Raw genomic sequence first — 71,892 nt, 5'->3', positions numbered from 1 at the left:
GGGTCAGTTGGGCCTTCTCCCGAGCTCTCAAGTGTAAGACTCTGATTGTACACAAGAGGTCACAATGTTCTTCTTCTTAGTTGTCCGTGGCTTCACTGTCACTGGTTCTGGAAGAGTGGTCCTCTGAAAACAGCTAATCAGCCGTGTCGATGATCCCCAGTGGGGTGATGAGAGCCATTTAGTCGATGATGGTTTGAAGAGAGTAACAGGATGGTCCTAATTAAATTCACTTACTTAGATACAGTGCTTAGAACGGCTACGCAGCCGTAACATTGATTGTTAGAGAGGCTACTTTGTCGTCTTCACCTCATGTTGATTTTCAGGGTCGTAACCAATGGAGATCTAAGCTGCAGCTTGAGTCCTTCTGGTCTTGTATGTTAATTCTCAACTCACTCGCGTAATAAGGGGGGTCCTTTCCATCATGCTGACACGATCTCTGAACTTCCTCGGGGCGTGGCTAGTTACTGGGGCAAAGTATCATCAAAACTATGATCTCGTTAGAAAACTAAAATCACATTATGTCTTTACAAAAATATTATCTTCATCCTTGATATTTCCCACACCATGTAAAGGATGAAAACCTGACATACACAATGTGAAAACTCTTCCAAGTGACAATATTTTTGTTATAAAAATTTTATAACATTTTTTCATGACATCACAAAATAGACATTAATTTCCCATATTCCATCTCTCATCCCCACATCTGGATGTTCACTTTTGGACATTAGAGTTTTTTGGGCGGCAAAATGTCTCTGTAACAAAGATATTCCAATCACCACTACTGAAGACCAAAAAGAGTAATCTGCTGCATACAATTTAGGATTGGCGTGAGGTGTCATCAAACCCCCACGCCAATCCCTCCTCCCCTCTGTGGGTGAGAGGGGTCTGGTGGAAGGCAGATCCATTGTAAACCTGATCTTCGGATACACACAGGAGAGTCATGGCAATGTGTACGGCTAGACTGTGAGAGTGTGTACAGCCAGACAGAACACTGACAGTACAGAGCTAATTTTCACTGTTGTGAAACTGTTGTGTTGCTTCCATGTTGTTGTCATGTTGTGTTGCTACCATGCTGTGTTGTCATGTTGTGCTGCTACCATGCTGTGTTGTCATGTGTTGCTACCATGTTGTTGTCATGTTGTGTTGCTACCATGTTGTTGTCATGTTGTGCTGCTACCATGTTGTTGTCATGTTGTGTTGCTACCATGTTGTTGTCATGTTGTGTTGCTGTCATGTTGTGTTGCTGCCATGTTGTTGTCATGTTGTGTTGCTGCCATGTTGTTGTCATGTTGTGCTGCTACCATGCTGTGTTGTCATGTGTTGCTGCCATGTTGTTGTCATGTTGTGTTGCTACCATGTTGTTGTCATGTTGTGCTGCTACCATGCTGTGTTGTCATGTTGTGCTGCTACCATGCTGTGTTGTCATGTGTTGCTACCATGTTGTGTTGTCATGTGTTGCTACCATGCTGTGTTGTCATGTTTTGCTGCCATGTTGTTGTCATGTTGTGTTGCTACCATGTTGTTGTCATGTTGTGCTGCTACCATGCTGTGTTGTCATGTTGTGCTGCTACCATGCTGTGTTGTCATGTGTTGCTACCATGGTGTTGTCATGTTGTGTTTCTACCATGTTGTTGTCATGTTGTGCTGCTACCATGTTGTTGTCATGTTGTGTTGCTACCATGTTGTTGTCATGTTGTGTTGCTGTCATGTTGTGTTGCTGCCATGTTGTTGCCATGTTGTGTTGCTGCCATGTTGTTGTCATGTTGTGCTGCTACAATGCTGTGTTGTCATGTGTTGCTGCCATGTTGTTGTCATGTTGTGTTGCTACCATGTTGTTGTCATGTTGTGCTGCTACCATGCTGTGTTGTCATGTTGTGCTGCTACCATGCTGTGTTGTCATGTGTTGCTACCATGCTGTGTTGTCATGTGTTGCTACCATGCTGTGTTGTCATGTGTTGTTGTCATGTTGTGCTGCTACCATGCTGTGTTGTCATGTTGTGCTGCTACCATGCTGTGTTGTCATGTTGTGTTGCTACCATGCTGTTGTCATGTTGTGCTGCTGCCATGCTGTGTTGTCATGCTGTGTTGTCATGTTGTGTTGCTACCATGCTGTGTTGTCATGTTGTGCTGCTACCATGCTGTGTTGTCATGTTGTGCTGCTACCATGCTGTGTTGTCATGTTGTGCTGCTACCATGCTGTGTTGTCATGTTGTGTTGCTACCATGTTGTTGTCATGTTGTGCTGCTACCATGCTGTGTTGTCATGTTGTGCTGCTACCATGCTGTTTTGTCATGTTGTGCTGCTACCATGCTGTGTTGTCATGTTGTGCTGCTACCATGCTGTGTTGTCATGTTGTGCTGCTACCATGCTGTGTTGTCATGTTGTGTTGCTACCATGCTGTTGTCATGTTGTGCTGCTACCATGCTGTGTTGTCATGTTGTGTTGCTACCATGCTGTGTTGTCATGTGTTGCTACCATGCTGTGTTGTCATGTTGTGTTGCTACCATGCTGTGTTGTCATGTTTTTTTGCTACCATGCTGTGTTGTCATGTTGTGCTGCTACCATGCTGTGTTGTCATGTTGTGCTGCTACCATGCTGTGTTGTCATGTGTTGCTACCATGCTGTGTTGTCATGTTGTGTTGCTACCATGTTGTCATGTTGTGCTGCTACCATTCTGTGTTGTCATGTGTTGCTACCATGTTGTTGTCATGTTGTGTTGCTACCATGCTGTTGTCATGTTGTGCTGCTGCCATGCTGTGTTGTCATGTTGTGTTGCTACCATGCTGTGTTGTCATGTTGTGTTGCTACCATGCTGTGTTGTCATGTTGTGCTGCTACCATGCTGTGTTGTCATGTTGTGCTGCTACCATGCTGTGTTGTCATGTTGTGCTGCTACCATGCTGTGTTGTCATGTTGTGTTGCTACCATGTTGTTGTCATGTTGTGCTGCTACCATGCTGTGTTGTCATGTTGTGCTGCTACCATGCTGTTTTGTCATGTTGTGCTGCTACCATGCTGTGTTGTCATGTTGTGCTGCTACCATGCTGTGTTGTCATGTTGTGTTGCTACCATGCTGTTGTCATGTTGTGCTGCTACCATGCTGTGTTGTCATGTTGTGTTGCTACCATGCTGTGTTGTCATGTGTTGCTACCATGCTGTGTTGTCATGTTGTGTTGCTACCATGCTGTGTTGTCATGTTTTTTTGCTACCATGCTGTTGTCATGTTGTGTTGCTACCATGCTGTTGTCATGTTGTGTTGCTACCATGTTGTTGTCATGTTGTGCTGCTACCATTCTGTGTTGTCATGTGTTGCTACCATGTTGTTGTCATGTTGTGCTGCTACCATGCTGTGTTGTCATGTGTTGCTACCATGCTGTGTTGTCATGTGTTGCTACCATGCTGTGTTGTCATGTGCTGCTACCATGCTGTGTTGTCATGTTGTGCTGCTACCATGCTGTGTTGTCATGTTGTGTTGCTACCATGCTGTTGTCATGTTGTGTTGCTACCATGTTGTGTTGTCATGTTGTGTTGCTACCATGCTGTTGTCATGTTGTGTTGCTACCATGCTGTGTTGTCATGTTGTGCTGCTACCATGCTGTGTTGTCATGTTGTGCTGCTACCATGCTGTGTTGTCATGTGTTGCTACCATGCTGTGTTGTCATGTTGTGTTGCTACCATGTTGTTGTCATGTTGTGCTGCTACCATTCTGTGTTGCCATGTGTTGCTACCATGTTGTTGTCATGTTGTGCTGCTACCATGCTGTGTTGTCATGTGTTGCTACCATGCTGTGTTGTCATGTGTTGCTACCATGCTGTGTTGTCATGTGCTGCTACCATGCTGTGTTGTCATGTGTTGCTACCATGCTGTGTTGTCATGTGTTGCTACCATGCTGTGTTGTCATGTGTTGCTACCATGCTGTGTTGTCATGTGTTGCTACCATGCTGTGTTGTCATGTGTTGCTACCATGCTGTGTTGTCATGTGTTGCTACCATGCTGTGTTGTCATGTGTTTCTACCATGCTGTGTTGTCATGTGTTGCTACCATGCTGTGTTGTCATGTGTTGCTACCATGCTGTGTTGTCATGTGTTGCTACCATGCTGTGTTGTCATGTGTTGCTACCATGCTGTGTTGTCATGTGTTGCTACCATGCTGTGTTGTCATGTGTTGCTACCATGCTGTGTTGTCATGTGTTGCTACCATGCTATGTTGTTGTCTTAGGTCATTTTTTATTCCCAGCCCCCGTCCCCGCAGGAGGCCTTTAGCCTTTTGGTAGGCCGTCATTGCAAATAAGAATTTGATCTTAACTAACTTGCCTATTTAAATAAAAGGTTCAATAAAAAATAAACCAAATTTTTAAAAAAGTTGCAACTCTAGGCCAAATCAGCAACTGAAGTAGGCTGACAGACACACATTTCTCACATAGCTGGCCTACTGTGAACAGGTTTTCACCCGCCTGTCTGTTTGCTAGTATCACCTTTCACTGGAGAGCAGGTAGGCTAGCTAGCATGCAGTCATACAGTACCTGTTAACTCTGACCTTTAGCCAGCTTTCTGGCCCTGTAGGCCAGTGTCCCTGCCTTGCCTGACACCATCTATGACATCAGCAGTGATACTTATAAGCACCCGTGTAGACCAAAGACTAAACATAAACACCCAGATAATACAAACCAAGACGGTGACTGATACAGAGCCACACCTGGAGAGGGACACTTCTACAACTCTAGACAGTGCCTCATCTTTTTCACCTCAAGCATGATTGTGGAGGATACTAGTGGTGACATTTCCCTTATATTGAATTTCACAACCTATGGTATTTATGGGTGAAAGGGTTTTACAATTTTCCTGGGTGGCCAGTCTGTTTGAGTTATCATTCCACTCCTTGTCATGCATTCTGCAATAGCCTGGTCTCAGATCTGTCTAACAGCACAAACATACTGTATCTGGGACCATTTCTGGGGCTATTTCTACAAATTAAGAAATTAACACAGAGATGAAGCAACAACATTCTAGAAATCTAAACTAGAAATACAGAGAGATGAAGCAACAACATTCTAGAAATCTAAACTAGAAACACAGAGAGATGAAGCAACAACATTCTAGAAATCTAAACTAGAAACACAGAGAGATGAAGCAACAACATTCTAGAAATCTAAACTAGAAACACAGAGAGATGAAGCAACAACATTCTAGAAATCCAAACTAGAAACACAGAGAGATGAAGCAACAACATTCTAGAAATCTAAACTAGAAACACAGAGAGATGAGGCGAGAGCATTCTTCACTGATGGCATGGAATGTTTGTCGACCTAGTTCCCAGTAATCAAATCACATTTTATTGGTCACATACACATGGTTAGCAGATGGTATTGGTCACATACACATGGTTAGCAGATGTTATTGCGGGTGTAGCAAAATGCTTGCGTTCCTAGCTCCAACAGTGCAGCAATATCTAACATGTAATTGAACAATTCCCCAACAACTACCTAATACACACAAATCTAAGTAAAGGGATAGAATGAGAATATGTACATGTAAATATATGGATGAACGATAACCGAGCTGCATAGGCAAGATGCAATATATAGTATATAATACAGTATATTCATATGATATGAGTAATGTAAGATATGTAAACATTATTAAAGTGACTAGTGATCCATTTATTAAAGTTACCAATGATTTCAAGTCTGAATGTTGGCAGCAGCCTCTCCGTGTTAGTGATGGCTGTTTAACAGTCTGATGGCCTTGAGATAGAAGCTGTTTTTCAGTGTCTCGGTCCCAGCTTTGATGCACCTGTACTAACCTCGCCTTCTGGATGATAGCGGGGTGAACAGGCAGTGGCTCAGGCAGTGGTTGTCCTTGATGATTTTTTGGCCTTCCTGTGACATCGGGTGGTGTAGGTGTCCTGGAGGGCAGGTAGTTTGCCCCCGCTGATGCGTTGTGCAGACCTCACTACCCTCTGAAGAGCCTTACGGTTGTGGTCGGAGCAGTTGCCGTACCAGGCGGTGATACAGCCAGACAGGATGCTCTCAATTGTACATCTGTAAAAGTTTGTGAGGGTTTTAGGAGACAAGCCAAATTTCTTCATCCTCATGAGGTTGAAGAGGCGCTGTTGCGCCTTCTTCACCACACTGTCTGTGTGGGTGGGACCATTTCAGTTTGTCCGTGATGTGTACGCTGAGGAACTTAAAACTTTACACCTTTACACGTGTGGAGGGGGGGGGGGGGGTGCTTCCTCTATTGCTACCTGAAGTCCACAATCATCTCCTTTGTTTTGTTGATGTTGAGTGAGAGGTTATTTTCCTGGCACCAGACTCCGCCAGGGCCATCACCTCCTCCCTGTAGGCTGTCTCATCATTGTTGGTTAACAGGCCTACCAGTGTTGTGTCATCTGCAAACTTGACGATTGAGTTGGAGGCGTGCATGGCCACGCAGTTGTGGGTGAACAGGGATTACAGGAGGGGGCTGAGCATGCACCTTTGTGGGGCCCCAGTGTTGAGGATCAGGGAAGTGGAGATGTTGTTTCTTACCTTCACCAACTGGGGGCGACCCGTCAGGAAGTCCAGGACCCAGTTGCACAGGGCGGGGTTGAGACCCAGGGCCTCAAGCTTAATGATGAGCTCGGAGGGTTCTATGGTGTTAAATGCTGAGCTGTAGTCGATGAACAGCATTCTCACATAGGTATTCCTCTTGTCCAGATGGGATAGGGCAGTGTGCAGTGTGGTTGAGATTTTATTGTCTGTGGACCTATTGAGGCGGTAAGCAAATTGGAGTGGGTCTAGGGTGTCAGGTAGGGTGGAGGTGATACAGTGCCTTGCGAAAGTATTCGGCCCCCTTGAACTTTGCGACCTTTTGCCACATTTCAGGCTTCAAACATAAAGATATAAAACTGTATTTTGTGAAGAATCAACAACAAGTGGGACACAATCATGAAGTGGAACGACATTTATTGGATATTTCAAACTTTTTTAACAAATCAAAAACTGAAAAATTGGGCGTGCAAAATTATTCAGCCCCTTCACTTTCAGTGCAGCAAACTCTCTCCAGAAGTTCAGTGAGGATCTCTGAATGATCCAATGTTGACCTAAATGACTAATGATGATAAATACAATCCACCTGTGTGTAATCAAGTCTCCGTATAAATGCACCTGCACTGTGATAGTCTCAGAGGTCCGTTAAAAGCGCAGAGAGCATCATGAAGAACAAGGAACACACCAGGCAGGTCCGAGATACGGTTGTGAAGAAGTTTAAAGCCGGATTTGGATACAAAAAGATTTCCCAAGCTTTAAACATCCCAATGAGCACTGTGCAAGCGATAATATTGAAATGGAGTATCAGACCACTGCAAATCTACCAAGACCTGGCCGTCCCTCTAAACTTTCAGCTCATACAAGGAGAAGACTGATCAGAGATGCAGCCAAGAGGCCCATGATCACTCTGGATGAACTGCAGAGATCTACAGCTGAGGTGGGAGACTCTGTCCATAGGACAACAATCAGTCGTAAATTGCACAAATCTGGCCTTTATGGAAGAGTGGCAAGAAGAAAGCCATTTCTTAAAGATATCCATAAAAAGTGTTGTTTAAAGTTTGCCACAAGCCACCTGGGAGACACACCAAACATGTGGAAGAAGGTGCTCTGGTCAGATGAAACCAAAATTGAACTTTTTGGCAACAATGCAAAACGTTATGTTTGGCGTAAAAGCAACACAGCTCATCACCCTGAACACACCATCCCCACTGTCAAACATGATGGTGGCAGCACCATGGTTTGGGCCTGCTTTTCTTCAGCAGGGACAGGGAAGATGGTTAAAATTGATGGGAAGATGGATGGAGCCAAATACAAGACCATTCTGGAAGAAAACCTGATGGAGTCTGCAAAAGACCTGAGACTGGGACGGAGATTTGTCTTCCAACAAGACAATGATCCAAAACATAAAGCAAAATCTACAATGGAATGGTTCAAAAATAAGACCAGACCTGAATCCAATCGAGAATCTGTGGAAAGAACTGAAAACTGCTGTTCACAAATGCTCTCCATCCAACCTCACTGAGCTCGAGCTGTTTTGCAAGGAGGAATGGGAAAAAATTTCAGTCTCTCGATGTGCAAAACTGATAGAGACATACCCCAAGCGACTTACAGCAGTAATCGCAGAAAAAGGTGGCGCTACAAAGTATTAACTTAAGGGGGCTGAATAATTTTGCACGCCCAATTTTTCAGTTTTTGATTTGTTAAAAAAGTTTGAAATATCCAATAAATGTCGTTCCACTTCATGATTGTGTCCCACTTGTTGTTGATTCTTCACAAAAAAATACAGTTTTATATCTTGATGTTTGAAGCCTGAAATGTGGCAAAAGGTTGCAAAGTTCAAGGGGGCCGAATACTTTCGCAAGGCACTGTATGATCCTTGACTAGTCTCTCAAAGCACTTCATGATGACGGAAGTGAGTGCTATGGGGCGATAATCATTTAGTTCAGTTACCTTAGCTGTCTTAGGTACAGGAACAATTGTGGACATCTTGAAGCATGTGGGGACAGCAGACTGGGATAGGAAGAGGTTGAATATGTCCGTAAACACACCTGCCATCTGGTCTGTGCATGCTCTGAGGACGCTGCTAGAGATGCCGTCTGGGCCGACAGCCTTGCGAGGGTTAACAGGTATAAATGTCTTACTCACATCGGCCACAGAGAAAGAGAGCCTACAGTCCTTGGTAGCTGCATTGGTGGTACTGTGTTATCCTCAAAGTGGGCGAAGAAGATGTTTAGTTTGTCTGGAAGCAAAACATCGGTCTCGGCGACGTGGCTGGTTTTCCTTTTGTAGTCCGTGATTGTCTGTAGACCCTGCCACATACGTCTCATGTCTGAGCCGTTGAATTGCGACTCCACTTTGTCTCTATACTGACATTTTGCTTGTTTGATTGCCTTGCGGCAGGAATATTTACACTGTTTGTATTCGGCCATATTCCCAGTCACCTTTCCATGGTTTCCATGGTTTCCATGGTTTCCATCTTTCAGTTTTGCATGAATGCCACCGTCTATCTACGGTTTCTGGTTAGGGTAGGTTTTAATAGTCACAGTCGGTACAATATCTCCTATGCACTTCCTTATAAACTCACTCACCGAATCAGCGTATACCTCAATATTATTATCTGAGTCTACCCGGAACATTTCCCAGTCCTCGTGATCAAAACAATCACGAAGCGTCGATTCCCGATTGGTCAGACCAGCGTTGAATACTCCATGTGTAACTCTGTGTTGTTGTCTGTTCACACTGCTATGCTTTATCTTGGCCAGGTCGCAGTTGTAAATGAGAACTTGTTCTCAACTAGCCTACCTAGTTAAATAAAGGTGAAATAAAATAAAATTAAAAAATGTCCTTAGCACTGGTACTTTCTGTTTGAGTTTCTGCCTATACATGAAGGGAGGAGCAAAATGGAGTCGTGGTCAGATTTGCCGAAAGGAGGGCGAGGTATTGCCTTGTATGCATTGTGAAAGTAAGTGCCCTATTATAAGCTTTAAACAAACCTCTGTCAAACCTCTGTCAAACCAAGCCCTGGGTTAGAGAGAAAGGGACTGCACAGGTTCTCCACATAAGAAGGAATAAGAGAGTTAAAAAATATATACATATATATTTTTAAACACGCTAGACAAGCTATTATCCTCCTTTCCATCTTCAAATGAATGTCTGAAAATATAGACATTTCACCTGTCTGTCTGCTCCTGAACAGTCACAGGTATCAAATACCACACAACACCTGTCTGTCTGCTCCTGAACAGTCACAGGTATCGAATACCACACACCTGTCTGTCTGCTCCTGAACAGTCACAGGTATCGAATACCACACAACACCTGTCTGACTGCTACTGAACAGTCACAGGACAGTCACAGGTATCAAATACCACACAACACCTGTCTGTCTGCTCCTGAACAGTCACAGAACAGTCACAGGTATCGAATACCACACAACACCTGTCTGTCTGCTCCTGAACAGTCACAGGTATCGAATACCACACAACACCTGTCTGTCTGCTACTGAACAGTCACAGGTATCGAATACCACACAACACCTGTCTATCTGCTCCTGAACAGTCACAGGTATCGAATACCACACAACACCTGTCTGACTGCTACTGAACAGTCACAGGTATCAAATACCACACAACACCTGTCTGTCTGCTACTGAACAGTCACAGAACAGTCACAGGTATCAAATACCACACAACACCTGTCTGTCTGCTACTGAACAGTCACAGAACAGTCACATGTATCAAATACCACACAACACCTGTCTGTCTGCTACTGAACAGTCACAGGTATCAAATACCACACAACACCTGTCTGTCTGCTCCTGAACAGTCACAGGTATCAAATACCACACAACACCTGTCTGTCTGCTCCTGAACAGTCACAGGTATCAAATACCACACAACACCTGTCTGTCTGCTCCTGAACAGTCTCAGAACAGTCACAGGTATCAAATACCACACAACACCTGTCTGTCTGCTACTGAACAGTCACAGGTATCAAATACCACACAACACCTGTCTGTCTGCTACTGAACAGTCACAGGACAGTCACAGGTATTGAATACCACACAACACCTGTCTGTCTTCTCCTGAACAGTCACAGAACAGCCACAGGTATCGAATACCACCCAACACCTGTCTGTCTGCTCCTGAACAGTCACAGAACAGCCACAGGTATCAAATACCACACAACACCTGTCTCTCTGCTCCAGTGTGATTCAACAACACACAACACTCCTGTTTCTGTGAACAGTCACAGTTATCAAATACCATACAACACTCCTGTTTCTGTGGGTACAGCTCCCTCCACATCGTTATTCTCCCTCCACATCGTTGTTCTCCCTCTACATCGTTGTTCTTCCTCCACATCGTTGTTCTCCCTCCACATCGTTGTTCTCCCTCCACATCGTTATTCTCCCTCCACATCGTTGTTCTCCCTCTACACCGTTATTCTCCCTCCACATCGTTGTTCTCCCTCCACATCGTTATTCTCCCTCCACATCGTTATTCTCCCTCCACATCGTTATTCTCCCTCCACATCGTTGTTCTGTTATTCTCCCTCCACATCGTTGTTCTTCCTCCACATCGTTATTCTCCCTCCACATCGTTGTTCTCCCTCCACATCGTTGTTCTTCCTCCACATCGTTGTTCTCCCTCTACATCGTTGTTCTCCCTCCACATCGTTGTTCTCCCTCCACATCGTTGTTCTCCCTCCACATCGTTGTTCTCCCTCCACATCGTTGTTCTCCCTCCACGTCGTTGTTCTCCCTCCACGTCGTTGTTCTCCCTCCACGTCGTTGTTCTCCCTCCACGTCGTTATTCTCCCTCCACGTTGTTATTCTCACTCCACATCGTTGTTCTCCCTCCACATCGTTGTTCTCCCTCCACATCGTTGTTCTCCCTCTACATCGTTGTTCTTCCTCCACATCGTTGTTCTCCCTCCACATCGTTGTTCTCCCTCCACATCGTTGTTCTCCCTCCACATCGTTGTTCTCCCTCTACATCGACTTCATGATGCTGGTGATTTAATGTCCTCAGTCAGACAGCCAGTGGTAGCAGAAGCAAGAGGCAGGTGAAATCTAGCAACCTACAAGTGATCAAAATAAAATAATAGTAATAATAATAATAATAATAACAATAACAAGAATAATAACAGCAATAATAATAACAATAATAATAATAATAATATTTACAATAATAATAATAATAATAATATTTACAATAATAATAATAATAATATTTACAATAATAATAATAATAATAACAACAACAGTAATAATAACAACAACAGCAATAATAATAATAATAATAACAATAATAATAATAATAATAATAATAATAGCAATAATAACAATAATAATAATAACAATAATAATAGCAATAATAACAATAATAATAATAACAATAATAATAGCAATAATAACAATAATAACAATCAGAATACCAGTAACAAGAATAATAACAACAATACTAAACAATAATAATAATAATCATTAATTTAATTTGTACATCTCTTTTTTTCACACCAAAAGGTGCTGAATATATATATATATTTTTAATCAAAGCAATCCAAAACACAGAACATTGTAAGCAGACAACAAATGGTATTTACATGTGTTGTCACTGAATGAACATACTGTAGGTCTTAGAAAGCCTGGGCACAGCAGTTCACTGCAAAGGAGTGATTTGGGCGACATGCCTAAATAAATGTACGCTAAATAGAGAACGGACTAAATTCAAGCAATGACCTACATTTTAGCGGGCAGTGGCGCTGTATGAGGCGCTATGACGACACACATCTAATGGCTTAGTACATGGGGGGGGGGGGGGGGGGGTACACTTCGCCATAAAATAGAACCTAGGCTGTTTTTAGTCACATATTATAGTCACAATAAGATGCATCATGCCCATAGGGGGCAAACGGGCACGTGCCCCCCCCCACCTCGAATTTGTCCTGTTTCTCTGTAATAGTACTAGTCACTACTACCCAGAAGCCATTGCAGGCTATCAATCAAATTAGAGTAGCTAGACTGTCTAACTATCTTAGCAGGCATATCTGCTGGAAAGGGTTGACAAGACTTTAGAAAAGCAAGCAAAACTAAATGTAATGAATAGGACTCAAATTCCTTTCAATCTTTTACCCAGATTTTTAGCAGAGATGCAGAGAAGCATATTTAGTCAGGAGGATAAAGAAAGCTTAAAAGAGGCATGCTGAGGTATGAAGAGAAATATACATAGAACTAAGCCTAATGATTATGGGCTCTAGATTGCAGGAACAAGCTGTTTCAGGTGTTTGAAAAATGCTTAACTCTCCTAGTCTAGCCCCCCTCTAGACCAACCCTCAGCCATCTTCACATACTTTGTGTCCCTTCAGATTGTTGGTGTGTATGACGCCCCTGAATAACTAAACAACCTTTATTTCTCCATGAGGAGAAACATGCCTTATATTTCATGGCTTATATTAATTCAATCATAGGAATGTGTTCTTAACTGACTTAAAGGTTAAGAAAAACATAAAAAACTAATAAAAATAGGTAGCTTCACATGAAATGTTGATTATAGATTTCTAATAACATTTAATAAAACATTTATCTAAAGGTAATTTTGGCATTTTTACATGTGAAGATTGCAGGCCCTCACTATACGTTTAAAAACAGACGATATCTATGAATTAATTTACAATAAATACATAACTTGTAAATAATGCAATGGGTCACCATTTGTTGTAGCTAAATAGCGCCATCTAGTGCACTAACTGAGGAAGAGCGTCCTCAAAGCCAGCTGCCTACTGCGCATGTTATATTTTTTATAAACGCCGTCTTTCATAGCCTGTTCCCATATCTCTTTGGCATCTTGCCAACTCCTGTTCATTAATTTGTGATGTTTGGCATTAAAATGCGTGACAAGGATTTGGCGATTATGACAGTAACCTTTTCAATGTGACGAACTATTTTCTTTCTCATTTGTTCTTGTGAGAACTAGTGGAACGACAAGAGACCTACCTGGTTAAATAAAAGTGAAATAAAACATATTTAAAAATAAAAAAGAGAAAGAATTGTCAGTGCAACGTCGTCCGACACGTCACAGGCCGTCGTTGTAAATAAGAATGTGTTCTTAACTGATTTGCCTAGTTAAAAAAAGTGAAGTAAATAAAAATAAATAAACAGAGAGAGAGAGAGAAAGGCGAGCATGGTATGACATACGAGCCTGGCAACTCAGGCTACCTTTTGCATGCCTCATGTCTGAACATTTCCCGCGAGTTGCTGACGGGGCGGGTCCAAATTCAGGAAAGACGGTATCTGATTGGACTGATACAGATTCCGCGCCAAATATGCAAAGTAGAGATGGTCACATGGACCAATCAAGATTCAGAACTGAGTTCACCGCGTACTTAGTGGCGCGAAAATCTTGCATTTCTGTAAAGACCTATGTAGGAACGGTCACGTCAGAGTCTGTAAAAGTTTGTTATATTTGGAAAATATAGAATTACGAAATGGCGGCTGATTCTGTGGACGATCGGGAGATGAGAGAAGCACAGAGAGAATATCTGGACTTCTTAGATGACGATGTAAGTAGCATAATTGCTTGAAAAATATAATGCTTACTTTGTATGCCTATGGACAAATGGAAACCATGCGGCGATGAGTGACAATAGAGAGCAACAGTAATGGCGTCTTTTTGTAGCTATTAACTCCTTCACTGTTCGTTGAGAAAAGCCGATCGGGAAATTAATGGAGTTTTTTTAGAGTTTTTGTTCGATAAACGCCGAAAATAAGTGATGTGGGAAACACCGGCTTAGGAGAGCATATACGTTTTTTGTTCTATGAGATAATCTAAATCAACTAACATCGCTTTAAAAAATTTTAAAAAAGCATTTTGAAGCGTTTATGTAATAATTAAAAAGGTGTAACACACCTAACAGTTAAGTGTTCGTAATTCATGAAGGTCATGTTAACTGACTGGTATTATCTCATAAAACAAAACATATATGATCGCCTAAACCTGTGTTAACCTCAAGACCTTATTTTCGACGTTTATTCCAAAACTCATTATTTTTTCCCCCGTCATGTGTGGTTTTTAATCACTACAAGCTGGCGAGATCTATTAAAATCTTAAGTTTTGCAGGAACACTGTCCGAAGAGTTGCTGTCTAACGTTAATCCCATTTCACTTGCATTTTTTTTTAAACAACCACATGCGTTGTTTGTTAAATGTTACTAAATACTGTGTCTAGTTAACCAAGTAGCTATAAGATGTTAGCTAAGTAAGCACCAGATAGTTAGATGATACTGAGAGCCAGTATGGGTGAAAGTGCAGGGAGTTGAGTAGCCAGCCAATCACTCGGCCTGGATGGTATCTAATGGCGTCCTCCTCTCTGTGTGTGTGTGTGTGTGTGTGTGTGTGTGTGTGTGTGTGTGTGTGTGTGCGCGTGGGTTCCGATGCAGCAAGACCAGGGGGTCTACCAGAGCAAGGTACGGGACATGGTCAGCGAGAACAAGAACCGCCTCATCGTGAACATCAACGACCTGAGGCGACGCAACGACGTGCGGGCTACCAGGTACACACACACACATTAACGTGGTATACCATGAATGCCTATCGTGTTCGTCTGTAGTTGAGTGATCCACAATGTGGTCTTGCATTTCTTTCTACTGTCATCTATTGTCATTGTGGAGTGACACTTTTTAATACATTTCGACAACAGTAACTACACTGTATTTACACACCTTAGTATCTCATAGTTATACACACCTGTGTACAATGCGATCGCGCTATCCGTTATCCATGGGGCTCCCGAGTGGCGCTATGTGCTGTGTGTCAGTGCTAGAGGCGTCACTACAGACCCTGGTTCGATCCCGGGCTGTTTTTAAAAACAGTATAAAGGAGAGCCACACGCTCGAGGAGCTCCGACGCAAAAAAAATATATATTTTCCGTCCCAACGTTTCGACAGGCGAGTTGTCTTCATCGGGGTATAATGACAAACTCTGCGGCGAGACTCGTTTATATTGTGTCAATAGACAGACACAGGTGTCTGTAGTCATGGCAGGGCGTGGCCTGATATCATTGGTTCATTCTCATTAAAATGTATTAAAATAACTTACATAAAACAATAAATGGATCGCATACGATCATAGATACAATTTGGCTCCATAAGCCTACAAACAAATGGTATCACAACCGGCCGTGATCGGGAGTCCCAACGGCCCAGTGTCGTTCTGGGTTCCGGGAGGCTTTGACCGGGGTAGGCCGACATTGTAAAATAAGAATTTGTACTTAACCGACTTGCCTGGTTTAAATCAAGCTTAAAATAAATATAAATAATTGTGCATTGACATCAGGATACGGGATATCTATTACGTGTTAGTTGATTATATTACACAGCTATATGATATGTCCAACATAATGTCCTGACGCTCTCTCTGCGTCTCTCTCTCTCTCTCTGCGTCTCTCTCTCTCTCTCTGCGTCTCTCTCTCTCTCTCTGCGTCTCTCTCTCTCTCTGCGTCTCTCTCTCTCTCTGCGTCTCTCTCTCTCTCTGCGTCTCTCTCTCTCTCTGCGTCTCGCTCTCTGTCTCTCTCTCTCTCTGCGTCTCTCTCTCTGCGTCTCTCTCTCTCTCTCTGCGTCTCTCTCTGCGTCTCTCTCTCTCTCTGCGTCTCTTGCTCTGCGTCTCTCTCTCTCTCTGCGTCTCTCTCTCTCTCTGCGTCTCTCTCTCTCTCTCTGCGTCTCTCTCTCTCTCTGCGTCTCTCTCTCTCTCTCTCTCTGCGTCTCTCTCTCTCTCGGGCTGATGATGGGCTGCTACTTATATAACAGCCCGATTACATCACACTATGGATTTAAATGAACCCGAGGCTGTGCTCTCTTCCCAGGTTGATGACTAATGCGTTTGAAGAGCTGCTGGCGTTCCAGCGGGCTCTGAAGGACCTTGTGGCGTCTGTAGATGCTACGTACGCCAAGCAGTACGAGGAGTTCTTCGTTGGTCTGGAGGGAAGTTTTGGGAACAAGCATGTCTCCCCCCGAACCCTCACCTCTCGTCTGCTGGGCAGCATGATCTGTGTGGAGGGCATCGTCACCAAGTGTGAGTGTTTGGGGGGAAACTAGGTTGTGGATGTCTCTCATTCGCTAAAAAGTATAAACATTAGGGATGTGACAAACGGAGAGAGAATTTTTTTTTCTCCATTAAAATGTTAATGAAAAAAATCATAACATTTCACTAGAATATACAGCAACGGTTTGGTTCTCACAGTGTCTCCCTTTCAGATAAAGGTTTCACCTCTACTACCAATACTTAACCTCAATTCCACCTCGCAAAGTTTGCATTTAGTTAGGGATTTTTTTCTTAATTAACAGTAAGGGTCCCAATTTAGTTGTAAACGTTCACACCCCTAGTTTACATCCAAGTTAGGAGGCTCCCCCAAGTGTCTGGAATCTCCAGCATCTATGTGCCGCTGATAAATTGTGGCCACTACTGCAAAAAAAACCCACAAAAACAAACCCCACAGATAACATCATTTTTGAGAACCAACAATCGGCCAAAACGAAAACTAGACAGAGGGAATCTAACGTTCCCCGGTTGTCATGGCAACCCCGTTGATTTTCTGAGTCACTCGGGTATCATAACAACAAGGCAGAATGTGTAGAATTGCAGAAAATTGCAGGCCCTGGGGGGGGGGGGGGGGGTATATGGCCAACATACAAAGGCTAAGGGCTGTTCTGTTCTTAGGCACGATGCAACATGGAGTGCCACAACCCCACCACAGGTGCCTTATTGCTATTATAAACTGGTTACCAACGTAATATAAGCAGTTTAAAAAACAAAACATGTTTTGACATACCTGTGGCATACGGTCTGATATACCACGGCTGTCAGCCAATCAGCATTCAGGGCTGGAACCACCCAGTTTATAATATATATTTCTGTTCATCTCTGTAGGTTCTCTGGTCCGTCCAAAAGTAGTGCGTAGTGTCCACTACTGTCCAGCCACCAAGAAGACTATGGAGCGCAAATATACTGACATGACCAGTCTGGACGCCTTCCCTTCCTCTGCTATCTACCCTACCAAGGTAAACACACACACACACACACACACACACACACACACACAGGTTGAGGAGAACAGCCTTCCCTTCCTCTGCTATCTACCCTACCAAGGTAAACACACACACACACACACACACACAGGTTGAGGAGAACGACCTTCCCTTCCTCTGCTATCTACCCTACCAAGGTAAACACACACACACACACACACAGGTTGAGGAGAACAACCTTCCCTTCCTCTGCTATCTACCCTACCAAGGTAAACACACACACACACACACACACAGGTTGAGGAGAACGACCTTCCCTTCCTCTGCTATCTACCCTACCAAGGTAAACACACACACACACACACACACACACACACACACACACACACAGGTTGAGGAGAACAACCTTCCCTTCCTCTGCTATCTACCCTACCAAGGTAAACACACACAGGTTGAGGAGAACAACCCGTTGGTGACAGTTTGGTCTGTCCATCTACAAGGACCACCGAACCATCACGCACACTCACCACCTCTCTCTTTTTCTCTCGCTCTCTCCTTCTCACCATCCCCCCCTCTCTACTCTTTCTCTCTCTCCCTCCCTCCCTCTTATTTTCTCTCTCTCTCTCTCCATCCCTCTCTCTAGGATGAGGAGAACAACCCATTGGAGACAGAGTTTGGTCTATCCGTCTACAAGGACCACCAGACTATAACAGTCCAGGAGATGCCAGAGAAGGCTCCTGCCGGTCAGCTTCCCCGCTCGGTGGACATCATACTGGACAATGATCTGGTGGACGTGGTCAAGCCAGGAGACAGAGTCCAGGTGATCGGAACCTACCGATGTCTGCCTGGCAAGATGGGGGGATACACCTCTGGGACCTTTAGGTGAGGATAGGCGCTCTGAATGTCCTTTAGGTGAGGACTGACGCTCCGAACGTCCTTTAGGTGAGGACAGGCGCTCTGAACGTCCTTTAGGTGAGGACAGGCGCTCTGAACGTCCTTTAGGTGAGGACTGACGCTCTGAAACGTCCTTTAGGTGAGGACTAACGCTCTGAACGTCCTTTAGGTGAGGACAGGCGCTCTGAACGTCCTTTAGGTGAGGACTGACGCTCTGAACGTCCTTTAGGTGAGGACTGACGCTCCGAACGTCCTTTAGGTGAGGACAGACGCTCTGAAACGTCCTTTAGGTGAGGACAGACGCTCTGAAACGTCCTTTAGGTGAGGACTGACGCTCTGAAACGTCCTTTAGGTGAGGACTAACGCTCTGAACGTCCTTTAGGTGAGGACAGGCGCTCTGAACGTCCTTTAGGTGAGGACTGACGCTCTGAACGTCCTTTAGGTGAGGACTGACGCTCCGAACGTCCTTTAGGTGAGGACAGACGCTCTGAAACGTCCTTTAGGTGAGGACAGACGCTCTGAAACGTCCTTTAGGTGAGGACAGGCGCTCTGAACGTCCTTTAGGTGAGGACAGGCGCTCTGAACGTCCTTTAGGTGAGGACAGGCGCTCTGAACGTCCTTTAGGTGAGGACTGACGCTCCGAACGTCCTTTAGGTGAGGACTGACGCTCTGAACGTCCTTTAGGTGAGGACTGATGCTCTGAAACGTTCTTTAGGTGAGGACAGACGCTCTGAAACGTCCTTTAGATGAGGACAGACGCTCTGAAACGTCCTTTAGGTGAGGACGGACGCTCTGAAACGTCCTTTAGGTGAGGACAGACGCTCTGAAACGTCCTTTAGGTGAGGACAGACGCTCTGAAACGTCCTTTAGGTGAGGACAGACGCTCTGAAACGTCCTTTAGGTCTTAAATACGAAACACCCTAAAAGTTGACAAAGTCCCGCCTAAAAAAAATATACACTTTACACAAACACTATTACTTGACTTGCATTATTACGAGACGTTGTTAAGTGACGTTTCTGTCAGGAAGTGAGACGTTTCTGTCAGGAAGTGGGACGTTTCTGTCAGGAAGTGGGACGTTTCTGTCAGGAAGTGAGACGTTTCTGTCAGGAAGTGGGACGTTTCTGTCAGGAAGTGAGACGTTTCTGTCAGGAAGTGGGACGTTTCTGTCAGGAAGTGAGACGTTTCTGTCAGGAAGTGGGACGTTTCTGTCAGGAAGTGGGACGTTTCTGTCAGGAAGTGGGACGTTTCTGTCAGGAAGTGAGACGTTTCTTCCTCTGTTCTCCAGGACCATCATGATAGCCTGTCAGGTGAAACAGATGAGTAAAGAAGTGTCTCCCTACTTCTCAGCGGACGACGTCTCCAAGATCAAACTCTTCAGCAAGTCAAAGATGGTAAAGACCTGATACGTTTTCTCCCTCTAGCCGTCGCCGTGGATACATCTCATTAAGTCTCTCTTTCCTTGATCTGACAAGATGGGATAGTCGCTCTGTTCGCGAACCCTTCTTTCTGAGGTCAAGGGGGACCGTCTTGCTCGAACTCATTCCCTCAAACGTACGTCTGTTCTTCCTGTCTCCTATCCAGGATGTGTTTGACCAGCTGTCCCGCTCCTTAGCCCCCAGTATCCACGGTCACGAATACATTAAGAAGGCCATCCTGTGTATGTTGCTGGGAGGAGTGGAGAAGGTTCTGGAGAATGGGTCACGGATCAGAGGAGACATCAATGTACTGCTCATAGGTACTGAGACGACATCGTCCCCCCTCTCTCTCTCTCTCTCTCTCTCTCTCTCTCTCTCTCTCTCTCCCTCTCTCTCCTCTCTCTCTCTCTCTCTCTCTCTCTCTCTCTCTCTCTCTCTCTCTCTCTCTCTCTCTCTCTCTCTCTCCCTCTCCCTCTCCCTCTCCCTCTCCCTCTCCCTCTCTCTCTCTTTTAAAATTTAAAGTAACCTTTTATTTAACTAGGCAAGTCAGTTTTAAAAACAAATTCATATTTACAATGACGGCCTACCCCGGCCAAACCCGGACGACGGCTGGACCAATTGTGCGCCGCCCTATGAGACTCCCAATAACGGCCTGATGTGATACAGCCTGGATTTGAACCAGGGACTGTAGTCACGGCTCTTGCACTGAGATGCAGTGCTGCGCCACTTGGGGTCCCTTCCCGTCTCTCTCTCCCTCCACTAGGTGACCCGTCTCTCTCTCTCCACTAGGTGACCCGTCTCTCTCCCTCCACTAGGTGACCTGTCTCTCTCCCCCTCCACTAGGTGACCTGTCTCTCTCTCTCTCCACTAGGTGACCTGTCTCTCTCCCCCTCCACTAGAAGACCCGTCTCTCTCTCTCTCCACTAGGTGACCCGTCTCTCTCTCTCCACTAGGTGACCCGTCTCTCTCTCTCCACTAGGTGACCCGTCTCTCTCTCTCCACTAGGTGACCTGTCTCTCTCTCCCTCCACTAGGTGACCTGTCTCTCTCTCCCTCCACTAGGTGACCCGTCTCTCTCCCTCCACTAGGTGACCCGTCTCTCTCCCTCCACTAGGTGACCCGTCTCTCTCTCCCTCCACTAGGTGACCCGTCTCTCTCTCCCTCCACTAGGTGACCTGTCTCTCTCTCCCTCCACTAGGTGACCTGTCTCTCTCTCCCTCCACTAGGTGACCTGTCTCTCTCTCTCTCCACTAGGTGACTCGTCTCTCTCCCTCCACTAGGTGACCCGTCTCTCTCTCCCTCCACTAGGTGACCCGTCTCTCCCTCTCTCCACTAGGTGACCCGTCTCTCTCTCTCTCCACTAGGTGACCCGTCTCTCTCTCTCTCCACTAGGTGACCCGTCTCTCTCCCTCCACTAGGTGACCCGTCTCTCTCTCTCTCCACTAGGTGACCCGTCTCTCTCTCTCTCCACTAGGTGACCCGTCTCTCTCTCCCTCCACTAGGTGACCCGTCTCTCTCTCTCTCCACCAGGGGACCCGTCTCTCTCTCTCTCCCTCCACTAGGTGACCCGTCTCTCTCTCTCTCCCTCCACTAGGTGACCCGTCTCTCTCTCCCTCCACTAGGTGACCCGTCTCTCTCCCCCTCCACTAGGTGACCTGTCTCTCCCCCTCCACTAGGTGACCCGTCTCTCTCTCCCTCCACTAGGTGACCCGTCTCTCTCTCCCTCCACTAGGTGACCCGTCTCTCTCTCCCTCAACTAGGTGACCCGTCTCTCTCTCCCTCCACTAGGTGACCCGTCTCTCTCTCCCTCCACTAGGTGACCCGTCTCTCTCTCCCTCCACTAGGTGACCCGTCTCTCTCCCTCCACTAGGTGACCCGTCTCTCTCTCCCTCCACTAGGTGACCCGTCTCTCTCTCTCCCTCCACTAGGTGACCCGTCTCTCTCTCCCTCCAAAAGGTGACCCGTCTCTCTCTCTCCCGCCACTAGGTGATCCGTCGGTGGCTAAGTCCCAGCTGCTCCGTTATGTCCTGCACACGGCACCCCGAGCCATCCCAACCACCGGCCGGGGGTCATCTGGGGTCGGCCTGACCGCTGCTGTTACCACTGACCAGGAGACTGGTATAGACACACAGACACACACACAGACACACAGACACACACACACACACACAGACACACACACACACACACACACACACAGACACACAGACAGACACACACACACACACACACACACAGACACACACACACACACACACACACACACACACACACAAGTTCAAGTTTTACTGAATGAGAAAAATCATAGCTGACACAATGGTGTCATGAATGATCGTAAAACATTAAACAATTTAAGTCGATAATTAAATCATACTGACAATGAAATAACAAATTAATTGAATAACTGAACGACCCAAAATGACTCACTGAACCCCCCCTCTCTCCCCATTTCTCTCTCTCTCTCCCCATTTCTCTCTCTCTCTCCCCATTTCTCTCTCTCTCCCCATTTCTCTCTCTCTCCCTCTCCCCTTCTCTCTTTCCCTCCCCTTCTCTCTTTCCCTCCCCATCTCTCTCTCCCTCTCCCCTTCTCTCTCTCCCTCTCCCCATCTCTCTCTCCCTCTCCCCATCTCTCTCTCCCCTTCTCTCTCTTTCCCTCCCCATCTCTCTCTCCCTCTCCCCTTCTCTCTCTTTCCCTCCCCATCTCTCTCCCTCTCCCCTTCTCTCCCCATCTCTCTCCCTCCCCATCTCTTTCCCTCCCCATCTCTCTCCCCATCTCTCTCTTCTCTCTCCCCTTCTCTCTCTCTCTCTCCCCCTCTCTTTCCCTCCCCATCTCCCTCTCCCTTTCTCTCTCTTTCCCTCCCCATCTTTCTCTTCTCTCTCTCCCCTCCCCATCTCTCTCCCTCTCCCCTTCTCTCCCCATCTCTCTCCCTCCCCATCTCTTTCCCTCCCCATCTCTCTCCCCATCTCTCTCTTCTCTCTCTCCCTCTCTTTCCCTCCCCATCTCTCTCCCCATCTCTCTCTTCTCTCTCCCCTTCTCTCTCGCTCTCCCTCTTTCCCTCCCCATCTCTCTCTCCCTCTCCCCTTCTCTCTCTCTCCCTCTCCCCTTCTCTCTCTCTCCCTCCCCATCTCTCTCCCTCCCCATCTCTCTCTTTCCCTCCCCATCTCCCTCTCCCCTCCCCATCTCTCTCCCTCCCCATCTCTCTCTCTCCCCTACTCTGCTCCTCCTCATCAGGTGAGCGTCGTCTGGAAGCGGGGGCGATGGTTCTGGGGGACAGGGGTGTGGTCTGTATCGATGAGTTTGACAAGATGTCTGACATGGACCGTACAGCCATCCACGAGGTGATGGAGCAGGGTCGTGTCACCATCGCCAAGGCCGGTATCCATGCCAGGCTCAACGCCCGCTGCTCTGTGCTGGCAGCTGCCAACCCCGTCTACGGGAGGGTGAGTTTATAGTCCTGACCTTTGACACGGAATGTCTTCCCTTTCTATTGTGTCTGAACACTTTGATATAAAACATGTGTAAAATGAACCTTTCCTTCTTTTAACCCTTTTTCTCTCTGTCTCTCTCTGTCTCTCTGTCTCTGTCTCTCTCTCTCTGTCTGTCTCTCTCTCTAGAAGTTATCTAACCCTTTCTCTGTCTCTCTCTAGAAGTTATCTAACCCTTTCTCTGTCTCTCTCTCTCTCTCTCTAGAAGTTATCTAACCCTTTCTGTCTCTCTTTCTGTCTCTCTCTCTAGAAGTTATCTAACCCTTTCTCTGTCTCTCTCTCTAGAAGTTATCTAACCCTTTCTCTGTCTCTCTCTAGAAGTTATCTAACCCTTTCTCTGTCTCTCTCTAGAAGTTATCTAACCCTTTCTCTGTCTCTCTCTCTCTCTCTCTAGAAGTTATCTAACCCTTTCTGTCTCTCTTTCTGTCTCTCTCTCTAGAAGTTATCTAACCCTTTCTCTGTCTCTCTCTAGAAGTTATCTAACCCTTTCTCTGTCTCTCTCTCTCTCTCTAGAAGTTATCTAACCCGTTCTCTGTCTCTCTCTAGAAGTTATCTAACCCGTTCTCTGTCTCTCTCTAGAAGTTATCTAACCCTTTCTCTGTCTCTCTCTAGAAGTTATCTAACCCTTTCTCTGTCTCTCTCTAGAAGTTATCTAACCCTTTCTCTGTCTCTCTCTAGAAGTTATCTAACCCTTTCTCTCTCTCTCTCTCTCTCTCCCAGTACGATCAGTATAAGACTCCTATGGAGAACATTGGTCTGCAGGACTCTCTGCTGTCTCGGTTTGACCTGCTCTTCATCATGTTGGACCACATGGATGCAGAGCAGGACAGAGAGATTTCAGACCACGTCCTCAGGATGCATCGATACAGAGACCCCCGCGAACAGGACGGGACAGGTAACATTCTCATACACCACTAGGTGGCAGGATAGGTTTCTCTCTGGTTAAAAACAGACAGTAATCACCAGCCCTGGTCCTTCAGAGCTACTGGTTCTGCAGGCCTGAGTCAACCTGATTCATCAACCACTTATCAAGGCTTTTATTATCTAAATCAGATGTTTTAGTGCTTGGCTTTATCAAAGGTCAGCATACCAGGTGGGGAGGATAGGGGCCCAGGTGTAGGGGATAGGGGCCCAGGTGGGGGGGGATAGGGGCCCAGGTGGGGGGGGATAGGGGCCCAGGTGGGGGGGGATAGGGGCCCGGGTGGGGGGGGATAGGGGCCCGGGTGGGGGGGATATTTTTTTTTATTTTTTATTTTACCTTTATTTAACCAGGCAAGTCAGTTAAGAACAAATTCTTATTTTCAATGACGGCCTGGGAACAGTGGGTTAACTGCCTGTTCAGGGGCAGAACGACAGATTTGTACCTTGTCAGCTCGGGGGTTTGAACTCGCAACCTTCCGGTTACTAGTCCAACGCTCTAACCACTAGGCTACGCTGCCGCCCCGATAGGGGCCCAGGTGGGGGGGATAGGGGCCCAGGTGGGGGGGGGGGGGGGGATAGGGGCCCAGGGGGGGGGGGGGATAGGGGCCTTGATATATTTGAACACTTCCCAAACCCTCATGATGGGTCGTTGCTCAGCTTTTAATTACATTTTTAACCTCCCCTGTTATTGTCATGGTGAGAGGTTAGCATGTCTTGGGGGTATGATATAACATGCTAACCTCCCCTGTTATTGTCATGGTGAGAGGTTAGCATGTCTTGGGGGTATGATATAACATGCTAACCTCCCCTGTTATTGTAATGGTGAGAGGTTAGCATGTCTTGGGGGTATGATATAACATGCTAACCTCCCCTGTTATTGATAATGGTGAGAGGTTAGCATGTCTTGGTGGTATGATATAACATGCTAACCTCCCCTGTTATTGATAATGGTGAGAGGTTAGCATGTCTTGGGGGTATGATATAACATGCTAACCTCCCCTGTTATTGATAATGGTGAGAGGTTAGTATGTCTTGGGGGTATGATATAACATGCTAACCTCCCCTGTTATTGTAATGGTGAGAGGTTAGCATGTCTTGGGGGTATGATATAACATGCTAACCTCCCATGTTATTGTCATGGTGAGAGGTTAGCATGTCTTGGGGGTATGATATAACATGCTAACCTCCAATGTTATTGTCATGGTGAGAGGTTAGCATGTCTTGGTGGTATGATATAACATGCTAACCTCCCCTGTTATTGATAATGGTGAGAGGTTAGCATGTCTTGGGGGTATGATATAACATGCTAACCTCCCCTGTTATTGTAATGGTGAGAGGTTAGCATGTCTTGGGGGTATGATATAACATGCTAACCTCCCCTGTTATTGTAATGGTGAGAGGTTAGCATGTCTTGGGGGTATGATATAACATGCTAACCTCCCATGTTATTGTCATGGTGAGAGGTTAGCATGTCTTGGGGGTATGATATAACATGCTAACCTCCCATGTTATTGTCATGGTGAGAGGTTAGCATGTCTTGGTGGTATGATATAACATGCTAACCTCCCCTGTTATTGTAATGGTGAGAGGTTAGCATGTCTTGGTGGTATGATATAACATGCTAACCTCCCCTGTTATTGTAATGGTGAGAGGTTAGCATGTCTTGGGGGTATGATATAACATGCTAACCTCCCCTGTTATTGTCATGGTGAGAGGTTAGCATGTCTTGGTGGTATGATATAACATGCTAACCTCCCATGTTATTGTCATGGTGAGAGGTTAGCATGTCTTGGAGGTATGATATAACATGCTAACCTCCCCTGTTATTGTAATGGTGAGAGGTTAGCATGTCTTAGGGGTATGATATAACATGCTAACCTCCCCTGTTATTGTAATGGTGAGAGGTTAGCATGTCTTTGGGGTATGATATAAAATGCTAACCTCTGTTATTGTAATGGTGAGAGGTTAGCATGTCTTGGGGGTATGATATAACATGCTAACCTCCCCTGTTATTGTAATGGTAAGAGGTTAGCATGTCTTGGGGGTATGATATAACATGCTAACCTCCCATGTTATTGTCATGGTGAGAGGTTAGCATGTCTTGGAGGTATGATATAACATGCTAACCTCCCCTGTTATTGTAATGGTGAGAGGTTAGCATGTCTTAGGGGTATGATATAACATGCTAACCTCCCCTGTTATTGTAATGGTGAGAGGTTAGCATGTCTTTGGGGTATGATATAAAATGCTAACCTCTGTTATTGTAATGGTGAGAGGTTAGCATGTCTTGGGGGTATGATATAACATGCTAACCTCCCCTGTTATTGTAATGGTAAGAGGTTAGCATGTCTTGGGGGTATGATATAACATGCTAACCTCCCATGTTATTGCCATGGTGAGAGGTTAGCATGTCTTGGGGGTATGATATAAAATGCTAACCTCACATGTTATTGTCATGGTGAGAGGTTAGCATGTCTTGGGGGTATGATGTAACATGCTAACCTCCCCTGTTATTGTAATGGTGAGAGGTTAGCATGTCTTGGTGGTATGATATAACATGCTAACCTCCCATGTTATTGTCATGGTGAGAGGTTAGCATGTCTTGGGGGTATGATATAACATGCTAACCTCCCCTGTTATTGTAATGGTGAGAGGTTAGCATGTCTTGGGGGTATGATATAACATGCTAACCTCCCCTGTTATTGATAATGGTGAGAGGTTAGCATGTCTTGGGGGTATGATATAACATGCTAACCTCCCCTGTTATTGTAATGGTGAGAGGTTAGCATGTCTTGGGGGTATGATATAACATGCTAACCTCCCCTGTTATTGTAATGGTGAGAGGTTAGCATGTCTTGGGGGTATGATATAACATGCTAACCTCCCCTGTTATTGTAATGGTGAGAGGTTAGCATGTCTTGGGGGTATGATATAACATGCTAACCTCCCCTGTTATTGTCATGGTGAGAGGTTAGCATGTCTTGGGGGTATGATATAACATGCTAACCTCCCCTGTTATTGTAATGGTGAGAGGTTAGCATGTCTTGGGGGTATGATATTTGTGCGTTTAATTTTCTCACTCATCATTATTCACAATTCATTCAGTAACTATCTGTAATCAATTTTGGTACAAAGTGCTGGAGTACAGGACCAAAACAACCAAAAATGTGTCACTGTAGCCTACGGGTACTTACGCTGTGTGTGTGTGTGTTGCAGCGATGGCCTTCGGTGGGTCAGTTGACATCCTGGCCACTGAGGATCCTGACTCGTTTCAGGAAGAGCAGGAGGAACTGCAGGTCTACGAGAAACACAACAACCTGCTACACGGCACCAAGAGACGCAGGTATGGAGAGATATATATATATACACACACACACACACACACACACGCACACACACAGGAAACACAACAACCTGCTGCACGGCACCAAGAGACGCAGGTATGGAGATATATACACACACACACACACAGGAAACACAATAACCTCCTGCACGGCACCAAGAGACGCAGGTATGGAGATACACACACACACACACACACACACACACACACAGGAAACACAATAACACAATAACCTCCTGCACAGCACCAAGAGAGGTAAGGAGTCTCCCGTCTCATCACAGCACGTTGGACTTCTTCTTTGCTGGTTTTTCTGTACCCGTTTCCATGGTAACAGATTCTGCTGTTGTTTAGAGAGAAGATCGTGAGTAAGGAGTTCATGAGGAAGTACATCCACATCGCCAAGGTGTTGACCCCTACGTTGACCCAGGAAGCAGCCAATCACATTGCGGAAGAGTACTCCAGGCTGAGAAGCCAGGAACAGCTGGGAGCCGATATTTCCAGAGTGAGCCCTTTAGACACCACTAGGCTGCGTTTACACAGGCAGCCCAATTCAGATCTTTAGCCCAATTATTCGCCGCAAATCTGATCTGATTGGTCAAAAGGCCAATTATTGTCAAAAGATCGGACTGACTCTGTCTGTGTAAATACATGTTCTTAGTCGTACATCCACACACACCTTGACCCCTGCCCTTCTCTCTCCCTGTCTAACCCCTCCTCTCTCCCTGTCTAACCCCTCCTCTCTCCCTGTCTAACCCCTCCTCTCTCCCTGTCTGACCCCTCCTCTCTCTCTGTCTGACCCCTCCTCTCTCCCTGTCTGACCCCTCCTCTCTCCCTGTCTGACCCCTCCTCTCTCCCTGTCTGACCCCTCCTCTCTCCCTGTCTGACCCCTCCTCTCTCCCTGTCTGACCCCTCCTCTCTCCCTGTCTGACCCCTCCTCTCTCCCTGTCTGACCCCTCCCCTCTCCCTGTCTGACCCCTCCCCTCTCCCTGTTTGAACCCTCCCCTCTCCCTGTCTGACCCCTCCCCTCTCCCTGTCTGACCCCTCCTCTCTCCCTGTCTGACCCCTCCTCTCTCCCTGTCTGACCCCTCCTCTCTCTCTGTCTGACCCCTCCTCTCTCTCTGTCTGACCCCTCCTCTCTCCCTGTCTGACCCCTCCTCTCTCCCTGTCTGACCCTCTCCCTCCAGACGTCCCCAGTAACTGCCCGTACTCTGGAGACCCTGATCCGTCTGTCTTCGGCCCACGCTAAAGCCCGCATGAGTAAGGCTGTGGAGCTGGAGGACTCGGAGGTCGCTGTGGAGCTGGTCCAGTTCGCTTACTTCAAAAAGGTCAGTGGACTCAACATGCCGAGTTGACAGATTGTTGCATTTGTCACAGCTTTTCAGGGAACACGCATCTTCATCTGAATAAACTCTGGTGAAGTCTGTCTGGTGTCTTTCTGTATAAGTTCAACCAATCTCTGTCCCGTTGTTCTAAAAGGTTCCAAATCCATGGTTCTGTAGGTTCCGTCCCGTTGTTCTAAAAGGTTCCAAATCCATGGTTCTGTAGGTTCCGTCCCGTTGTTCTAAAAGGTTCCACATCCATGGTTCTGTAGGTTCCGTCCCGTTGTTCTAAAAGGTTCCAAATCCATGGTTCTGGAGGTTCCGTCCCGTTGTTCTAAAAGGTTCCAAATCCATGGTTCTGTAGGTTCCGTCCCGTTGTTCTAAAAGGTTCCAAATCCATGGTTCTGTAGGTTCCGTCCCGTTGTTCTAATTGTTCCGTCCCATGGTTCTGTAGGTTCCGTCCCAAGGTTTTAAAAGGTTCCGTTCCGTAGGTTCTGGAGAAGGAGAAGAAGAGGGGGAGGAAGGAGCAGGAGTCTGACTCAGAGGAGGAAGAGACGACACAGCGTACCCCTCGCTCAGAGAAGAAGAGGTACGGCTTAAGACACCACCCACACGTGTCCTCCTCAGACCCCCATAATCACACCTCCTCTAGTGTCCTGCTCAGACCCCATAATCACACCTCCTCTAGTGTCCTGCTCAGACCCCCATAATCACACCCCCACTAGTGTCCTGCTCAGACCCCCATAATCACACCCCCACTAGTGTCCTCCTCAGACCCCCATAATCACACCCCCACTAGTGTCCTCCTCAGACCCCCATAATAACACCCCCACTAGTGTCTTTCTCAGACCCCCATAATCACACCTCCTCTAGTGTCCTCCTCAGACCCCCATAATCACACCCCCACTGGTGTCCTCCTCAGACCCCCATAATCACACCCCCACTAGTGTCCTCCTCAGACCCCCACTAGTGTCCTGCTCAGACCCCCATAATCACACCCCCACTAGTGTCCTGCTCAGACCCCCATAATCACACCCCCACTCTAGTGTCCTGCTCAGAACCCCATAATCACACCCCCACTATTGTCCTTCTCAGACCCCCATAATCACACCCCCACTAGTGTCCTCCTCAGACCCCCATAATCACACCCCCACTAGTTTCCTCTCAGACCCCCATAATCACACCTCTAGTTTCCTCCTCAGACCCCCATAATCACACCCCCACTAGTGTCCTCCTCAGACCCCCATAATCACACCCCCACTAGTGTCCTTCTCAGACCCCCATAATCACACCCCCACTAGTGTCCTGCTCAGACCCCCATAATCACACCCCCACTCTAGTGTCCTGCTCAGAACCCCATAATCACACCCCCACTATTGTCCTTCTCAGACCCCCATAATCACACCCCCACTAGTGTCCTCCTCAGACCCCCATAATCACACCCCCACTAGTTTCCTCTCAGACCCCCATAATCACACCTCTAGTTTCCTCCTCAGACCCCCATAATCACACCCCCACTAGTGTCCTCCTCAGACCCCCATAATCACACCCCCACTAGTGTCCTTCTCAGACCCCCATAATCACACCCCCACTAGTGTCCTCCTCAGACCCCCATAATCACATAATGAAGGTTGAAACACAGGAGAGTAGATTTGTTTACGCGTTGTCTAACCGGTGTTCTCTGTTTGTAGGAGTCGCCGTGGTTCCCAGAGCAGCGAGGCCTACGACCCGTATGACTTTGCTGGAGAGAAGGACATCCCTGAGAGTAAGAGATACACACTTACCACCCTAATCTCACCTCATAGATTTAAAAAAAAAAATGTTTACCTTTATTTAACTCGGCAAGTCAGTTAACCTCTAGCGTCGAGCAATCCCGTATCCGGGAGCGTAATCATAGCCTCAAGCTCATTAGCATAACGCAACGTTAACTATTCATGAAAATCGCAAATGAAATGAAATAAATATATTGAAACACAAGCTTAGCCTTTTGTTAACAACACTGTCATCTCAGATGTTCAAAATAATGCTTTTCAACCATAGCTACACAAGCGTTTGTGTAAGAGTATTGATAGCCTAGCGTAGCATTAAGCCTAGCATTCAGCAGGCAACATTTTCACAAAAACAAGAAAAGCCTTCAAATAAAATCATTTACCTTTGAAGAACTTCGGATGTTTTCAATGACGAGTCTCTCAGTTAGATAGCAAATGTTCATTTTTTCCAAAAAGATTATTTGTGTAGGAGAAATAGCTCCGTTTTGTTCATCACGTTTGGCTAAGAAAAAAAAACAAAAATGCAGTCAACACAACGCCAAACTTTTTCCCAAATTAACTCCATAATATCGACAGAAACATGGCAAACGTTGTTTAGAATCAATCCTCAAGGTGTTTTTCACATATCTCTTCGATGAAAAATCATTCCTGGCAGTCGGTTTCTCATCAAAGGCAAACGGAAAAATACTGCAGCTGGAGATTACGCAATAATTGCCTCGGAGGACACCAACCTGGTAGATGTAGTCTCTTATGGTCAATCTTCCAATGATATGCCTACAAATACGTCACAATGCTGCAGACACCTTGGGGAAAACGTGGAAAAGGTAAGCTGACTCCTAGCTCCTCCACAGCCATATAAGGAGTCATTGAAATGAGGCGGTTTCAAAAAATGCGGCACTTCCTGATTGGATTTTTATCTGGGTTTCGCCTGTAACATCAGTTCTGTGGCACTCACAGACAATATCTTTGCAGTTTTGGAAACGTCAGAGTGTTTTCTTTCCAAATCTGTCAATTATATGCATAGTCGAGCCTCTTTTTGTGACAAAATATCTTGTTTAAAACGGGAACGTTTTTCATCCAAAAATTAAAAGAGCGCCCCCTATATCGAAGAAGTTAAGAACAAATTTTCATTTACAATGACGGCCTACTGGGGAACAGTGGGTTTAACGGCCTTGTTCAGCTCGGGGATTCGATCCAGCAACCTTTCGGTTACTGACCCAACACTCTAACCACTAGGCTACCTGCTGGTTACTGGCCCAACACTCTAACCACTAGGCTACCTGCTGGTTACTGGCCCAACACTCTAACCACTAGGCTACCTGCTGGTTACTGGCCCAACACTCTAACCACTAGGCTACCTGCCGCCCCTGAGGGAAAGAGAACTACATTGCTGGTTTAAGGGCTTTGTAAATAAGCCTATGACAGTAAGGTCTACAACACCTGTTGTATTCAGCACATGTGACTAATAAAGTTAGATTTGATGCGAGTTGAATAGTAAGGCTATGAGAGAGGTTATAGACCTACAGACTTGTGTCCACATTTCAGTTTCCGTTTAACCCATCTGCACAGTACAGTTCCCTTGACGTGCTGTAGACCTATATTTGAAGCCCCGTCTTCTTGTGACTGTGGAATTTGTGTCACGCCTCACCATCATCTCACATAACATATGACTGATATCAACCCCCCCCCCTTTTTCCCACGTCACCTAATCTTTCCCCCGAACATGATTTGTCCTCCTTTGCCCACCTTCATCTCTCCATTATTTTTTTTTTTACAGCTTTTCTCTTATTGAACATAGTCCTTTTTGCCTCCGTGGATTGACATGAACTGGTGTCGAGGCTATTCGGGGCCCGACCCACTAACGCCAGATGGCCTAAAAATAATGAACGAAAAAACCACCTCAATCTAGCCGATAGATAAAAAGAGTTTAATTCTTGTGCAATTTATTTCTCTTTATTCAACCCGCCCTTCATCCAAATCATATTTAATGACCCTAAAACCCGTCCGCCCCGCGGATATAACTGCGGGGACCGTGGGTTTACGAGTCAACCCATGCATCACTATCAAAGCCTATAAACACAATACGATAGTCACACACGGAGAAACGACATGTGGCGGACCAAGATACCACAGCAGATTAAGTGGTAAAAAGTTATCCTGGACCCAGACGTCATGAGTAAAATATGTCTAGTGAGATCTCTCTCTCTCTTCAACATCAGATTTGCCAATTTTTTTCTGTTTACACTGGACTTGGATCTGATGTGACCAAAGCCCCATTCCTGCCTCACCTGTGTAGACAGATTAGAATACCGTAAATACCATAGTATATAGACAGACAAAAATAAAGATAGCAATTCAAACAATACTGGAGCTTCTCATCTACACTTTATTGTCTTGCATACTTGATTAAATTTAATGTGTGGATATTTTAAAACCCTTGAATTATCAATTTGGCTAACAGATCAAAAATGCAGTCTGCTGGTATTAAGGTAATTACGGTAATTCTTGCAGGGACATATGGTTGTGGGAGAGCTGTTGTCTTTACACTGTATCACTCAGAGGGGGGTGTGGGAGACATCTCTTAAAAGACAGATTTGAATCCAGATCCAGATCTAGTTCATATCTTCAACGGCTAATAGAGTGTAACACTACACTGAGTGAGGAAATGGAGGTTTCTGCATTATGATGCTTTAACATGACGCTACAACATTCTATAGCAGCCATGTTAGAACCCCATTAACATGACACTACAACATTCTATAACAGCCATGTTAGAACCCCATTAACATGACACTACAACATTCTATAACAGCCATGTTAGAACCCCATTAACATGACACTACAACATTCTATAACAGCCATGTTAGACCCCCATTAACATGACACTACAACATTCTATAACAGCCATGTTAGAACCCCATTAACACTGCATGGGGAATATTTAAACAATGCTATGTAACAGGGCTCCTGAGTGGCGCAGGGGTCTAAGGCACTGCATCTCAGTGCTTTAGGCATCACTACAGACATCCTGATTCGAATCCAGGCTGTTTCACAACCGGCCGTGATTGGGAGTCCCATAGGGCGGCGCACAATTTGCCCAGCGTCTGCGTTTGGCCGGTATAGACCGTCATTTTAAATACGAATTTGTTCTTTAAAGACTTGCCTAGTTAAATAAAGGTTGAATAAAAAAAATAAACTGTCTACTATTAGAACAATATTTAAAAGTTGACCCAACTCTCTGGTCTGACAATGAACTCTGTCTACTCCTCCCACAGTCCAGGCTGGCACGCCCAAACCGGCAGAGGAGGAGCCTATGGATGCCCCTGTCCCACCAAGCCAGGACGGACAGACTGACGAACGGACAGAGGTGTCTGCAGACAGGTGGGTGTGGCAGTCGAGTGCTGTATATGTGACAGCAAAATGGAACTATAGTCTAATATGAATGGAAGTATTATCAACAAAAATATGAAAGCAACATGTTAAGTGTTGGTCTCGTGTTTTATGAGCTGAAATAAACGATCCCAGAAATGTTCCAAGCCCACAAAAAAAGTATTTCTCTCCAATTTTGTGCACAAATTTGTTTCCATCCCTGTTAGTGAGCATTTCTCTTTTGCCAAGATAATCCATCCACCTGACAGGTGTGGCATATCAAGAAGCTGATTAAACAGCATGATTATTACACAGGTGCACCTTGTGCTGGGGGACAATTAAAAGGCCACTCTAAAATGTGCAGTTTTGTCACACAACACAATGCCACAGATGTCTCAAGTTTTGAGGGAACGTGCGATTGGCATGTTGACTACAGGAATGTCCTCCAGAGCTGTTGCCAGATCTTTAAATGTCCATTTCTCTACCATAAGCCGTCTCCAATGCCATTTTAGAGAATTTGTCAGTACGTCCAACCGGCCTCACAACCACAGACCACGTGTATCCACACGAAAATCTGAGGCCTGTTGTCGTGCCGTTCATCTGCTGCCATCACCTCAGCATGATAATGCACGGCCCCATGTTGCAAGGATCTCCACACAATTCCAGGAAGCTGAAAATATCCCAGTTCTTCCGTGGCCTGCATACTCACCAGACATGTCACCCATTGAGCGTGTTTGGGATGCTCTGGATCGACACGTTCCAGTTCCCGCCAATATCCATCAACTTCCCACAGCCATTGGAGAGGAGTGGGACAACATTCCACAGGACACAAATCAACAGCCTGATCAACTCTATGTGAAGGAGATGTGTCGCGCTGCACGAGGCAAATGTTGTTGACACCAGATACTGACTGGTTTTCTGAACCAATGTCCATAGTTAAAAAAAAAAAAAAGTATCTATGACCAACAGACCAGCATAAATCAAATCAAACTTTATTAGTCACATGGGCCGAATACAAAAAGTGTAGACTTGAGCGCGAAATGCTTTCTAACAAGCCCTTAACCAACAATTCAGTTCTAGAAAGAGTTAAGAAAACATTGATCAAATAAACTAAAGTAAAAAAATATATTAAAAGTACCACAATAAAATAACAATAACGAGGCTTTATACAGGGTGTACCGGTACAGAGTCAATGTGGAGGCTATATACAGGGGGTACCGGTACAGAGTCAGTGTGGAGACTATATACAGGGGGTACCGGTACAGAGTCAATGTGGAGGCTATATACAGGGTGTACCGGTACAGAGTCAGTGTGGAGACTATATACAGGGGGTACCGGTACAGAGTCAATGTGGAGGCTATATACAGGGGGGTACCGGTACAGAGTCAATGTGGAGGCTATATACAGGGGTTACCGGTACAGAGTCAATGTGGAGGCTATATACAGGGGGTACCGGTACAGAGTCAATGTGGAGGCTATATACAGGGGGTACCGGTACAGAGTCAATGTGGAGGCTATATACAGGGGGTACCGGTACAGAGTCAATGTGGAGACTATATACAGGGGGTACCGGTACAGAGTCAATGTGGAGACTATATACAGGGGGTACCGGTACAGAGTCAATGTGGAGACTATATACAGGGGGTACCGGTACAGAGTCAGTGTGGAGACTATATACAGGGGGTACCGGTACAGAGTCAATGTGGAGGCTATATACAGGGTGTACCGGTACAGAGTCAATGTGGAGGCTATATACAGGGGGTACTGGTACAGAGTCAATGTGGAGGCTATATACAGGGGGTACTGGTACAGAGTCAATGTGGAGACTATATACAGGGGGTACCGGTACAGAGTCAATGTGGAGGCTATATACAGGGGGTACCGGTACAGAGTCAATGTGGAGGCTATATACAGGGTGTACCGGTACCGAGTCAATGTGCGAGGATACAAGCTATTGAGGAGCCTCTTGGTCCTAGACTTGGCGCTCCGGTGCCGCCGTGACAATTTTATGGGCTTTCCTCTGACACCGCCTATTATATAGGTCCTGGATGGCAGGAAGCTTGGTCCCAGTGATGTACTGGGCCATACACACTACCCTCTGTAGCGCCTTGCGGTCAGATGCCGTTCTACAGATGCCGGGGCAGCTGTAGAACGTTTTGAGGATCTGGGGGAGCATGACTAATCTTTTCAGTCTCGTGAGGGGGAAAAGGTTTTGTCGGCCCTCTTCACGACGATCTTGATGTGTTTGGACCATGATAGTTTGTTGGTGATGTGGACACCAAGGATCTTGAAACTCTCGACCAGCTCCACCCGTCGATGTCAATGGGGGCCTGTTCAGCCCGCCTTTTCCTGTAGTACACGATCATCTCCTTAGTCCTGCTCACATTGAGAGAGGTGGTTGTCCTGTCACCACACCGCCAGGTCTCTGACCACCACACCGCCAGGTCTCTGACCACCACACCGCCAGGTCTCTGACCAACACACCGCCAGGTCTCTGACCACCACACCGCCAGGTCTCTGACCACCACACCGCCAGGTCTCTGACCACCACACCGCCAGGTCTCTGACCAACACACCGCCAGGTCTCTGACCACCACACCGCCAGGTCTCTGACCAACACACCGCCAGGTCTCTGACCACCTCCCTATAAGGTGTCTCTTTTGTCGGTGGTCACAACAGACACTGTTGTGTCGCCAGTCATGTGAAATTCATAGATTTGGACCTATTGAATTTATTTAAATTGTCTGAATACCTTATAAGAACTGTAATTCAACATTTTTGGGGGGGAAATTGTTGCATTTTTATATTTTTGTTCAGTGTAATTGATTAATTTTCCCCCTCTCTTGTGCACCGCCACCTGCCATGAGGTTGCCTATGCAGAGAGCGCTGCAAATATTTTACATAATAATAAAAACATTTTTTACTGCTCGGTGGGAGGGGTTGATCACTTATTGCAGAATTGGGTTGCGAAGTCCATTTTTTTTGTCTTATATCTCACTGGCTGTTTGGATTCTAATAATTCAACTCCAGATTTATGGTTTAATCTGTCGGGCAGAATTACAACAAGTGCTGCTTCTGAAATCATTACAGAGACATTCCAATCTCTACTTCATGTGTTAGTTTAGCTTCTTATGCCATTTATTTTCTGTAAACAACAACAAAAACACAGAATCTCGTCTTTTATGTACCTCACATAGATGGTATTTTTCATAAATGAATTTCTCTCTCTGTTCTCCAGGCTGAAGGAGTTTAAGTCCTCCCTCCTGGAGGTGTTCCGTTCTGCACACGCTCAGTCCGTCGGTATCAACTCTCTGATGGAGAGTGTCAACAAGGACAGAGATGCCCCCTTCGCCCTGACAGAGGTCCGGGCCGCCCTCGCCCGCATGCAGGACGACAACCAGATCATGTTGGCCGACGACATCATCTTCCTCATCTAAAGACCAAGGAAAACATCTTCGTCTTAGACCGAAGTGAAGAAGAGGTGAAGGGAGAGGAAGAGTCTGAATGGAGAGTTGTTTCTTATTGGAGACCAAGAAGAATGAGAAGGAATTCAGAAATAATTGAAGTGGATTTTGACTAGTTCTTTTGGGTTTTGGGGCCAACTCGCTTCTTCCAATTTAGCCTTTTTTTGTTTGTTGGCAATAACCACTTATGGACCCAAAAAGTAGTTGAAAGGATTATGGTTTTATTTTGTTGTAATGTTCGTATGTTAATTCTTTTATCAGGCTCACAAAGTTTAGTTTCTTTGCTTCACTCGTGTTTTAGCTACATATTATGGGATGTACCAGGTCTGGTTACAATCACAAGTCTCCCTAGAGCATCTACATGGTTTTATGCTTTCGGTTTTATAGTTTTAGTATTTCTGTTTTTTAAAGAAAAATACCTTTCTTGTATATATTGTTTTGTTAAAGAAAAGGTTTTCATTGTAAAGGTTTGTCAACTGTAATAGTGCATCGAGATGAAAAATAAAATGACTTGGATGTTGAACGTTGTGATTGCTTGGACACCCAACAGCTTGTGCTTTCATTTACACACACACACACACACACACATACAGCGAGAACACATCAGGGGATATAGTGTGTCCCTTGCGGTCGATTTGATAATAGATAATAATAATAATTTTATGCCAAGCGAAACCATGTAACGGTCTATAAAAAAGATGAACAATGCAGTGAGGTACAGCTGCCTGGGAAATGCGGTTTCACTATGTTGAACACTGGGGAAATCACGAGCTGTGGTTTTGATTGGGCAGATAAGGAACCCTGTAGCCTCGAGCTGAACCACCGTCCAGGCTAGTCTCTACACCCACGCCTGAGTCATCCTGAGCTGCATGCCCCAGTCCACAGTCTGCCTCTATCTGCTCTTGCCTAGCACCGTCTAGCCCCAGCCCACAGCCTCCTTTCAAAGTGACTTTCCTCTATCGACCCAATTCTTACCCCCAGCCCACACCTGGCCTCTCCTCGACCTCTATCTACCATCTACACGGTTCCACACCCTGTCTTCTCCTCTATCTCCCATCTACAGGTTCCACACCCTGTCTTCTCTATCTCCCATCTACAGGTTCCACACCCTGCCTCTCCTCCACCTCTATCTCCCATCTACAGGTTCCACACCCTGTCCTCTCTATCTCCCATCTACAGGTTCCACACCCTGTCTTCTCCTCAATCTCCCATCTACAGGTTCCACACCCTGTCTTCTCTATCTCCCATCTACACGGTTCCACACCCTGTCTTCTCCTCTATCTCCCATCTACCGGTTCCACACCCTGTCTTCTCCTCTATCTCCCATCTACAGGTTCCACACCCTGTCTTCTCCTCAATCTCCCATCTACAGGTTCCACACCCCGTCTTCTCTATCTCCCATCTATAGGTTCCACACCCTGCCTCTCCTCTATCTCCCATCTACGGGTTCCACACCCTGCCTCTCTTCTCTCAGATCTGTGAATACCCCTGAGAATACATCTTTCTTAATTCACGTTAGTCTGTGAAGTTACCCCGGGTGCCAGTCTGTTTGTGCTAACTTTTTGTGGAGTGGAATGATAGCACAAAACACCTCTGGATTTCAGGCTCGTATCAAATGTCCACTTTGATTTAAAGTGTTCCCCTATACATCGACAAGTTATTTCGTCTTCGCTTGGGTCATGGTGGTGTTGAACAGTAAAAATAGTACAAACCCTTCTATGTAGCTATGTTATTTAAAACACTTCTGTATGTAGCTATGCTATTTAAAACACTTCTGTATGTAGCTATGCTATTTAAAACACTTCTGTATGTAGCTATGTTATTTAAAACACTTCTGTATGTAGCTATGTTATTTAAAACACTTCTGTATGTAGCTATGCTATTTAAAACACTTCTGTATGTAGCTATGCTATTTAAAACACTTCTGTATGTAGCTATGTTATTTAAAACACTTCTGTATGTAGCTATGCTATTTAAAACACTTCTGTATGTAGCTATGTTATTTAAAACACTTCTGTATGTAGCTATGCTATTTAAAACACTTCTGTATGTAGCTATGTTATTTAAAACACTTCTGTATGTAGCTATGTTATTTAAAACACTTCTGTATGTAGCTATGTTATTTAAAACACTTCTGTATGTAGCTATGCTATTTAAAACACTTCTGTATGTAGCTATGTTATTTAAAACACTTCTGTATGTAGCTATGTTATTTAAAACACTTCTGTATGTAGATATGTTATTTAAAACCCTTCTGTATGTAGCTATGCTATTTAAAACCCTTCTGTATGTAGCTATGCTATTTAAAACCCTTCTGTATGTAGCTATGTTATTTAAAACCCTTCTGTATGTAGCTATGTTATTTAAAACCCTTCTGTATGTAGCTATGCTATTTAAAACCCTTCTGTATGTAGCTATGCTATTTAAAACCCTTCTGTATGTAGCTATGTTATTTAAAACCCTTCTGTATGTAGCTATGTTATTTAAAACACTTCTGTATGTAGCTATGCTATTTAAAACACTTCTGTATGTAGCTATGTTATTTAAAACACTTCTGTATGTAGCTATGTTATTTAAAAGTGTTTAGTTTCCTCTTTTGTTAGTTTTCAGTATCATATCAGCAGTTTCCATCAAACACAATACTCATCTCGAGCCATAAACAACTGCCAAGCCTTGCAGTAATTCTTTCCACTGACTAGGGGCCATTGTTAGTTAGACCCAGAGCCATATATTCATAGAATTGGGACATTGAGGGTTCTACATTGTGATGAATTAACATGACGCTACAATATTCTATAGCAGCCATGCTAGAACCCCATTAACATGACACTACATTCTATAACAGCCATGTTAGAACCCCATTAACATGACACTACAACATTCTATAGCAGCCATGTTAGAACCCCATTAACATGACACTACAACATTCTATAGCAGCCACATTGTAGAATAATAGTGAAGACATCACAACTATGAAATAACACATGGAATCATGTAGTAACCAAAAAAGTGTTAAACAAATCAAAATATATTTTATATTTGAGATTCTTCAAAGTAGCCAGCCTTTGCCTTGATGACAGCTTTGCACAGTCTTGGCATTCTCTCAACAAGCTTCATGAGGTACTCACCTGGAATGCATTTCAATTAACAGGTGTGCCTTGTTAAAAGTGAATTTGTGGAATTTCAATCAGTTATGGTTGGTATACAGAAGATAGCTCTATTTGATAAAAGACCAAGTCCATATTATGGCAAGAACAGCTCAAATAAGCAAAGAGAAACGACAGTCCATTACTTTAAGACATGAAGGTCAGTCAATCTGGAAAATTTCAAGAACTTTGAAAGTGCAGTCGCACCATCAAGCGCTATGATGAAACTGGCTCTCACGAGGACCGCCACAGGAAAGGAAGACCCAGAGTTACCTCTGCTGCAGAGGATAAGTTCATTAGAGTTACCAGCCTCAGAAATTGCAGCCCAGATAAATGCATCAGAGTTCAAGTAACAGACACATCAACATCAACTGATCAAAAGAGACTGCGTGAATCAAGCCTTCATTGCTGCAAAGAAACCACTTACAAAGGACACCAATAATAAGAAGAGACTTGCTTGGCCCAAGAAACACGAGCAACGGACATTAGACCGGTGGAAATCTGTTGTTTGGTCTGATGAGTCCAAATTTGAGATTTTTGGTTCAAACCGCCGTGTCTTTGTGAGACGCATAGTAGGTGAACGGATGACCTCCGCATGTGTGGTTCCCACCGTGAAGCATGGAGGAGGAGGTGTACTGGTGTGGGGGTGCTTTGCTGTTGACAATGTTGGTGATTTATTTAGAATTCATGGCACACTTAACCAGCATGGCTACCACAGAATTCTGCAGCGATACGCCATCCCATCTGGTTTGCGCATAGTGGGACTATCATTTGTTTTTCAACAGGACAATGACCCAACCCACCACCAGGCTGTGTAAGGGCTATTTGACCAAGAAGGAGAGTGATGGAGTGCTGCATCAGATGACCTGGCTTCCACAATCACCCGACCTCAACCCAATTAAGATGGTTTGGGATGAGTTGGACCGCAGAGTGAAGGAAAAGCAGCCAACAAGTGCCCAGCATATGTGCAAACTCCTTCAAGACTGTTGGAAAAGCATTCCTCGTGACGCTGGTTGAGAGAATGCCAAGAGTGTGAAAAGCTGTCATCAAAGCAAAGGGAGGCTACTTTGAAGAATCTCAAATATATTTTGATTTGTTTAACACTTTTTTGGTTACTACATGATTCCATATGTGTTATTTCATAGTTATGTCTTCACTATTATTCTACAATGTAGCAAATAGTACAAATTAATAAAAACCCTTGAATGAGTAGGTGTCCAAACTTTTGACTGGTACTGTATATACTGTATTCTATTCTACTATATTTGAGTCAATGCCACTATGACATTGCTCAATCTAATATTTATATATTTCTTAATTCCATTCTTTAAGTTTTAGATGTGTGTATTGATGTGATTTGTTAGAAACTACTGCACTGTTGGAGCCAGGAACACAAACATTTCACTACACCCGCAATAACATCTACTAAATATGTGTATGTGACCAATAACATCTGATAAACATGTGTATGTGACCAATAACATCTGATAAATATGTGTATGTGACCAATAACATCTGATAAATATGTGTATGTGACCAATAACATCTGATAAATATGTGTATGTGACCAATACAATTTGATTTGCCTCTGATGGTGTCTCCATAATTTCGGTTTTGTTTTCAGTCTCTTGACTGAGTAATGCTGAGTTGTTCTGAGAAAGCGATCAGCAGTTTCTGTGACCTGGATAGAGAGGAGTGGGTGGACAGTGTCTACCTCCCAGGGTACAATTTCAGACTCTGTCAGACTCTGCCATCTGATCCTCCTCTGTCTGCTTCCTCTCAGTCATAGAGACAGTATTCTGTTGTCTGCGTCCTCTCAGTCATAGAGACAGTATTCTGTTGTCTGCGTCCTCTCAGTCATAGAGACAGTATTCTGTTGTCTGCTTCATCTCAGTCATAGAGACAGTATTCTGTTGTCTGCCTCCTCTCAGTCATAGAGACAGTATTCTGTTGTCTGCTTCCTCTCAGTCATAGAGACAGTATTCTGTTGTCTGCTTCATCTCAGTCATAAAGACAGTATTCTGTTGTCTGCGTCCTCTCAGTCATAGAGACAGTATTCTGTTGTCTGCGTCCTCTCAGTCATAGAGACAGTATTCTGTTGTCTGCGTCCTCTCAGTCATAGAGACAGTATTCTGTTGTCTGCTTCCTCTCAGTCATAGAGACAGTATTCTGTTGTCTGCGTCCTCTCAGTCATAGAGACAGTATTCTGTTGTCTGCTTCCTCTCAGTCATAGAGACAGTATTCTGTTGTCTGCGTCCTCTCAGTCATAGAGACAGTATTCTGTTGTCTGCTTCTTCTCAGTCATAGAGACAGTATTATGTTGTCTGCGTCCTCTCAGTCATAGAGACAGTATTCTGTTGTCTGTTTCCTCTCAGTCATAGAGACAGTATTCTGTTGTCTGCGTCCTCTCAGTCATAGAGACAGTATTCTGTTGTCTGCGTCCTCTCAGTCATAGAGACAGTATTCTGTTGTCTGCTTCCTCTCAGTCATAGAGACAGTATTCTGTTGTCTGCTTCTTCTCAGTCATAGAGACAGTATTCTGTTGTCTGCTTCCTCTCAGTCATAGAGACAGTATTCTGTTGTCTGCTTCCTCTCTGTCATAGAGACAGTATTCTGTTGTCTGCCTCCTCTCAGTCATAGAGACAGTATTCTGTTGTCTGCTTCATCTCAGTCATAGAGACAGTATTCTGTTGTCTGCTTCTTCTCAGTCATAGAGACAGTATTCTGTTGTCTGCTTCCTCTCAGTCATAGAGACAGTATTCTGTTGTCTGCTTCCTCTCTGTCATAGAGACAGTATTCTGTTGTCTGCCTCCTCTCAGTCATAGAGACAGTATTCTGTTGTCTGCTTCCTCTCAGTCATAGAGACAGTATTCTGTTGTCTGCCTCCTCTCAGTCATAAAGACAGTATTCTGTTGTCTGCGTCCTCTCAGTCATAGAGACAGTATTCTGTTGTCTGCTTCCTCTCAGGCATAGAGACAGTATTCTGTTGTCTGCCTTCTCTCAGTCATAGAGACAGTATTCTGTTGTCTTCTTCCTCTCAGTCATAGAGGCAGTATTCTGTTGTCTGCTTCCTCTCAGTCATAGAGACAGTATTCTGTTGTCTGCTTCCTCTCAGTCATAGAGACAGTATTCTGTTGTCTGCTTCCTCTCAGTCATAGAGACAGTATTCTGTTGTCTGCGTCCTCTCAGTCATAGAGACAGTATTCTGTTGTCTGCTTCCTCTCAGTCATAGAGACAGTATTCTGTTGTCTGCTTCTTCTCAGTCATAGAGACAGTATTCTGTTGTCTGCTTCCTCTCAGTCATAGAGACAGTATTCTGTTGTCTGCTTCCTCTCTGTCATAGAGACAGTATTCTGTTGTCTGCCTCCTCTCAGTCATAGAGACAGTATTCTGTTGTCTGCTTCATCTCAGTCATAGAGACAGTATTCTGTTGTCTGCTTCTTCTCAGTCATAGAGACAGTATTCTGTTGTCTGCTTCCTCTCAGTCATAGAGACAGTATTCTGTTGTCTGCTTCCTCTCTGTCATAGAGACAGTATTCTGTTGTCTGCCTCCTCTCAGTCATAGAGACAGTATTCTGTTGTCTGCTTCCTCTCAGTCATAGAGACAGTATTCTGTTGTCTGCCTCCTCTCAGTCATAGAGACAGTATTCTGTTGTCTGCTTCTTCTCAGTCATAAAGACAGTATTCTGTTGTCTGCGTCCTCTCAGTCATAGAGACAGTATTCTGTTGTCTGCTTCCTCTCAGGCATAGAGACAGTATTCTGTTGTCTGCCTTCTCTCAGTCATAGAGACAGTATTCTGTTGTCTTCTTCCTCTCAGTCATAGAGACAGTATTCTGTTGTCTGCTTCCTCTCAGTCATAGAGACAGTATTCTGTTGTCTGCTTCCTCTCAGTCATAGAGACAGTATTCTGTTGTCTGCTTCCTCTCAGTCATAGAGACAGTATTCTGTTGTCTGCGTCCTCTCAGTCATAGAGACAGTATTCTGTTGTCTGCTTCCTCTCAGTCATAGAGACAGTATTCTGTTGTCTGCTTCCTCTCAGTCATAGAGACAGTATTCTGTTGTCTGCTTCCTCTCAGTCATAGAGACAGTATTCTGTTGTCTGCTTCCTCTCAGTCATAGAGACAGTATTCTGTTGTCTGCTTCCTCTCAGTCATAGAGACAGTATTCTGTTGTCTGCTTCCTCTCAGTCATAGAGACAGTATTCTGTTGTCTGCCTCCTCTCAGTCATAGAGACAGTATTCTGTTGTCTGCTTCCTCTCAGTCATAGAGACAGTATTCTGTTGTATGCCTCCTCTCAGTCATAGAGACAGTATTCTGTTGTCTGCTTCTTCTCAGTCATAAAGACAGTATTCTGTTGTCTGCGTCCTCTCAGTCATAGAGACAGTATTCTGTTGTCTGCTTCCTCTCAGTCATAGAGACAGTATTCTGTTGTCTGCCTCCTCTCAGTCATAGAGACAGTATTCTGTTGTCTGCTTCTTCTCAGTCATAAAGACAATATTCTGTTGTCTGCGTCCTCTCAGTCATAGAGACAGTATTCTGTTGTCTGCTTCCTCTCAGTCATAGAGACAGTATTCTGTTGTCTGCCTCCTCTCAGTCATAGAGACCGTATTATGTTGTCTGCTTCCTCTCAGTCATAGAGACAGTATTCTGTTGTCTGCTTCCTCTCAGTCATAGAGACAGTATTCTGTTGTCTGCTTCCTCTCAGTCATAGAGACAGTATTCTGTTGTCTGCGTCCTCTCAGTCATAGAGACAGTATTCTGTTGTCTGCTTCCTCTCAGTCATAGAGACAGTATTCTGTTGTCTGCTTCCTCTCAGTCATAGAGACAGTATTCTGTTGTCTGCCTCCTCTCAGTCATAGAGACCATATTATGTTGTCTGCTTCCTCTCAGTCATAGAGACAGTATTCTGTTGTCTGCTTCCTCTCAGTCATAGAGACAGTATTCTGTTGTCTGCTTCCTCTCAGTCATAGAGACAGTATTCTGTTGTCTGCGTCCTCTCAGTCATAGAGACAGTATTCTGTTGTCTGCTTCCTCTCAGTCATAGAGACAGTATTCTGTTGTCTGCTTCCTCTCAGTCATAGAGACAGTATTCTGTTGTCTGCTTCCTCTCAGTCATAGAGACAGTATTATGTTGTCTGCGTCCTCACAGTCAGACAGTATTCTGTTGTGTGTTAAGTTGGATCCCCAGATATTTAAATATTGACTGGCTTTTCATCAAGGTGCCCACTTAAGAAAAAGCTTCAAATTGTAACCAACGCTTGCAACCTGGTTCAGGTTATCAGTCAACCTACCAAGGTAGTTACAAACAGCACAGGAATGAAATCATCAATATGTATTGATCACATCTTTACTAATACTCCAGAAATTTGCTTGAAAGCAGTATCCAGATTCATAGGATGTAGTGATCACAATATAGTAACCATATCTAGGAAAACCAAAGTTCCAAAGGCTGGGCCTAATATAGTGTATAAGAGGACAGGCTGGGCTTAATATGGTGTATAAGAGGACAGGCTGGGCTTAATATAGTGTATAAGAGGACAGGCTGGGCTTAATATAGTGTATAAGAGGACAGGCTGGGCTTAATATAGTGTATAAGAGGTCATACAGGACGTTTTGTAGTGATTCCCATGTTGTTGATGTAAAGAATATTTGTTGGTCCGTGGTGTGTAATGAGGACCAATCAGATGCTGCACTTTATCCATTAATGAAATTGATTATTCCAGATACTAATAAGCACGAACCCTTTAGGAAAATGACTGTAAAAACTGTTAAATCCCCGTGGATTGATGAGGAATTGGAAAATGGTTGAGAGGGACGAGACGAAAGGAATGGCAAATAAGTCTGGCTGCACAACCGATTGGAAAACGTACTGCACATTGAGAAATCAAAACTGAGTTAAAAAACAATACCAATTATATCCAATTATATCTGACTAAATTATGAAAGAAAGACAAACATTGTAATTTTGAATTCCGTAAAGTGAGTGTGGAAGAAATGAAAAAAAATATTGTTGTCTAGCAACAATGACAATCCCCCGTAGTCTGACAATTTGGATGGAAAATTACTGAGGATAATAGTGGACGATATTACCACTCCTATTTGCCACTTAATTAAGCGTACTAAAACTGGCTCAAATAGCCGACCAATAGCCAACCAATCCGCCTGTTACCAACCCTTAGTAAACTTCTGGAAAAAATGGTGTTTCACCAGATACAATGCTATTTTACAGTAAACAAAATGACAACAGACTTTCAGCACGCTTATTTTTATTTATTTTATTTAACCTTTATTTAACTAGGCAAGTCAGGGAAGGACTTATAAGGAAGGATATTAAACAAGCACAGCACTTACACAAATGACTGATGACTGGCTGAGAGAAATTGATGATAAAAAGATTGTGGGAGCTGTTTTGTTAGACTTCAGTGTGGCTTTTAACATTATCGATCATAGTCTGCTGCTGGAAAAACTAATGTGTTATGGCTTTACACCCCCTGCTATATTGTGGATAAAGAGTTACCTTTCTAACAGAACACAGGGGGTAATCTTTAATGGATCCTCTCCAACATAATCCAGGTAGAATCAGGAATTCCCCAGGGCAGCTGTCTAGACCCTTACTTTTTTCAACCTTTACTAACAACATTCCACTGGCTTTGAGTAAAGCCAGTGTGCCAATGTATGTGGATGACTCAACACTAAACACGTCAGCTACTAAGTGACTGAAATGACTGCAATTCTTAACAAAGAACTGCCGTTCGTTTCAGAGTGGGTGGTAAGGAATGAGTTAGTCCTAAATATTTGTAAAACTAAAAGTATTGTATTTGGGACAAATCATTCACTAAACCCTATACTTAACTAAATCTTATAACTAAATCTTGTAATAGATTGGATTGTAAACGGTCAGAACATATCGATAAAACAGTAGCTAAGTCTGTCCATAATAAAGTGCTGCTCTACCTTAACAGCCTTATCAACAAGGCAGGTCCTACAGGCCCTAGTTTTGCCGCACCAGGACTACTGTTCAGTCGTGTGGTCAGGTGCCACAAAAAGGGACTTAGGAAAATTGTAATTGGCTCAGAACAGGGCAGCACGACTGGCTCAGAACAGGGCAGCACGACTGGCTCAGAACAGTCGTGCTGGCTGAAAGTCTCCTGGCTGAAAGTGGAACAGAGATTGACTTCACTTCACTTTAATTGTATTTATGAGAGGTATTGACATGTTGAATGCATCCATACATAACCCACAAGACATGCCACAAGAAGGTCTCTTCACGGTCCCCAAGTCCAGAACAGACTATGGGAGGCTCACAGTACTACATAGAGCCCTGACTACATGGAACTCTATTCCACATGAAGTAACTGATGCAGTAAAATTTGATTTAGAAAACAGATAAAAAATACAGCTTATGGAACAGCGGGGACTGTGAAGTAACACAAACACAGGCACAGAAACAACGATGGTCTGACCAATCGGATTCAACGCTTCAAGATTGCTTCGACCACGTGGACTGGGATATGTTCAAGGTAGCCTCAGACAATAACATCGACGTATACGCTGACTCTGTGAGTGAGTTTATTAGGAAGTGCATTGGATATGTTGTACCCACTGTGACTATTAAAACCTTCCCTAACCAGAAACTGTGGATTGATGGCAGCATTCTCACAAAACTAAAAGCACAAACCACCGCATTTAGTCATGGCAAGGCGACTAGAAACATGACCGAATACAAACAGTGTAGTTATTCCCTCCGCAAGGCAATAAAACAAGCAAAGCATCAGCATAGAGACAAAGTCGAGTCGCAATTCAACGGCTCAAACACGAGAGGTATGTGGCAGGGCCCGCTACCAAAGGCTGTAGGCTCTCCTTCTCTGTGGCCGACGATAAACATTAAACGTGGTTTAGAATTTGTTCAAAAATCGAAACACCTTTTTCAGAAACAGGCAACTTTTGTTATTTTTCTTTGTGTGATACAGTCTTGTTGTGTGATGCAGTCTTGTTGTGTGATGCAGTCTTGTTGTGTGATGCAGTCTTGTTGTGTGATGCAGTCTTGTTGTGTGATGATGCAGTCTTGTTGTGTGATGCAGTCTTGTTGTGTGATGATGCAGTCTTGTTGTGTGATACAGTCTTGTTGTGTGATGCAGTCTTGTTGTGTGATGCAGTCTTGTTGTGTGATGCAGTCTTGTTGTGTGATACAGTCTTGTTGTGTGATGCAGTCTTGTTGTGTGATGATGCAGTCTTGTTGTGTGATGCAGTCTTGTTGTGTGATGATGCAGTCTTGTTGTGTGATACAGTCTTGTTGTGTGATGATGCAGTCTTGTTGTGTGATGATGCAGTCTTGTTGTGTGATGATGCAGTCTTGTTGTGTGATGATGCAGTCTTGTTGTGTGATGATGCAGTCTTGTTGTGTGACGATGCAGTCTTGTTGTGTGATGATGCAGTCTTGTTGTGTGATGATGCAGTCTTGTTGTGTGATGATGCAGTCTTGTTGTGTGATGATGCAGTCTTGTTGTGTGATGATGCAGTCTTGTTGTGTGATGATGCAGTCTTGTTGTGTGATGATGCAGTCTTGTTGTGTGATGATGCAGTCTTGTTGTGTGATGATGCAGTCTTGTTGTGTGATACAGTCTTGTTGTGTGATGATGCAGTCTTGTTGTGTGATGCAGTCTTGTTGTGTGATGCAGTCTTGTTGTGTGATACAGTCTTGTTGTGTGATGATGCAGTCTTGTTGTGTGATGCAGTCTTGTTGTGTGATGCAGTCTTGTTGTGTGATACAGTCTTGTTGTGTGATGCAGTCTTGTTGTGTGATGATGCAGTCTTGTTGTGTGATGCAGTCTTGTTGTGTGATGATGCAGTCTTGTTGTGTGATACAGTCTTGTTGTGTGATGATGCAGTCTTGTTGTGTGATGATGCAGTCTTGTTGTGTGATGATGCAGTCTTGTTGTGTGATGATGCAGTCTTGTTGTGTGATGATGCAGTCTTGTTGTGTGACGATGCAGTCTTGTTGTGTGATGATGCAGTCTTGTTGTGTGATGATGCAGTCTTGTTGTGTGATGATGCAGTCTTGTTGTGTGATGATGCAGTCTTGTTGTGTGATGATGCAGTCTTGTTGTGTGATGATGCAGTCTTGTTGTGTGATGATGCAGTCTTGTTGTGTGATGATGCAGTCTTGTTGTGTGATGATGCAGTCTTGTTGTGTGATACAGTCTTGTTGTGTGATGATGCAGTCTTGTTGTGTGACGATGCAGTCTTGTTGTGTGATGATGCAGTCTTGTTGTGTGACGATGCAGTCTTGTTGTGTGATGATGCAGTCTTGTTGTGTGATGATGCAGTCTTGTTGTGTGACGATGCAGTCTTGTTGTGTGATGATGCAGTCTTGTTGTGTGACGATGCAGTCTTGTTGTGTGATGATGCAGTCTTGTTGTGTGATGATGCAGTCTTGTTGTGTGATGATGCAGTCTTGTTGTGTGATACAGTCTTGTTGTGTGATGATGCAGTCTTGTTGTGTGACGATGCAGTCTTGTTGTGTGACGATGCAGTCTTGTTGTGTGATGATGCAGTCTTGTTGTGTGATGATGCAGTCTTGTTGTGTGATACAGTCTTGTTGTGTGATGATGCAGTCTTGTTGTGTGACGATGCAGTCTTGTTGTGTGATGATGCAGTCTTGTTGTGTGACGATGCAGTCTTGTTGTGTGATGATGCAGTCTTGTTGTGTGATGATGCAGTCTTGTTGTGTGACGATGCAGTCTTGTTGTGTGATGATGCAGTCTTGTTGTGTGACGATGCAGTCTTGTTGTGTGATGATGCAGTCTTGTTGTGTGATGATGCAGTCTTGTTGTGTGATGATGCAGTCTTGTTGTGTGATACAGTCTTGTTGTGTGATGATGCAGTCTTGTTGTGTGACGATGCAGTCTTGTTGTGTGATGATGCAGTCTTGTTGTGTGATGATGCAGTCTTGTTGTGTGATACAGTCTTGTTGTGTGATGATGCAGTCTTGTTGTGTGACGATGCAGTCTTGTTGTGTGACGATGCAGTCTTGTTGTGTGATGATACAGTCTTGTTGTGTGATGATGCAGTCTTGTTGTGTGATGCAGTCTTGTTGTGTGATGATGCAGTCTTGTTGTGTGACGATGCAGTCTTGTTGTGTGATGATGCAGTCTTGTTGTGTGACGATGCAGTCTTGTTGTGTGATGATGCAGTCTTGTTGTGTGATGATGCAGTCTTGTTGTGTGATGATGCAGTCTTGTTGTGTGATACAGTCTTGTTGTGTGATGATGCAGTCTTGTTGTGTGACGATGCAGTCTTGTTGTGTGACGATGCAGTCTTGTTGTGTGATGATGCAGTCTTGTTGTGTGACGATGCAGTCTTGTTGTGTGATGATGCAGTCTTGTTGTGTGACGATGCAGTCTTGTTGTGTGATGATGCAGTCTTGTTGTGTGATGATGCAGTCTTGTTGTGTGATGAAGCAGTCTTGTTGTGTGATGCAGTCTTGTTGTGTGATGATGCAGTCTTGTTGTGTGACGATGCAGTCTTGTTGTGTGACGATGCAGTCTTGTTGTGTGATGATGCAGTCTTGTTGTGTGATGATGCAGTCTTGTTGTGTGATACAGTCTTGTTGTGTGATGATGCAGTCTTGTTGTGTGACGATGCAGTCTTGTTGTGTGACGATGCAGTCTTGTTGTGTGATGATGCAGTCTTGTTATGTGATGCAGTCTTGTTGTGTGATGATGCAGTCTTGTTGTGTGATGATGCAGTCTTGTTGTGTGATGCAGTCTTGTTGTGTGATACAGTCTTGTTGTGTGATGATGCAGTCTTGTTGTGTGATGATGCAGTCTTGTTGTGTGATGATGCAGTCTTGTTGTGTGATGCAGTCTTGTTGTGTGATACAGTCTTGTTGTGTGATGATACAGTCTTGTTGTGTGACGATGCAGTCTTGTTGTGTGATGCAGTCTTGTTGTGTGATGATGCAGTCTTGTTGTGTGATGATGCAGTCTTGTTGTGTGATGCAGTCTTGTTGTGTGATGATGCAGTCTTGTTGTGTGATGATGCAGTCTTGTTGTGTGATGCAGTCTTGTTGTGTGATACAGTCTTGTTGTGTGATGATGCAGTCTTGTTGTGTGATGCAGTCTTGTTGTGTGATACAGTCTTGTTGTGTGATGCAGTCTTGTTGTGTGATGCAGTCTTGTTGTGTGATGCAGTCTTGTTGTGTGATGATGCAGTCTTGTTGTGTGATGATGCAGTATTGTTGTGTGATGCAGTCTTGTTGTGTGATGCAGTCTTGTTGTGTGATGATGCAGTCTTGTTGTGTGATGATGCAGTCTTGTTGTGTGATGATGCAGTCTTGTTGTGTGATGATGCAGTCTTGTTGTGTGATACAGTCTTGTTGTGTGATGATGCAGTCTTGTTGTGTGACGATGCAGTCTTGTTGTGTGATGATGCAGTCTTGTTGTGTGACGATGCAGTCTTGTTGTGTGATGATGCAGTCTTGTTGTGTGATGATGCAGTCTTGTTGTGTGACGATGCAGTCTTGTTGTGTGATGATGCAGTCTTGTTGTGTGACGATGCAGTCTTGTTGTGTGATGATGCAGTCCTGTTGTGTGATGATGCAGTCTTGTTGTGTGATGATGCAGTCTTGTTGTGTGATACAGTCTTGTTGTGTGATGATGCAGTCTTGTTGTGTGACGATGCAGTCTTGTTGTGTGACGATGCAGTCTTGTTGTGTGATGATGCAGTCTTGTTGTGTGATGATGCAGTCTTGTTGTGTGATACAGTCTTGTTGTGTGATGATGCAGTCTTGTTGTGTGACGATGCAGTCTTGTTGTGTGATGATGCAGTCTTGTTGTGTGACGATGCAGTCTTGTTGTGTGATGATGCAGTCTTGTTGTGTGATGATGCAGTCTTGTTGTGTGACGATGCAGTCTTGTTGTGTGATGATGCAGTCTTGTTGTGTGACGATGCAGTCTTGTTGTGTGATGATGCAGTCTTGTTGTGTGATGATGCAGTCTTGTTGTGTGATGATGCAGTCTTGTTGTGTGATACAGTCTTGTTGTGTGATGATGCAGTCTTGTTGTGTGACGATGCAGTCTTGTTGTGTGACGATGCAGTCTTGTTGTGTGATGATGCAGTCTTGTTGTGTGATGATGCAGTCTTGTTGTGTGATACAGTCTGGTTGTGTGATGATGCAGTCTTGTTGTGTGACGATGCAGTCTTGTTGTGTGACGATGCAGTCTTGTTGTGTGATGATACAGTCTTGTTGTGTGATGATGCAGTCTTGTTGTGTGATGCAGTCTTGTTGTGTGATGATGCAGTCTTGTTGTGTGACGATGCAGTCTTGTTGTGTGATGATGCAGTCTTGTTGTGTGACGATGCAGTCTTGTTGTGTGATGATGCAGTCTTGTTGTGTGATGATGCAGTCTTGTTGTGTGATACAGTCTTGTTGTGTGATGATGCAGTCTTGTTGTGTGACGATGCAGTCTTGTTGTGTGACGATGCAGTCTTGTTGTGTGATGATGCAGTCTTGTTGTGTGATACAGTCTTGTTGTGTGATGATGCAGTCTTGTTGTGTGACGATGCAGTCTTGTTGTGTGACGATGCAGTCTTGTTGTGTGATGATGCAGTCTTGTTGTGTGATGCAGTCTTGTTGTGTGATGATGCAGTCTTGTTGTGTGATGATGCAGTCTTGTTGTGTGATGCAGTCTTGTTGTGTGATACAGTCTTGTTGTGTGATGATGCAGTCTTGTTGTGTGATGATGCAGTCTTGTTGTGTGATGATGCAGTCTTGTTGTGTGATGCAGTCTTGTTGTGTGATACAGTCTTGTTGTGTGATGATACAGTCTTGTTGTGTGACGATGCAGTCTTGTTGTGTGATGCAGTCTTGTTGTGTGATGATGCAGTCTTGTTGTGTGATGATGCAGTCTTGTTGTGTGATGCAGTCTTGTTGTGTGATGATGCAGTCTTGTTGTGTGATGATGCAGTCTTGTTGTGTGATGCAGTCTTGTTGTGTGATACAGTCTTGTTGTGTGATGATGCAGTCTTGTTGTGTGATGCAGTCTTGTTGTGTGATACAGTCTTGTTGTGTGATGCAGTCTTGTTGTGTGATGCAGTCTTGTTGTGTGATGCAGTCTTGTTGTGTGATGATGCAGTCTTGTTGTGTGATGCAGTCTTGTTGTGTGATGCAGTCTTGTTGTGTGATGCAGTCTTGTTGTGTGATGATGCAGTCTTGTTGTGTGATGATGCAGTCTTGTTGTGTGATGCAGTCTTGTTGTGTGATGCAGTCTTGTTGTGCGATGCAGTCTTGATGTGTGATGCAGTCTTGTTGTGTGATGCAGTCTTGTTGTGTGATGCAGTCTTGTTGTGTGATGCAGTCTTGTTGTGTGATGCAGTCTTGATGTGTGATGCAGTCTTGTTGTGTGATGCAGTCTTGTTGTGTGATGCAGTCTTGTTGTGTGATGCAGTCTTGTTGTGTGATGCAGTCTTGTTGTGTGATGCAGTCTTGTTGTGTGATGCAGTCTTGTTGTGTGATGCAGTCTTGTTGTGTGACGATGCAGTCTTGTTGTGTGATGCAGTCTTGTTGTGTGATGCAGTCTTGTTGTGTGATGCAGTCTTGTTGTGTGATGCAGTCTTGATGTGTGATGCAGTCTTGTTGTGTGATGCAGTCTTGTTGTGTGATGCAGTCTTGTTGTGTGATGCAGTCTTGTTGTGTGATACAGTCTTGTTGTGTGATGCAGTTTTGTTGTGTGATGCAGTCTTGTTGTGTGATGCAGTCTTGTTGTGTGATGATGCAGTCTTGTTGTGTGATGCAGTCTTGTTGTGTGATGCAGTCTTGTTGTGTGATACAGTCTTGTTGTGTGATGCAGTCTTGTTGTGTGATGCAGTCTTGTTGTGTGATGATGCAGTCTTGTTGTGTGATGCAGTCTTGTTGTGTGATACAGTCTTGTTGTGTGATGCAGTCTTGTTGTGTGATGCAGTCTTGTTGTGTGATGCAGTCTTGTTGTGTGATGCAGTCTTGTTGTGTGATACAGTCTTGTTGTGTGATGCAGTCTTGTTGTGTGATGCAGTCTTGTTGTGTGATGATGCAGTCTTGTTGTGTGATGCAGTCTTGTTGTGTGATGATGCAGTCTTGTTGTGTGATGCAGTCTTGTTGTGTGATGCAGTCTTGTTGTGTGATACAGTCTTGTTGTGTGATGCAGTCTTGTTGTGTGATGCAGTCTTGTTGTGTGATGCAGTCTTGTTGTGCGATGCAGTCTTGTTGTGTGATGCAGTCTTGTTGTGTGATGCAGTCTTGTTGTGTGATGCAGTCTTGTTGTGTGATGCAGTCTTGTTGTGTGATGATGCAGTCTTGTTGTGTGATGCAGTCTTGTTGTGTGACGATGCAGTCTTGTTGTGTGATGCAGTCTTGTTGTGTGACGATGCAGTCTTGTTGTGTGACGATGCAGTCTTGTTGTGTGATGCAGTCTTGTTGTGTGACGATGCAGTCTTGTTGTGTGACGATGCAGTCTTGTTGTGTGATGCAGTCTTGTTTTGTGACGATGCAGTCTTGTTGTGTGATGCAGTCTTGTTGTGTGACGATGCAGTCTTGTTGTGTGATGCAGTCTTGTTGTGTGACGATGCAGTCTTGTTGTGTGATGCAGTCTTGTTTTGTGATGATGCAGTCTTGTTGTGCGACGATGCAGTCTTGTTGTGCGACGATGCAGTCTTGTTGTGTGACGATGCAGTCTTGTTGTGTGATGCAGTCTTGTTGTGTGACGATGCAGTCTTGTTGTGTGACGATGCAGTCTTGTTGTGTGACGATGCAGTCTTGTTGTGTGATGCAGTCTTGTTGTGTGATGCAGTCTTGTTGTGTGACGATGCAGTCTTGTTGTGTGACGATGCAGTCTTGTTGTGTGACCATGCAGTCTTGTTGTGTGACGATGCAGTCTTGTTTTGTGACGATGCAGTCTTGTTGTGTGATGCAGTCTTGTTGTGTGATGATGCAGTCTTGTTGTGTGACGATGCAGTCTTGTTGTGTGACGATGCAGTCTTGTTGTGTGATGCAGTCTTGTTTTGTGATGATGCAGTCTTGTTGTGCGACGATGCAGTCTTGTTGTGTGATGCAGTCTTGTTGTGTGACGATGCAGTCTTGTTGTGTGATGCAGTCTTGTTGTGTGACGATGCAGTCTTGTTGTGTGACGATGCAGTCTTGTTGTGTGATGCAGTCTTGTTGTGTGACGATGCAGTCTTGTTGTGTGACGATGCAGTCTTGTTGTGTGATGCAGTCTTGTTTTGTGACGATGCAGTCTTGTTGTGTGATGCAGTCTTGTTGTGTGATGCAGTCTTGTTGTGTGACGATGCAGTCTTGTTGTGTGATGCAGTCTTGTTTTGTGATGATGCAGTCTTGTTGTGCGACGATGCAGTCTTGTTGTGCGACGATGCAGTCTTGTTGTGTGACGATGCAGTCTTGTTGTGTGATGCAGTCTTGTTGTGTGACGATGCAGTCTTGTTGTGTGACGATGCAGTCTTGTTGTGTGACGATGCAGTCTTGTTGTGTGATGCAGTCTTGTTGTGTGATGCAGTCTTGTTGTGTGACGATGCAGTCTTGTTGTGTGACGATGCAGTCTTGTTGTGTGACCATGCAGTCTTGTTGTGTGACGATGCAGTCTTGTTTTGTGACGATGCAGTCTTGTTGTGTGATGCAGTCTTGTTGTGTGATGATGCAGTCTTGTTGTGTGACGATGCAGTCTTGTTGTGTGACGATGCAGTCTTGTTGTGTGACGATGCAGTCTTGTTGTGTGATGCAGTCTTGTTGTGTGACGATGCAGTCTTGTTGTGTGACGATGCAGTCTTGTTGTGTGATGCAGTCTTGTTGTGTGACGATGCAGTCTTGTTGTGTGACGATGCAGTTTTGTTGTGTGACGATGCAGTCTTGTTGTGTGATGCAGTCTTGTTGTGTGATGCAGTCTTGTTGTGTGACGATGCAGTCTTGTTGTGTGACGATGCAATCTTGTTTTGTGACGATACAGTCTTGTTGTGTGACGATGCAGTCTTGTTGTGTGACGATGCAGTCTTGTTGTGTGACGATGCAGTCTTGTTGTGTGACGATGCAGTCTTGTTTTGTGAAGATGCAGTCTTGTTTTGTGACGATGCAGTCTTGTTGTGTGACGATGCAGTCTTGTTGTGTGATGATGCAGTCTTGTTTTGTGACGATGCAGTCTTGTTGTGTGATGATGCAGTCTTGTTGTGTGACGATGAAGTCTTGTTGTGTGACGATGCAGACTTGTTGTGTGATGCAGTCTTGTTGTGTGACGATGCAGTCTTGTGTGACGATACAGTCTTGTTTTGTGACGATACAGTCTTGTTGTGTGATGCAGTCTTGTTGTGTGACGATGCAGTCTTGTGTGACGTTGCAGTCTTGTTTTGTGACGATGCAGTCTTGTTGTGTGACGATGCAGTCTTGTTTTGTGACGATGCAGTCTTGTTGTGTGACGATGCAGTCTTGTTTTGTGACGATGCAGTCTTGTTGTGTGACGATGCAGTCTTGTTGTGTGATGATGCATTCTTGTTCTGCTTGGAATGAGAACATTTGTGACAGGTCCACTTTTACTTATGATTCGGCTGCGTATGTATGTTTAATGTGTCTGCATTGAAAATGTTCAATAAATATTGTTGAAATGTTATTGAAATGTAGTACTTTGTTTATTAGCTACACATATACAAGAACTACATATGACCCCAAATCATAGCGCACGTTAGACAATTTAATGGTTTGGACCTTTGGAGGGGAGAAAAGGTTAGTCGCTGGACCTCTTTGAATTCTAACTGTGCACCCCTGCCCTAGACTCACTCCAATTTGCATACGGCCCAATAGGTCCACAGACGATGCAGTCGACATCACACTGCACACTGCCCTATCCCATCTGGACAAGAGGAATACCTATGTAAGAATGCTGTTCATTGACAACAGCTTAGCATTCAACACTGTAGTACCCTCCAAACTCATCATTAAGCTTGAGACCGTGGGTCTTGACCCCGCCCTGTGCAACTGGGTCCTGTACTTTCTGACGGGCCGCCCCCAGGTGGTGAGGGTAGGAAACAACATCTCCAGCCCGCTGATCCTCAACACTGGGGCCCCACAAGGGTGCGTTCTCAGCCCCCTCCTGTACTCCCTGTTCGCCCCATGACTGCGTGGCCATGCACGCCTCCAACTCAATCATCAAGTTTGCGGACGACACTACAGTGTTAGGCTTGATTACCAACAACGATGAGACGGCCTACAGGGAGGAGGTGAGGGCACTCGGAGTGTGGTGTCAAGAAAATAACCTCACACTCAACGTCAACAAAACTAAGGAGATGATTGTGGACTTCAGGAAACAGCAGAGGGAGCAGCCCCCTATCCACATCAACGGGACAGTAGTGGAGAAAGTGGAAAGTTTTTAGTTCCTCAGCGTACACATCACAGACAAACTGAAATGGTCCACCCACACAGAAAGCGTTGTGAAGAAGGCGCAAACCTCAGGAGGTTAAAGAAATGTGGCTTGTCACCTAAAACCCTCACACACTTTTACAGATGCACAATCGAGAGCATCCTGTCGGGCTGGTACGGCAACGGCAGCGCCCACAACCGTAAGGCTCTCCAGAGGGTAGTGAGGTCTGCATAACGCATCACCGGGGGCAAACTACCTGCCCTCCAGGACACCTTCACCACCCGATGTTACAGGAAGGCCATAAAGATCATCAAGGACAACAACCACCCGAGCCACTGCCTGTTCACCCCGCTATCATCCAGAAGGCGAGGTCAGTACAGGTGCATCAAAGCTGGGACCGAGAGACTGAAAAACAGCTTCTATCTCAAGGCCATCAGACTGTTAAACAGCCATCACTAACGTAGAGTGGCTGCTGCCAACATACAGACTCAAATCACTGTCCACTTTAATAAATTGATTTTAATAAAGGTATCACTAGTCACTTTAAATAATGCCACTTTAATAATGTTTACATATCTTGCATTACTCATCTCATATGTATATACTGTATTTTATACCATCTACTGCATCTTGCCTATGCTGCATGGCCATCACACATCCATATATTTATATGTACATATTCTTATTCCATCCCCTTACATTGTGTATAAGGTAGTCTCTGTGAATTTGTTAGATTACTTGTTAGATATTACTGCACTGTCGGAACTAGAAGCACAAGCATTTTGCTACACTCGCATTATCTGCTAACCAATAAAATTTGATTTGATGTGCACACACACACACGATAACATACACACTATACACAGACGTACACATGGGTTTAGTACTGTAGCTATGTGGTAGTGGTAGAGTAGGGGCCTGAGGGCACACAGTGTGTTGTGAAATCTGTGAATGTATTGTAATGTTTTTAAAATGCTGGACCCCATTAAGAGTAGCTGGATCTACAATAAATACAAATACAAATGAGCTTTTGCAGAAGCATCTTCCTGGGGTCCATAAAAAACACATAACATGACGTGTAACCAAACACTGATAGACTCAATGAACAACCATATAAAAGCAACATGAAACAATTTCAAAGATTTTACTGAGTTACAGTTCATATAAGGAAATCAGTCAATTTAAATGAATTTAATAAAGCCCTAATCTATTGATTTCACATGACTGGGAATACAGATATGCATCTGTTGGTCACAGATACCTTAAAGAAAAGGTAGGGGTGTGGATCAGAAAACCAGTCCGTATCTGGTCTGACCACCATGTTGCCTCATGCAGAGCGACACATCTCCTTCGTATAGAGTTGATCAGACTGTTGATTGTGGCCTGTGGAATGACGTCACACTCCTCTTCAATGGCTCAGCGAAGTTGCTGGATATTGGCGTGAACTGGAACACGCTGTCGTACACATCCATCCAGAGCATCCCAAACATGCTCAATGGGTGACATGTCAGCTTCCAGGAATTGTGTACAGATCCTTGCGACATGGGATCGTGCTTTATGATGCTGAAACATGAGGTGATGGCGGCGGATGAATGTCACGACAATGGGCCCCAGGATCTCGTCACGGTATCTCTGTGCATTCAAATTGCCATCGATAAAATGCAATTGTGTTCATTGTCCGTAGCTTATGCCTGCCCCATAGCATAACCCCACCGGCACTCTGTTCATAACGTTGACATCAGCCAACCGCTCGCTCATCCATGAAGAGAACACTTCTGTTATGGGGCTTATGACTACAGTTTATATTTTTGTTCACTATACACATTTTAAATGTAATGATATACAAACAATACAACTAAAAAACGAAATACAAAACAATTCAACTAAAAAAAGTAATGTTTGTGAGTGTGTCTGTGTGTTGTGTGTCCTCTCATATGAGTAATTTTTTTTATCCGTTTTTTAAAGTAAATTTGACTATTTGCTTGAGTAGTTGTAGATGGGAGTTTCATGCGTTCATGGTTCTGTGTAGAACTGTGCGTTACTGTGAATTCGTTTTAGACTTGGGGCCTGTGAAGAGACCCCTGGTGGCATGTCTTGTAGGGTATTGGTGTCTGAGCTGAATGTCTACTTGATTATGCTGAAAATCTGGATTTTTTTCATCATCAGTAATATTTCTCATAAAAACTCTTGAGCAGTTCGCCTCTCATCAACCCTCAACCAGGATTTTGTTTAAAAACTATATTTTTTTAAAGGGTTGGATCAGCTTAATATTGTGGAAAGAAAATTGGTTCCATCAATGTAATTGTCTGCATCATTTCCATTACCCCATATATTTTTTGTGGTAAATATATATATATCCATACACACATGCATATATATACACATATATACATACACACACCTATATAGACATACATATACACATATATACATAGACATACCTATATAGACATACATATACACATATATACATACCTATATAGACATACATATACACATATATACATACCTATATAGACATACATATACACATATATACATGCCTATATAGACATACAGATACACATATACACATACCTATATAGACATACATATACACTTATATACATACCTATATAGACATACATATACACATATATACATACCTATATAGACATACATATATACATACACATACCTATATAGACATACCTATATAGACATACCTATATAGACATACCTATATAGACATACCTATATAGACACACCTACTTTTTTAAAGAATATACCTTTATTATTATTCCCTGCAAACCCTACCACCCTTCCCCCAATTGGAGTAAACTAATAAACACTTCTGCTTTTACCTTCAATTTATACATCTTATACACATTTTACAGACACAGTCTATTTTATAAGAGTTATTTTTTGTTTTTGTTTTTAGTCCTTCCTCTATTTCTGACTGATCATGACTGACCTACTAAAGATTTACTGTAAATATCAGCACAGCAAATCACTCCTAGAAAACTCCCTGTTCACACCTTTCTAAAATAGGCATTTGTCTGTTCAGTATGTATGTCACCTAGGTCATCAGTTTTCAGAGCTTTGATACGCATGTTTCAGTTAGCTAACAAGGGTTAGGGTTTTATAACAACAGGAGAACGACTGGGGTCTAGCCACTCATTGGGTTTTTTTTTTTTTCTAACGTTGAGATTACAGTAAGTCAAAACAAGGTCAAGTAAAATGGAACAACGTTAGGAAATGGAGAGAAAGAGAGAGAGAGAGAGAGAGAGAGAAAAAAAGAGGTAAGGCCAACGAGAGGATGTAGAGAAGGAGTTGTAGTAGGCACAACGGGTGTCACTGTCAGATTGTTCTGGTGATAAATGGTAAAAAGGATGGGATTCTGTAGCACACTACCATTATACAGAGTTATATGGGATTCTGTAGCACACTACCATTAAACAGAGTTATATGGGATTCTGTAGCACACTACCAGTATACAGAGTTATATGGGATTCTGTAGCACACTACCATTATACAGAGTTATATGGGATTCTGTAGCACACTACCATTAAACAGAGTTATATGGGATTCTGTAGCACACTACCATTATACAGAGTTATATGGGATTCTGTAGCACACTACCATTATACAGAGTTATATGGGATTCTGTAGCACACTACCATTATACAGAGTTATATGGGATTCTGTAGCACACTACCAGTATACAGAGTTAAATGGGATTCTGTAGCACACTACCAGTATACAGAGTTATATGGGATTCTGTAGCACACTACCATTATACAGAGTTATATGGGATTCTGTAGCACACTACCATTATACAGAGTTATATGGGATTCTGTAGCACACTACCAGTATACAGAGTTAAATGGGATTCTGTAGCACACTACCAGTATACAGAGTTATATGGGATTCTGTAGCACACTACCATTATACAGAGTTATATGGGATTCTGTAGCACACTACCAGTATACAGAGTTATATGTTGACTTCCTGAGTTAAAGGTCACAACCTGAGGTTTATGTTGATATGTGTTCCTGCTGATATGATTCTCTCAAACCCACTGTATTAACAACCAAGGTTGGGATCAATTCCATCTCAATTCCAGTCTATTCAGGATGTTCACCAAATTCCAGTGAACATTTTTTTTGTTCATTGAAAAAGCATCGAAGATAATTGAATTTGGAATTTCAGTGTAGCTCCTGATTTGACTGGAATTAAAATGGAATTGACCCCAACCTTGGTTATTAATTAATACTTAATAGATATTCTATGGTTTTGCATTTCATTACACATGCTCTGAAACATCTTGATACTATCTCTGGGATAAAAAAAAAAAAAATCTAACTACATCATCAATATTTTCGATCTAAGTGTGTTATCTGTTGATCGACAACAGTCACCGGAAATACGTACAGCATTGGAACCCTGCTTCTAGAACAAAGGCAACTTGAAACATTCTGTCACAGCAACGTTTCCCTCTGAAGAGACAGACAGACAGCAGAGAGAGCGAGAGAGAGAGAGAGACAGACAGAGACAGATAGACAGAGCGAGAGAGAGAGAGAGAGATATGCATCTGGTCATGGTGAGTCTCAACTGTTCTTTAACTCCTTGTTACGAATAGGACTATTTCACTATGTACAGTTTTGCCTGTTGGGATATCAGGTAGGGGTGGGGATAGGGGACATTTTTCTGCCAATTCATTTTTGATTTTGACATTTAATTCAGACTTTGTTTGTCTGCGTTTACACAGACAGCCCAATTCTGATCTTTTTCCTCTAATTGGTCTTTCCAATAATTAGGCAAAAGATCAGAATTGGGTTGTCTGTGTAAACCAGCCTTTGTATCACGATAACTTTATGTGCTGTTCGTTACTAAATGACCACCATTTTACAAGTGTTATTATAGATATAGGTGAACGGGTATTGAAGCTCTGTCGTGTTGGTCAGGTCTTCAGAGGTTTACTGGTGCTGGGTCTGATCATGTCACTGGATGGACATAAGAAAAGCCAGAAGACCAAACGGAAGGCAGCCAATGGCTCCGGCCCAGTCGAGGTCTTTGGACAGAGAGTAATAACTGTAGGTTTAGTTATGGATCCTAACCTGAAGACCGCTGTCTTCCCTGTCCTTCATAAAGCCACCAGGTCTCTCTCTCCGTGGACATACAGGTGACTTTGTTATAGTACAGCTACTGTTGGACATGGATGTGATGTGTTCATAACTATTTTTTTTAACATAAATGACAAGTTTAACGGAAATAGAATGGTTTTCCATATATATATATTATTAAATGTGTTTTGTGGCATTTTGTGTCTCGATGATATACACTTTACGAGTTCTTTCTTTAGGCGACGAATAACAGGTCTCTCTCTCTCTCTCTCTCTCTCTCTCTCTCTCTCTTTATCCCCCTCCCCACCCCCCTATTCCGCCCGCTCTCCCTAACCAGCGACACATACGATGAGACCCGGGTCCCTAAACATATCTCCCAGGCTCAGTGCCAGAGGTCTGGCTGTCTAACCCCAGACGGAGAAGAGGACATGGGGTTGGAGTCCAAACCCATACTCCATCAGACCTTGGTGCTCCGCAGGTAATCTTTGGACATACTATGATATTATTACGATTAAGATGTTCATAACTGACTTCCCTTATCTTAAATCGCTCCTCAGAGGATACATTTCAGGTATTGAATTGAATTAAGTTGATATTCACTTTTGCTTGAGAAATAAAAGGGTGATAAATGTATATATATATATTTTTTAAATGTAATGTTATAATTAATATATCTGAATCAGTTGTCTGACCTTTGGGGACTTTTTTTGCAGGGTTCAGGGAGAGAAGGGCAGCAGCGGAGGGAGGAGGAGGAAGAAGGGGAAGAACAAGGGTTATTTCTACAAACTGGACAGTGAGAGTGTAAATGTGGGCTGTACCTGTGTGAGACCAAGCATTTTCCCTCAGAAGCAGTGATAATAAGAGAACTCCTAATCCAAGGAAAATCATTTCAAAATTCTTTAAATATAAAAAAGTTTCCATGGAAAATGGATTTCTGATTATTTTGTACATTTCCTGAATTGATTTAAATGGACCCTAACTCTGTAGAGTGTAGCATGGCTGTAATGTAGATGTCTTAGAAGGGAATAATGGACGTTGTTGTTTTCGTCTTTGGCTTTGATGTTGACCCGCGGAAATGGACAAAGTGATGTATCTGACCTCTTGACATATAGTCTACCTGGAAACGTCTGAGGTCAACGGCAGGGTTCACATTCTCTGTTCATACTTTCCTACCGTGTTTTATTTCATTTAAATGACTTGTTTAAATGACTTGTTTATTTAAAGGGATACTTCGGGATTTTGGCAATGATGCCCTTTGTCTACTTCCCCAGAGTCAGATGAAGTCGTGGATACCATTCTAATGTCTCTGTGTTTATTATGAAGGAAGTTAGAGGTAGTTTTGTGAACTAGCGTTAGCACAATGGCGAAGTCTAGGGGTATCTGCTATCATTGCCAAAATGCCGAAGTATTCCTTTAAAAGACTTGTTAAATTATACCTGTTTATATAAGCGACAGTGACATCATTAACGTTAAGTTGCACAAGAATAAAATGTCAATGTAAACCATTCCTTTTTTTCATTCAAATATTCTTATTGTGTAGGAATGTCCATACGATATGTAGCCTGTGACTAAATATTGACCCTAGTTTGTAGTAGAATGAACACTTACCAGTCAATGTGTTTTTGAATAAATGCTATTATTTTTTCTTAATGTGTTATTAGTATTTATTATGCAAGTCACTCTGGATAAGAGTGTCTGCTAAATGATCAACATGTAAACAACAGAGTGACAGAGAAGAGAGATCACCTGGAGCTGTGAGTTCAGTCAACACACATAAAGACATAGCAAGTAAAATGTTCACATTCCCCCGCAATACAGGGCACACATTTCCCACAATGCCATAATGAAGTCTGAGCACCCTATTCCCTATGTATTGCATTCCTTTTGACCCAGACCCCATAGGTCCAGACCCCCATTGACCCAGACCCCATAGGTCCAGATCCCCATTGACCCAGACCCCATAGGTCCAGACCCCCATTGACACAGACCCCCATTGACCCAGACCCCCATTGACCCAGACCCCCTTTGACCCAGACCCCATAGGTCCAGACCCCCATTGACCCAGACCCCCATTGACCCAGACCCCCATTGACCCAGACTCCCATAGGTCCAGACCCCCATTGACCCAGACCCCCATTGACCCAGACCCCCTTTGACCCAGACCCCCATAGGGCCAGACCCCCATAGGGCTCTGGTAAAAGGTAGGACATTATGTACTGTCGTGGCCAAACGTTTTGAGAATGACACAAATATTACATTTCACAAAGTCTGCTGCCTCAGTTTGTATGATGGCAGTTTGTATATACTCCAGAATGTTATGAAGAGTGATCAGATGAATTGCAATTAATTTCAAAGTCCCTCTTTGCCATGCAAATGAACTGAATCCCCCCCCCCCCCCAAAACAAACATCGATTAAATTGAGATTTTGTGTCACTGTCCTAAACAGTGGAATTATGTTTTTAGAAATTGTACAAATTAATTCAAAATGAAAAGTTGAATGTCTTATGTCAAGTATTCAACCCCTTTGTTACTTAATTATTATTATTATTTTTTTTATAATTTAACTAGGCAAGTCAGTTGAGAACAAATTCTTATTTACAAGGACAGCCTACAGTGGGTTAACTATCTTGTTCAGGGGTAGAACGACAGATTTGTACCTTGTCAGCTCAGGGATTTGATCAAGCAACCTTTCAGTTACTGGCCCAACGCTCTAACCACTAGGCTACCTGCCGCACCAAGTTATGGCAAGCCTAAATACGTTCTGGAGTAAAAAGAATATGCTTAAGTCACATAATAAGTTGCATGGACTCACTCTGTGTTCAATAATAGTGTTTAACATGATTTTTGTAATGACTATCTCATCTCTGTACCCCACAAGCAGTGCATTTCAAACACAGATTCAACCACAAAGACCAGGGAGGTTTTCCAATGCCTCGCGAAGGGCACCTATTGGTAGATGGGTAAAAAACAACAACACTTTGGATGGTGTATCAATACACCCAGTCACTACAAAGATACAGGCATCCTTCCTAACTCAGTTGCCAGAGAGGAAGGAAACCTCTCAGGGATTTCACCAGGAGGGCAATGGGGACTTTAAAACAGTTACAGAGTTTAATGGCTGTGATACAAGAACATTTAGGATGAATAAACAGCATTGTAGTTACTCCCCAATACTAACCTAATTGACAGAGTGGCAAGGGAGACTGTACAGAATTTAAATATTCCAAAACATGCATCCTGTTTGCAACAAGGTACTAAAGTAATACTGCAAAAAAATGTGGCAAAGCAATTAACTTTTTGTCTTGAATACAAAGTGTTCTGTTTTGGGTCAAATCCACTAGAACACATCACTGAGTACTACTCTCCATATTTCCAAGTATAGTGGTGGCTACATCATGTTATGGGTATGCTTGTAATCGTTAAGGACTGAGGAGTTTTTCAGGATCAAAAATGACTGTAATGGCACAGGCAAAATCCAAGATGAAAACCTACTTCAGTCTGCTTTCCACCAGTCACTGGGAGATGAATTCACCTTTCAGGAGGACAATAACTTAAAAGACAAGGCCAAATCTACACTGGAGTCGCTTACCAAGAAGACAGCGAATGTTCCTGAGTGGCCTAGTTACATTTTGGACTTAACTTGGCTTGAAAATCTATGGCAAGACTTGAAAATGGCTGTCTAGCAGTGATCAACAACCAACTTGACAGAGATTGAAGAATTTGTGCAAATATTGTACAATCCAGGTGTGCAAAGTTCTTAGAGACTTACACAGAAAGACTCACAGCTATAATCAATGCCAAAGTGGATTCAAACATTTATTGACTGTTTTGAATACTTACGTAAATTAGATATTTCTGTATGTCCTTTTTAATACATTTGCTAAAATTATTTGAGTGTATTTGAGACATATTTAGCCTTTTCCAATGACACAATCCAATCTTTTGTCTGATATACACAAATGATTTATCATTGACAGTGTTCCCCGGTAAATTCAAAATAGTGCATGAGCTGGTTACAGCATCCCGATAAAGCTGTAGGGAGAAACGTATCACACTATAAATCATTTTGATGTGTAAGCGCCTGCAAGTGAGATACAGAGTGTGGATGTTGTTTAGTCAGCTAGTGGGATAGTGGGCTCTGAGGGTGTGTTCAGTCAGCTCTGGGATAGTGAGCTCTGAGGGTGTGTTCAGTCAGCTCTGCGATAGTGGGCTCTGAGGGTGTGTTCAGTCAGCTAGTGGGATAGTGGGCTCTGAGGGTGTGTTCAGTCAGCTCTGGGATAGTGGGCTCTGAGGGTGTGTTCAGACAGCTCTGGGATAGTGGGCTCTGAGGGTGTGTTCAGTCAGCTCTGGGATAGTGGGCTCTGAGAGTGTGTTCAGTCAGCTCTGGGATAGTGGGCTCTGAGGGTGTGTTCAGTCAGCTCTGGGATAGTGGGCTCTGAGGGTGTGTTCAGTCAGCTCTGCGATAGTGGGCTCTGAGGGTGTGTTCAGTCAGCTAGTGGGATAGTGGGCTCTGATGGTGTGTTCAGTCAGCTCTGGGATAGTGGGCTCTGAGGGTGTGTTCAGTCAGCTCTGTGATAGTGGGCTCTGAGGGTGTGTTCAGTCAGCTAGTGGGATAGTGGTCTCTGAGGGTGTGTTCAGTCAGCTCTGCGATAGTGGGCTCTGAGGGTGTGTTCAGTCAGCTAGTGGGATAGTGGGCTCTGAGGGTGTGTTCAGTCAGCTAGTGGGATAGTGGGCTCTGAGGGTGTGTTCAGTCAGCTCTGCGATAGTGGGCTCTGAGGGTGTGTTCAGTCAGCTAGTGGGATAGTGGGCTCTGAGGGTGTGCTACTGTATGTTTCGGCGCTGACTGAGGCACCATATTGATAACCTACCACTCCACTGTGTTCCAGCACAAACACCAGATTCACTCTGTCTGTCCCCACATAATTAACATCGTCATTAAAACATCCATTCACACCCAGATCCACTCACACCCTGGTGCACCTTACATTGCCAGCCAGACACATCCTTGTCTCTTTTACTTCATCACAATGTTTTTGTTGTGTGTTGTGGAATCCCTGTTTAGTTTTGTAGACTTGTTCCAATTCGTTACCGTATACATTATTAACATGAACATTGACTCCCGTGTTCATAGTTCAGATTGGCTTGTTTTCAGGTCTGTTTTTTTTTATGGACTCACAAAACCCACTCCCTCGCTCCACTCGTCTTCCAGCTGGCTTCCTCCTTCACTTCTCTTTTTCTTCCTCACCTCTTCGCCGTGTTTATTCTGCCACATGGAAAACAACAACAATATTTACATTTAGGAATCTATTAGCATGAAGTCGGTAAAACCCAGATATGAACAGACTAAAACAAATATCTCCAGAGGTTCTCAAGAGAGATACTCAACATGGGAATGACCAGACAAAAACTTGGACAAGCTAGACACCAGAATGGGTTTAGTGCCTGTATAATTATGAGGTTTGAGATTTTATACAGGAGGAATATACGCTAGATGAGAATTTGTGGTGATGCAAATTTTTTTGAGAGTTAGAATAGATTAACTAAAGGGAGACAGAAAGAGAGTAAGATAGAGAGACACTAGAAATACTAGGAGAGAGAGACACTAGACTAGGATAGAGAGACACTAGAGAGACTAGGAGAGAGAGACACTAGACTAGGAGAGAGAGAGACACTAGAGAGACTAGGAGAGAGAGACACTAGAGAGACTAGGAGAGAGACACTAGAGAGACTAGGAGAGAGAGACACTAGAGAGACTAGGAGAGAGAGACACTAGAGAGACTAGGAGAGAGAGACACTAGACTAGGAGAGAGAGACACTAGAGAGACTAGGAGAGAGAGACACTAGAGAGACTAGGAGAGAGAGACACTAGACTAGGAGAGAGAGACACTAGACTAGGAGAGAGAGACACTAGACTCGGAGAGAGAGACACTATAGAGACTAGGAGAGAGAGACACTAGAGAGACTAGGAGAGAGAGACACTAGACTAGGAGAGAGAGACACTAGAGAGATTAGGAGAGAGAGACACTAGAAAGACTAGGAGAGAGCGACACTAGAGAGACTAGGAGAGAGAGACACTAGAGAGACTAGGAGAGTAAGACACTAGACTAGGAGAGAGAGACACTAGAGAGACTAGGAGAGAGAGACACTAGACTAGGAGAGAGAGACACTAGAGAGACTAGGAGAGAGAGACACTAGACTAGGAGAGAGAGACACTAGAGAGACTAGGAGAGAGAGCCACTAGACTAGGAGAGAGAGACACTAGAAAGACTAGGAGAGAGAGACACTAGACTAGGAGAGAGAGACACTAGAGAGACTAGGAGAGAGAAACACTAGAGAGACTAGGAGAGAGAGACACTAGACTAGGAGAGAGAGACACTAGAGAGACTAGGAGAGAGAGACACTAGAGACTAGGAGAGAGAGACACTAGAGAGACTAGGATTGAAGTGAGACAAGACTAAAGAGAGATGAGACTAAAGAGAGAAAGACTAAAGAGGGAAAGAGGAAATTAAAGAGCGAGGGAGACTAAAGAGTGAGGGCGATTAAAGACAGGGAAATTAAAGAGGGAGGGAGACTAAAGAGAGATGGAAATTAAAGAGGGAGGGAGACTAAAGAGAGATGGAAATTAAAGAGAGAGGGAGACTAAAGAGAGAGAGAGACTAAAGAGAGAGGGAAATTAAAGAGAGAGGGAAATTAAAGCGAGAGGGAGACTAAAGAGAGAGGGAAATTAAAGAGAGAGCGAGACTAAAGAGAGATGGATGTTAAAGAGAGAGGGAGACTAAAGAGAGAGAGAGAGAGATTAAAGAGGGAGACTAAAGACAGAGGGAGATTAAAAAGAGAGAGAAAGAGAGACTAGAGAGAGAGAGACTAAAGAGAGAGGAGACTAAAGTAAGAGGGAGATTAAAGAGGGAAAGAGGAAGGTCAAAGAGAAAGGGAGATTAAAGAGCAAGAGTGCCTATTGTGCGAGGGAGACTAAAGAGAGAGGGAGACTAAAGAGAAGGGAGACTAAAGAGAGAGGGAGATTAAAGAGAGAGGGAGATTAAAGAGATAGGGATACTAAAGAGAGAGGGAGATTAAAGAGAGAGGGAGACTAAAGAGAGAGGGATACTAAAGAGAGAGGGAGATTAAAGAGAGAGGGAGACTAAAGAGAGAGGGAGATTAAAGAGAGAGGGAGATTAAAGAGAGAGGGAGACTAAAGAGAGAGGGAGATTAAAGAGAGAGGGAGACTAAAGAGAGAGCGATACTAAAGAGAGAGGGAGATTAAAGAGAGATGGAGACTAAAGAGAGAGGGAGATTAAAGAGAGAGGGAGACTAAAGAGAGAGGGAGACTAAAGAGAGAGGGAGATTAAAGAGAGAGGGATACTAAAGAGAGAGGGAGACTAAAGAGAGAGGGAGATTAAAGAGAGAGGGAGACTAAAGAGAGAGGGAGATTAAAGAGAGAGGGAGACTAAAGAGAGAGGGAGATTAAAGAGACAGGAAGACTAAAGAGAGAGCGACACTAAAGAGAGAGGGAGATTAAAGAGAGATGGAGACTAAAGAGAGAGGGAGATTAAAGAGAGAGGGAGACTAAAGAGAGAGCGATACTAAAGAGAGAGGGAGATTAAAGAGAGAGGGAGATTAAAGAGAGAGGGTGACTAAAGAGAGAGGGAAACTAAAGAGAGAGGGAGACTAAAGAGAGAGGGAGATTAAAGAGAGAGGGAGATTAAAGAGAGAGGGAGACTAAAGAGAGATGGAGACTAAAGAGAGATGGAGACTAAAGAGAGAGGGAGATTAAAGAGAGAGGGAGACTAAAGAGAGAGCGATACTAAAGAGAGAGGGAGATTAAAGAGAGAGGGAGACTAAAGAGAGAGGGAGACTAAAGAGAGAGGGAGATTAAAGAGAAATGGAGATTAAAGAGAGATGGAGACTAAAGAGAGAGGGAGATTAAAGAGAGAGGGAGACTAAAGAGAGAGCGATACAAAAGAGAGACGGAGATTAAAGAGAGAGGGAGACTAAAGAGAGAGGGAGACTAAAGAGAGAGGGAGATTAAAGAGAGAGGGAGATTAAAGAGAGAGGGAGACTAAAGAGAGAGGGAGATTAAAGAGGGAGGGAGATTAAAGAGAGTTAGAAGAAAGATATAGAGATATATTGAAATAGAGAGCGATAGAGACGGGAGGGAGAGAGATAAACTCAAGAATAAGAAAGGAGAGGTAAACGTTACTTCTCCTAGAGAAGAGACTAGAGAGAGAGACAGAGAGCGTGACTAGAGGGAAAGAGAAAGAAACTCGAGAGAAAGAAAGCATCACCTTCTCCTGCAGTCGTTCCAACATGGCCGCCAGTAGAGCCTCTCTGTTCTCTTTGTTGGCCTCCATCTTCTGCTCCAGCTTCTCCTTGGCGTTCTTGATGAAGTTGTTGTTCTCCTCTAAGGCCTTCTGAATCACCTCTCTCTCGTGCTCTCTCTTCTCTGCCAGGTGCTTCAGCAACTCAGCCTCCTGACACTAGAGGGCGGTGTGAGGAGAGTATCAGGAGCAGGATACAAACAGACATGGATTATGGTGAGTGTGATTATGCGTATTGAGTGTACGTGCATGATTATGTGTGTGTGTGTCTTCCCTGCCTCATCTTCCTCCTCATCTTCCTCTTCTCCTCTACCTCCTCCCTGTCTCCTAGTGTCTCCTCTCCTCCTCCCTGTCTCCGCTCCTCCTCTCTGTCTCCTAGTGTGTCTCCTCTACCTCCTCC

The 71,892-nt window shown here is 44.1% G+C and overlaps 3 protein-coding genes across 4 annotated transcripts in view; 2 read left to right on the top strand and 1 right to left on the bottom strand.

The window, feature by feature from the left end:
* The first annotated feature begins 13,895 nt into the window (after nt 1–13,895).
* Nucleotides 13,896–38,055, top strand: LOC139396683 (zygotic DNA replication licensing factor mcm3-like). 2 transcript variants are annotated; one of them, XM_071143624.1, is made up of 17 exons: nt 13,896–14,093; nt 14,970–15,082; nt 16,391–16,599; nt 17,455–17,585; nt 18,196–18,434; nt 19,733–19,838; nt 20,029–20,182; nt 21,848–21,979; nt 23,094–23,302; nt 24,068–24,242; nt 27,485–27,611; nt 27,963–28,113; nt 28,796–28,936; nt 29,422–29,519; nt 30,622–30,695; nt 33,975–34,080; nt 37,307–38,055. In XM_071143624.1, exons 1-17 carry the CDS (start codon nt 14,019–14,021, stop codon nt 37,503–37,505), a joined length of 2,439 nt encoding a protein of 812 aa, XP_070999725.1. In that variant the 5' UTR covers nt 13,896–14,018; the 3' UTR covers nt 37,506–38,055. The 2 variants fall into 2 exon arrangements, with proteins under 2 accessions (XP_070999725.1, XP_070999726.1); XM_071143625.1 differs by lacking the exons at nt 13,896–14,093; nt 14,970–15,082; nt 16,391–16,599; nt 17,455–17,585 and adding an exon at nt 17,965–17,989 and having other exon boundaries at nt 37,307–37,584.
* Nucleotides 38,056–62,639: 24,584 nt separating this feature from the next.
* LOC139396684 (interleukin-17B-like) lies at nt 62,640–64,032 on the top strand. Its single transcript, XM_071143626.1, has 4 exons — nt 62,640–62,654; nt 63,019–63,236; nt 63,515–63,655; nt 63,891–64,032. The coding sequence occupies exons 1-4, from the start codon at nt 62,640–62,642 to the stop codon at nt 64,030–64,032; spliced, it is 516 nt and encodes a 171-aa protein (XP_070999727.1).
* Nucleotides 64,033–67,169: 3,137 nt separating this feature from the next.
* The window catches only part of LOC139396682 (uncharacterized), an 11,064-nt gene continuing 6,341 nt past the window's right edge, over nt 67,170–71,892 (bottom strand). Inside the window, exons 5-6 of the mRNA XM_071143623.1 lie at nt 71,460–71,651; nt 67,170–68,440 (exon numbers count right to left, since the gene is read on the bottom strand). Coding sequence (XP_070999724.1) covers nt 68,342–68,440; nt 71,460–71,651 — 291 coding nt within the window. The 3' untranslated portion in view covers nt 67,170–68,341. The remainder of the gene's footprint in view (nt 68,441–71,459; nt 71,652–71,892) is intronic.

The sequence above is a fragment of the Oncorhynchus clarkii genome, unplaced genomic scaffold (genome assembly GCF_045791955.1).
Source record: "Oncorhynchus clarkii lewisi isolate Uvic-CL-2024 unplaced genomic scaffold, UVic_Ocla_1.0 unplaced_contig_7709_pilon_pilon, whole genome shotgun sequence".
Lineage (NCBI taxonomy): Eukaryota > Metazoa > Chordata > Actinopteri > Salmoniformes > Salmonidae > Oncorhynchus > Oncorhynchus clarkii.
This window is presented reverse-complemented; position numbering and strand designations above follow the sequence as displayed.

What these genes read in the sequence shown, in the direction of transcription:
- LOC139396683 (XM_071143624.1), top strand. Translation starts at nt 14,019, where the DNA reads ATGGCGGCTGATTCTGTGGACGATCGGGAGATGAGAGAAGCACAGAGA. An exon ending in CTGCTATCTACCCTACCAAG is followed by an intron (nt 17,586 to 18,195) that starts GTAAACACACAC and finishes CCCTCTCTCTAG; the next exon opens with GATGAGGAGAACAACCCATT. An exon ending in TACCACTGACCAGGAGACTG is followed by an intron (nt 21,980 to 23,093) that starts GTATAGACACAC and finishes CCTCCTCATCAG; the next exon opens with GTGAGCGTCGTCTGGAAGCG.
- LOC139396684 (XM_071143626.1), top strand. An exon ending in CTCTCTCCGTGGACATACAG is followed by an intron (nt 63,237 to 63,514) that starts GTGACTTTGTTA and finishes CTCCCTAACCAG; the next exon opens with CGACACATACGATGAGACCC. An exon ending in CAGACCTTGGTGCTCCGCAG is followed by an intron (nt 63,656 to 63,890) that starts GTAATCTTTGGA and finishes CTTTTTTTGCAG; the next exon opens with GGTTCAGGGAGAGAAGGGCA.